The 65,372-nt window shown below is 43.1% G+C and overlaps 1 protein-coding gene and 1 pseudogene across 1 annotated transcript; one reads left to right on the top strand and one right to left on the bottom strand.

Annotated features, from left to right (window-relative positions):
* Window positions 1-6,061: 6,061 nt before the first annotated feature.
* On the bottom strand, window positions 6,062-34,295 carry LOC115384593 (E3 ubiquitin-protein ligase TRIM17-like). The gene is made up of 5 exons (XM_030086847.1): window positions 33,894-34,295; window positions 33,688-33,783; window positions 33,391-33,621; window positions 6,587-6,648; window positions 6,062-6,089 (listed from the first exon to the last, which is right to left on the bottom strand). The coding sequence occupies exons 1-5, from the start codon at window positions 34,293-34,295 to the stop codon at window positions 6,062-6,064; spliced, it is 819 nt and encodes a 272-aa protein (XP_029942707.1).
* Window positions 34,296-59,643: 25,348 nt separating this feature from the next.
* LOC115384592 (uncharacterized) lies at window positions 59,644-62,849 on the top strand (annotated as a pseudogene).
* The last annotated feature ends 2,523 nt before the right edge of the window (window positions 62,850-65,372 follow it).

Below are 65,372 nucleotides of genomic sequence, written 5' to 3'. Positions count from 1 at the left end.
TCAGTAACCCCCCCCCCCCCCCCCCCCCCCCCCCCTGTGCAAATAGATCATGCTGAAAAACTACTCTGGAATTCCTGTTCTCAAATGAGTGGACTTTATGGTGAACGATACATGACAAAGTTATGGAAAAGCTTCTTACTTTAGCAGATGAAACGGACTGATGAACAGGTGTCTGAATATGCAGAAAGATTTCTTAAATGTTGGAAAGAAAAGGCAAAATTAAAAGTGCCGCATAAAGCTGAACCCTTCTTTGTGTCAATGATCGTTAATGGACTGGGAACACAGGATGCTGATACTTTAAAGAATTAGCAACCCCACACGTGTTTTCATTGAGTCCTGTGGGATTACGGAAAAGGAATAGAGAATTAGATGCAACTGGATTGTTTGCAAAAAAAAAAAAATCTAAGATTCGTGCTGTACAATACACAACTCTGGGAGAGTATAGACCGTTTGTATCAACACTACCAGGCTTCAGAGGATGAGGACGAGACAGGATGAGACCAAATCAACGACGATTTAGGGGCCGGGGTTATTATAATAATACTAATGATCAAACACTGGCAAGGGTGAAGAAACCTCAATGATCAGAGACTGTGAGCAGAGGGAAAAGAAAAAGAGATGAAGCTAAAGTAGCTAGACCCACCAGAGTGCCACAAGTGTTGAATCAAGGCCAAAACTCAACAAGTACCAAAGACAAACATTACACCAGAACAGAGAGCAGTTTCCTTTCTGTGGAGAAAAACTTCTACACAATGAAGAGGCCGACAGTATTGGGACGCTGACGGTGATCAAATAATAATAATGATGATGGTTATTCAGGCACAAGTTTCAAATACAGCGGTAGAAAATACCAAAGACTTGTTTAAACATTAAAGGGAAACCAAAAAAGTTTCTCATAAATGTAGGTGCATTTCTCTCTTGTATTCGTCAGCAGGAGATATACTGTCCATGAAGTAATGACACTGTTCAAACTGTCAGCATTTCTGGTGTCCCACCAAGAGAACCGCTGTCAAAACTGTTACCGGTTGAGATAGATGGCTGGAAATGTCAACATGTGTTTGTGATTTAGAAATGTTTTCAATATTAGGAAAAGATATGCTATCAAAATTAAGATTATATAGCGTTTGTGCTCCAGAGTGAGTAACAGTAAAACATTCCAAATATACATCAGATGGTAGGACAGTATTTCACTGTTTGGCAAAAAGCAGCCTCTGTTTTTCTAAATGTTGATGTGGTGACTTGACTGTTCACAATAGAGGGAATATTAGCGTCCTATCAAGCAGACCAGTAGATAAACCATTCTCGGACAAAGTCCACAAATACTGTTTGTCTCTCTCCAGAGGGACTGATGTTATTATTAAAAGATGTGCACGGAAACATTGAACCATTCATCTGTGCAGTTACAGATGATCATTGGGTCAGCGACTAATGCTTGACATTTCTTACCAGTTTCTTCATAGACAACCAGAGGATGAAAGAGAGGAGAGGAGGAAAGGTGAGCCCGTCTTCCTATCACAAAGGTCTGCCTGAAACTGTTTGAGAGGTCTTGTAACAAAAACTCTATTCCTTGGAAAATGTACCCTAGTTGGTTTATGCAGAGTATAGGTGTCTTGAGATGATAAAAAAATCTTTCACATCTTCCACCCTAACTTTCTTCATGGCACGCTTTTCTGCCATCTGTGAGTACAATATAAATTCACCCCCCTCTATCCGTCTGTCTTGCTCCTACTCATCTCCTCAACACCTAACCCATCGTAAAAACTTCAAAGTGCAGTTACAAGTGATCACTGGGACTAAAATGCTTGACATTTGTTACCAGTTTCTTCATAGACAACCAGATGATGAAGATAGCAACTAAAATGTTATTGTTTGGTCGTATGATGAGGACACTTTGCATTTTTGTTCATTAAAATCCTGCAAAATACAATGAAAGCAGAAGTTCATTCAGCTGGATGTGTTGTTGCAACCTCCGTCAGTTTGAGCGTCTGTTCCATCTAGATTGTGGACACAGCACGCAGATCATGTAGGACTGCTGGATATGGAACCTTATCAAGCAACAATTAACTATGCAAAATATCCTGTTTGTTAAAACAGTATCCCTGATCAAATGGAAAAAGAAATGGTGATCAGACCAGTGGTTCAAACACTGCTGAAACAGGGAGTCATTGTGTGTCTCCAAACAACACCCCAATAAAAACCCCATTCAGTAAAACAGAAAAACAGTGGCTCAGTAATTCAGAGATGGTTCAGTTTTAAAGTATCAGACGGGCAACAGAGTCACGTTATATGTAGGGAGTGCTTTAAATAAGATACAGGCAAGAGTTGACGCACAACTAATCTTTTTCACCACCTAAAACAGTGGAGCAAACTGCAGTACGGAGTGATTACTGTCTGTCAGAGTAGAAAAAGAATGAGAAAATGTATATTGAGTTGAAATTCTGTTTCTTGTGCAGCTGGTTGAGACTGTTCAGAAAAGAAATTGCTACAGGAAAAGGTATGTAAAGCTGATGATTGTATTTGTTTCTTAAACTAAGCACTTTATTTTGTTCTTTCTTTGTTCTTATATAATGCTGCTCTTACAAGGGGTTGTCATATTTTGTTCTTTGGTAATGTTTCTGTGGATTTGTTAGAAAGGGGAAGAAAATCTGTATTTGCAAATCATGTAAAACAGTGGTGCAAACTGCAGCACGGAGTGTGTAAAGCTGTGCGCATTACTGTCTGTCAGAGCAGAAAAAGAGTGACAAAATGTATATTGAGTTGGAATTCTGTTTCTTGTGCAGCTGGTTGAGATTGATCAGAAAAGAAATTGCTACAGGAAAAAGGTATGTAAAGCTGATAATTGTATTTGTTTCTTAAACTAAGCACTTTATTTTGTTCTTTCTTTGTTCTTATATAATGCTGCTCTTACAAGGGGTTGTCATATTTTGTTCTTTGGTAGTGTTTCTGTGGATTTGTTAGAAAGGGGAAGAAAATCTGTATTTGCAAATCATGTAGGATTGCTGGCTGTGGAACCTTATCAAGCAACAATTAACTATGCGAAATATCCTGTTTGTGTTAAACAGTATCTCTTATCAAAGGAAAAAGAACTGGGGATCAGACCAGTGGTTCAAACAATGCTGAAACGAGGAGTGTCATGTCTGTCTCCAAACACCACACCAATAAACCCCATTTTGAAACCAGGAACAAAGAAGCACAGGTTTGCACAGGAAAAATAAATAAATTTCAGCGTCATTCCTTTAACTCCGGTTGTACCAGATGTTAATGCTATCTTAGTATCAGTAGCAGCCAGAGTGAAATGGTACACAGTTGTGTATTTGTATTCTGCTGTACACAGGAATACATAGGATTTGTTTAGTTTCACCTTCTGTGACCAACAATATCGCTTTACAAGTTTAACGTTGTTTGTTTTTTTTTTTGGACAGTCCAACCGTCTACGCTGCAGCTGTGAGACAGCAGCTTTCAAAGCTGACATGACCTGCTGACTCGGTTTTGTTTGGCGTACATCGACAACATCATTATTGTCTCTTATACAGAAAATTGAATTTGAGTTTGTGAAAATTATCAACCAGTTATTCTGTTTTTATTCAAGCGCGTGTCTACGCTTCCTGATTAAGTTTGTGTGGCTTTATTTTGAATATTTAGAATGAGACTCTGTCTTTGAATGATTTTACTATTCATTTATACCTTTTCTTGTATTTTATACACTTTTTTAAAAACCTTACCGCCTTTTGAGTTGTATTTTCAGATCTATATATTAGAACTTGGGTGGATGTGAAGGTTTTCCAGTGATCACGTTAACTGGGAAATATCAGAGAATTTCACGATGCTTATCACAAAGGACACGACATGTTTCAGAGTTTTGAGAGCAGTAACTTAAAATTTCAAGTTAGGACCAGATTTGGTTATCTTCAGGTCACAAATAGTAACACTTTTGATTATTTGCTTTACATGTTAAGATGAAACCTGAGTTTCTTTTTTAGATCATAATTTTTAGGTTCACCTCTGGAGAGCTTTAAAAAGGTCATATAACCATCTAAAGTGCTACAGACACCCGGACATACCTGTTTGTAGTAAAATGTAATATCTAACAGACTGTTTGAAAATTGTATGATTGAAAAATGTTAATGAGTCTTTTTTCCCTTTCTGCAGCTCCGGCTCATAGAATGAACCTTCGATCGCTTCGCCGTCATAATCTTATACACGCGGAGTACGCGGAATGCATTCTGACACCGTAAATACTTTGTTCGTGAATCTCTGTTCGTATTTTTTTTTATCGAAGACCCCTCGCAACTTGGATATTCTGACAACATCGCCGACCTTAAATCCTGTCTTTATTTATTTTTTTCTCTTGTCTCGTGGTGTAGGCGTACCGTACAAATTGTGAAACACTTGAAGGCCCTTACTCACATCAGCCGGGCGCATTTTTATACTGCTGTGGTGAGTGTTGTTATAGCTTTTTACTAAGTCTGGTAGGACTTCCACGCACCGTCTAGTGTTAGCAGTGAAATTCTAGTCTTTAGCGTTCGGTTAAATCTTTCAACCACGCTCAAAGGTGAGCCCGTCTTCCTATCGCAAAGGTCTGCCTGAAACTGTTTGAGAGGTCTTGTAACAAAAACTCTGTTCCTTGGAAAATGTATCCTAGCCGGTTTATGCAGAGTATAGGAGTCTTGAGATGATAAAAAGTCTTTCACATCTTCCACCCTGACTTTCTTTCCCGTCTCATCTTGAACCGCTTTATGAAGCCGCTCTACCCCACCGAAACTACCAGGATGACTCGGCTTGTAATATAACCTCTTCATGACACGTTTCTCCGCCATCTCCAGGTACAATATAAATTCACCCCCTCTAACCGACTGTCTGGCTCCTTCTCATCCCTTCAGTTGTGTCAACACCTAACCCGTCGTAAAAACTTCAAAAGACCTCAGACGGAAGGAAGTTTGGGGGGGGACAAATGCGCAGTGGACATACGCTGGACAAATGGTGGACATATGGCGAGGGGAGGGGTATATTGGGGGCCATAAATCTTTCGTTTGACATATAATATCCTATTCTGTTTTTTGACACTTCTTCACAATATTTTTTGAATTGATCAAACTTATTTTCGATTTCCAAGCATGTGTTTAAAAACAAACAAACAAACAAACAAAAACACGTGGTCACAGCAGAAAATCAATGAAGCTCCACTTCAACATTGAAGAGGAGACAAATCTCATGCTTGAAACAACAGACAATAAGTTGTAGGCGTCACCTTAAACAACACAACACCAAATGTTGTGATAGAAATTGGAAGTTTTTCTTAAATCAATTCATGTATGTTTTCCAAAAGCTTTTTCCAAAGTGCATGTAAAATGCAACAGATCCAATCATCAAAATCATGTCCTTATTCCAATTTCCAGATTTTTATAATGATATTATGGGTTTTGGGGAGATTGCACTGATTTATATGGACAGACATTCATTTTCAGGATATCTTTTACAATTTCCTTTATTACACAGGGGTTATACTGAACTAAAGAAACACAACAAAATCAGAAAGTCATTTATCATAACATGAAGACAAAACAGATAGAAAACAGGGAAAGTGCAAGTGATTTATTGACATATTTCAAGTTGAGTCAACTTGCAAATGAAAGTTCACCTGCTGCCTTGAAAATTCAAGTTAACTCAACTTGAAGAATCTGTTTGTTTCAAGGCCGAAAATTAAGTTCACCAAGTGGATTCTACTACAATACTGTAGCGAACCGGGGGGCGCTGTTTATGTTCCGCATGCCGCAAGGCATGCTGGGTGGACTAGTTGCGGCCATTATCTGGGCTGTGAGAGCGAGTTTGTTGTGTTTTGTGTTGTTAAATTAGTTATTAGTTATTAGTCCTGCTGTGGCACTGTGTGTTCATTGTGTCAGTTGAGTGTTTGTGGAACCGTGAGTGGGACAGGTGTGAGCCGCGATGACGTCAGGGCCTTTGGGCAGGATGTGAAGTATGTATTCTGGCTTCTGTGCTTTTTCAAAGTAAAAGCTGTTACAGGGAAAGTATTTCAGACTCACATTGGTATTACGTCCAAATGTCAGCACCTCTGCACCGGGATGACGTATCTGTGTTAAAATAAAAATTCATGTCACAATAGAAACAAAAGGAAACACTCTTTACAAAGGTGAAAAACATTCATGCAATGCAATAATTCACAATTTCATTTAATCATAAATTAATTTCCATTCATTGTAAGTGATTTTCTGTAGATTTATGTTTATAAATGGTTAACGTAACTGGTCTGTGTACCTTCCGTTCAATTGATATTTAATTAAGAATCAAAAAACAATATATTAAAAAATTAGTCGTTTTTTCTTTTTTCATTTTTAAAATAAAAACAAATAAATGAAAATTGGTTTGTTTTTTAATATCCCGTTTGTTCAGACAGATTAATTAAAAGAACGTTGAAATACTGGCCACAGAGCAGACTTTATTGTGATTTTTCAATTTCTTCGATCTCCGTGACCCGGAAGTTCTGTCGTCTGTGTTTTGGTTTTTGCCGGCGGGATAGTGGGCGGGTCACGGGACCCTGTGGGTCAGTTTAAGGCCAGCACACACATACAGAATGATCAAGCCGAATTTTGCCCCGATCTTCTCCTCTCGATCGAAGCCGAAAAGGTCCGACTGTCGCAGGAGGCAGGTCGTTAACGGCGTTCCGAGGGAATTACCCCACCTTCCGTGTTTATTTATGTTTGTGTGCTGAGGGGCTCTGCGGGGTGGCTCAAATGCATTTTAGGGCCTCGTCTGTAACGAATTCACCGTTGTCCGCTCGAAGCGGGTGTTTGGGTAACGCTTTATTTGAAGCCCCCCTGTATAACACATTATAAGTACATTTATAAAGCATTATAATGCCATTATAACATGTGTAGCTATAGATATAAACATTCATAGATGATCACAATGCCAAGACCTAACCCTAACCCTAACTTTAACCCTAATCCTATGCTGCATAGTGCTGTATAGTGAGTTATAAAGCATTGTGATCATGTATGAGTGTTTATAACTACTTATAATGTGTTATACCGGGTGCTTAAAGCAAAGTGTTACCGGAGTTTGTTTTGGATCATCACAGCAGCGAAAAACTGTCTGTGGTGAAATCCTGCTATAATACTCGCCAGAGCTCGGTGTATGAGCCTCCTACAGAACAGCCGAAGCCAGCGGCTGTGGCAACTACAGGAACTTCTGTGAAAATGAAGAAATCGAGAAAGAAAGCTGCTGCAGCAAAGTTGACGGTGGCGGGTAGGCGCAACTGTGTCGCGAATGAACCAGAGTGGGGTGAGAATGAATCTGAAGCTACACTAAGCGAAGGAGAGATGCACACAGGGATAAGTCCAAGTAGTGATCCTAAAGAAATATGTATTGAAGGATACAGGAGAACAAAGATAGTTAGGCTTGAGGGCACACACAGCAGGGAAAGAGAGGAGAGGGTCCTATAAAACCACTCCCAAAATGTTATTTGCATTACAGGTGCTGGGTTATTTTAACCTAACAAGTTGGGTACTCCATTTCACCCAAAAATTGTATGTAGTGTAATGTTGAGTGGTGACTTGTAGGTAAGAAGACGAGGCGAGGATTGCTCTATTGTTCAATCAAGCTTTTATCGTGACAACCACTAAAGCAAGGGAACAGCTCACACACCACACTGAAACAAACATGAGGGCGGCCTGTAGGCCCCACGTCACTCCCCCAGCAACCCCCCTGACCCATGGTCCGACATGTGAAAATAAAAGTAAATGAAAACACGGCCACGGCACGACAACAATAAACACAACACAACCACGATAAAAGGACACACAAATAAACCACACGGAACACATAAAATGGCCCGGAACGGCTCAAACAGTTCGCCTCCCACAATCCCTTGCGGCGGAACCTGTAGCGGAGCCAGAGTGGGGGCAAGGGGCCGGTCGCCCCAGGGCCCACAAGGTCATAGGGCCCCGTTTCATGTGATGTGTTCACATTTAATCGGAAATAAATTATTATAATAAAATGCGCAGTGCGTGCGAGAAGGTATACGCATATGAGTGTGGGCTCCAATTTGCCAATTCTTACGTTACAAATGTCCATGAACGCATCAGAGCTGTAAGCCAGCGCTGATTGGCTGTGCGGCATGAACGAGTTTTTTCTTTTGGACTTGATCTGAACTCTTTGGAGGGAAGTTCAACAGTATGCTAAACACTATGCTAGCCGCTAGCGGTACTACCCAAAACCTAACATTGGAGCCACTGGTGAGTCAGTGAAACCTTCAAAAATATCATCTTTATCAGAATGCTGTGGTCTTAAACACCTGGATATTTGAATGCGCCTTGTGTTGCTTTTAACTATAAGAGACCGCAGAGTCCATTTTTTTCTAATATACGTGAATTCCAAAAGATATAGATAGCTGTGTTTAAGTCTATCTGAATAGATTGTGTAATTTTAGACCAGCTGTGTTCATTTTATATTTAAGCTGTATGAAAGATGGTCCAGATGTAGGTAGCCCGTGACTTTTTAATCTGCGTTTTCAGCAACATGGACAGCGGACGCTCCGAGATTGACACACCTGTCAGGCTGCATTTGTGTGTATGTGTGCGTGTGTGTGCGTGCATATGTGCATTTGTTCTTCAGAACAAGTTTGTGAAGTGGTTTGTGACTTTATTCTGCTTTCTGAGGCACATATGTTTGCTTGGCTCAATGAAAGTGAGCATTGATGTGTTGTTTGATGGTAGGATGAGGGATTGTTTGAATGGTAAAATTACTGTCATAAGGGCCCGTCGAGAATGCTCCGCCCTCTCTGTACTGAGACTCACGCTCCGCCTCTGGGCGGAACTCTCAGTTCTGGGGCAGCAGCCCTCTACCGACCCCTAACGACCCCGCGGTCGCTACAATAAGTACATACGTAAAACTAAAGTTAACTGATTCAGTTACTTATAAAGCAATAGTATCTACTAGGGGTGGGACGAGACACAAATTCCACGAGACGAGATGTCTCGCGAGATTGAGTCCACGAGATCGAGACGAGACGAGACCAGGGGGGGGGGGGAGTTGGTGCTGAGCCGTGGGGAGCAGTGCGGTACTCACATGCAGCGTCGGAGCACGGAGTGTCGGGTCGGGGTGCCCCTTTGTATGACCACGCCCCCCCCACCCGCCCGTGCACCGCGCCCTCGGCAGCCGCCTGCCCAGTTCGCCTGTTCCCATTCAAACCGCGGCGCACAGACGACGCCATGACTGCATTTGAACTTCATTCCACTAGGTGTGCTGTTTGCATGTTCAACCTTATTTTACACAGACACCACAGAGGAAGAAGGGCGCTGCAGCCGCTGCAGGCTCTCTCTGCATGTTGTTAGAAAAAGAGTGTGAGCCGGCAAGACGTGGTAAAATGTTCACTGACACGATGCACCGTTTTTTCAATAAAAGAGAAGAACTGAACGATCGTTTCCGCACATTTTCTTTACGTCGTATCAATTAAACTGTATCACAAGTAGTTTGTGTACTCAAAAGACCGAGATTCCTTGCGGATAGAACATGCGCAGAACAGTATTTCATGTCCCTTTCGACCGGGTTTTTAAATATGAATATGAGCATATTCAGGGTTTTGCACGTGTTTATATGGCTGTGTGCCATGTAATGTATTATTCCGTCAATATTCCAGTGAATAAAGAGTTTTTGCCTTCATATAAACGTACTCAATCTCGCGGCATTTCGATCTCGCGAGATCCCGTCCCATCCCTAGTATCTATTTTTAAAAGTAGTTTATGAGTAAGAGATAAATGTTATTTCACAAATTCTCAAATGACAGGACTAAATGAAGACTCGACTAGGTCTAAATTGGGACTTAACTAAATTCATGTAAGCAGACTTGGATGGGTCACTCAACCATCACATGACAATTCTGGCTAAAGGTGGTCATAACAAAGTAATTTTACTTTTACTGTACTTTTTTGAGCTAGATTTTACTTCAGCTAGATTTTTACTGCGCCAGTGTTGGGAAGTGAAGGGGCAAAGGAAAGAAGAAGAAAAAATACACTGAATATAAATAGGACAGTAGTAGACTGCTGTGGGGTTGCTGGACTGACATTCTGTGCTTTGAGATGGGGAGAAGCTCACAGCAGGACCTGTTGCTTGACAGGGACAGTAACTGCAAAATGATCAATGATGAAATGTATAGCCGACTTTCATCATTCAATGTTTTTCTTAAATCACTTCATGGATGTTTCCAAAAGCTTTTTCCAAAGTGCGCGTAAAATGCAACAGATCCAGTTATTAAAATCTTGTCATTTTGTTCCAGATTTTTATGGTGATATTATGGGTTTTGGAAAATTATACTGATTTCTATGGACAGACATTCATTTTCAGGATAACTTTTACCATTTCCTTTATTACACAGGGGTTATACTGAACTAAAGAAACACAATAAAATCAAAAAGTCATTTATCATAACATGAAGCCAAAAAAGATAGAAAACAGGGAAAGTGCAAGTGATTTATTGACATATTTCAAGTTGAGTCAACTTGCAAATGAAAGTTCACCTGCTGCCTTGAAAATTCAAGTTAACTCAACTTGAAGAATATGTTTGTTTCAAGGCCGAAAAATAAGTTCACCAAGTGGATTCTACTACAATACTGTAGAGAACCGGGGAGACATGTTGATGTTCCGCATGCCGCAAGGCATGCTGGGTGGACGAGTTGCGGGCATTATCCGAGCTATGAGAGGAAGTTTGTTGTGTTCTGTGTTGTTAAATTAGTTATTAGTTATTCGTCCTGCTGTGGCACTGTGTGTTCATTGTGTAAGTTGAGTGTTTGTGGAACTGTGAGTGGGACAGGTGTGAGCCGCTATGACGTCATGGCCTATGAGCAGGATGTGAAGTGTGTGTTCTGGCTTGTGTGTTTTTTTCAAAGTAAAAGCTGTTACAGGGTAAATATTTCAGACTCACATTGGCAGTACTTCCCAATGGCGGCGGGTCTGCAACTGAACACCGCGCCTGTGTTAAAATAAAAATTCATGTCACAATAGAAACAATAGAAAATATTCTTTACAAAGGTGAAACTCATTCATGCAATACAATAATTCACAATTTCTTTTCATCATAACTTAATTTCCATTCATTGTAAGTGATTTTCTGTAGATTTACGTTTATAAATTGTTAAAGGTGCATTAAGGAGTTTTACAACCTTAAAAATGCTTATTTTCCACCATAAATATGCTACAAATTTTTAATGATGTGTACAATGTGCCCTGACATATTCATTACAAGTACCTCTGACAGCGCTAAATTGTCACTTGAAAGTTGCGGTGCCGGTCCGGCACCAGCATTTTTTTGGGGAGAATTTGAAAGGAATGACGTAATGCGCGCTCCGGCTGGCTCGGTTTCGATTTGCCCGCCATTACTCCGCCAGATGCTTAGTGAGCAACAACTGAGCAGGATCTTCCAGAAAGTAAGAAAAGACTGGCTTCTGGCACTGCCACAACTGCAGCACAGACTCCACCAGGTCAAAGAAACTTAAATCTTACTCCAGCGCTTCTAAACGAGCGAAGACGGAGTTCCCCTCTTCCGTGCACGCGAGCCACAGGGACAAGTGTTTCACTAAGCTGTGTTACGCCCAAGGCCTGCAGGGGGCGCTGTTTCGCATAAAACGTGCAAACTCCTTAATGCACCTTTAAAGTAACTCCGACTAAATGTTCTTTTTTTTTTTTAAATTCATTCACTTTCTGAACCATTTGCGAACCAGCAGGGAGGCTCGGTCCCGACCAATGCCGCTTGCGGCTTTAATTTACTTTAATACAGTTTGGACCCCTTGAGGCTTCTTATTTGTTTCTTATTGTTTCTTATTTTGAGAATGAGAATATATTTTTTCATTTTATATCTCGTGAAATGTTATCTCAGTTGTGAGTTTTTGAGTTTATAATAATTGTATAATAAAAAGTTGTGTTATGAGTGACCATATTGTCTTCAGCATTTTTTTTTTTATTTCGCAAAATGATCTTTGAAAAACAGGGGTCGTGTTATAATCAAAGTCGTCTTATATTCGGGCCAATACGGTAGTTATTAGTAGTAATTCGTCCTGCTGTGGCACTGTGTGTTCATTGTGTAAGTTGAGTGTTTGTGGAACCGTGAGTGGGACAGGTGTGAGCCGTTATGACGTCAGGGCCTATGAGCAGGATGTGGAGTGTGTGTTCTGGCTTGTGTGCTTTCAGATTTAAATTTAAGTTTAATTTAATTTTATTCATCCCTGTGGGGAAATTTGTCTTCACCGACTGAGACATACAACAACAACACACATTATACATCACAAGACAATAGCAAGTACAGTGGAGACAGACATATCAGTATGGGGACATAGATGACAACAAACAACGGTTTGCGAACTTTTCAAAGTAAAAGCTGTTACAGGGGAAATATTTCAGACTCACATTGGCAGTACTTCCCAATGGCGGCGGGTCTGCAACGGAACGCCGCGCCTGTGTTAAAATAAAAAATTCATGTCACAATAGAAACAATAGAAAATATTCTTTACAAAGGTGAAACTCATTCATGTAATACAATAATTCACAATTTATTTTCATCATAACTTAATTTCCATTCATTGTAAGTGATTTTCTTTAGATTTATCTTCATAAATGGTTCACGTAACTCCTCCTAAATGTTTTTTTTTTTTTAAAGAAAAATTCATTCGCTTTCTGAAGCATTTAACCTGTTGAGAGTGACCAGAGCCAATCCCAGCTACTTATGGGCGAGGGCGGTGTCAGCGAGATTCGGGATCAGTGACGAGGTTTGGGCTCATGCATGTGAGCGTGTTAGTGGCGATGAGGGAGAGAGGATGATGGCAGCACACCAGAGACTTTCAGCATTGTCTCTCAATGATTCATCACTGTGCAGCGTATGTATTCAGAGGGAAATGTCAGTCACATCAGGGAATTATGGGAGGTCTGTTGATCACTGAAGGAGGGGTGTCAAACATGTAGCCGACGGGCCAAAAGTGGCACGCGAGAGGGTTCAATCTGGTCACCGGTTGACCTTGAAAAGCATTGATTAAAAAAAACAAACAAAACAAAACTGCAGTACTATTTTTGGCCACTTGAGGTTGCATTATTTCAGGAAATTCTGATTATGAGGAATATAAAGTGATGTAATTATTCAATTTCTGGAGTTATGAATTATTCAAGTGATCATATAAACACCATGATGCACCAAAAGAGATGACGGCAATTAATCATGAGAAACTGAATTGACAGATGTGCATTTCTTCAAAATATTTTGTGGATTTATCAAACTTATTTTAGATTTCCAAGCATGTGTTAAAAATCAAACAAACAAAAACACGTGGTCACAGCAAAAACTCAACGAAGCTCCACTTCAACATTGAAGAGGAGACAAATCTCATGCTTGAAACAACAGACAATAAGTTGTCGGCGTCACCTTAAACAACACAACACCACATGTTGTGATAGAAATTGGAAGTTTTTCTTAAATCAATTCATGTATGTTTTCCAAAAGCTTTTTCCAAAGTGCATGTAAAATGCAACAGATCCAGTTATTAAAATCTTGTCATTCTGTTCCAGAGGTTTATGGTGATATTATGGGTTTTGGGAAGATTGCACTGATTTCTATGGACAGACATTCATTTTCAGGATAACTTTTACCATTTCCTTTATTACACAGGGGTTATACTGAACTAAAGAAACAATAAAATCAAAAAGTCATTTATCATAACATGAAGCCAAAAAAGATAGAAAACAGGGAAAGTGCAAGTGATTTATTGACATATTTCAAGTTGAGTCAACTTGCAAATGAAAGTTCACCTGCTGCCTTGAAAATTCAAGTTAACTCAACTTGAAGAATATGTTTGTTTCAAGGCCGAAAATTAAGTTCACCAAGTGGATTCTACTACAATACTGTAGCGATCCGGGGAGACATGTTTATGTTCCGCATGCCGCAAGGCATGCTGGGTGGACTAGTTGCGGGCATTATCCGGGCTATGAGAGGAAGTTTGTTGTGTTCTGTGTTGTTAAATTAGTTATTAGTTATTCGTCCTGCTGTGGCACTGTGTGTTCATTGTGTAAGTTGAGTGTTTGTGGAACTGTGAGTGGGACAGGTGTGAGCCGCTATGACGTCAGGGCCTATGAGCAGGATGTGAAGTGTGTATTCTGGCTTGTGTGTTTTTTCAAAGTAGAAGCTGTTACAGGGGAAATATTTCTGACTCACATTGGCAGTACTTCCCAATGGCGGCGGGTCTGCAACTGAACGCCGCGCCTGTGTTAAAATAAAAATTCATGTCACAATAGAAACAAAAGAAAATATTCTTTACAAAGGTGAAACTCATTCATGCAATACAATAATTCACAATTTCATGTCATCATAACTTAATTTCCATTCATTGTAAGTGATTTTCTGTAGATTTACGTTTATAAATTGTTAAAGGTGCATTAAGGAGTTTTACAACCTTAAAAATGCTTATTTTCCACCATAAATATGCTACAAATTTTTAATGATGTGTACAATGTGCCCTGACATATTCATTACAAGTACCTCTGACAGCGCTAAATTGTCACTTGAAAGTTGCGGTGCCGGTCCGGCACCAGCATTTTTTTGGGGAGAATTTGAAAGGAATGACGTAATGCACGCTCCGGCTGGCTCGGTTTCGATTTGTCCGCCATTACTCCGCCAGATGCTTAGTGAGCAACAACTGAGCAGGATCTTCCAGAAAGTAAGAAAAGACTGGCTTCTGGCACTGCCACAACTGCAGCACAGACTCCACCAGGTCAAAGAAACTTAAATCTTACTCCAGCGCTTCTAAACGAGCGAAGACGGAGTTCCCCTCTTCCGTGCACGCGAGCCACAGGGACAAGTGTTTCACTAAGCTGTGTTACGCCCAAGGCCTGCAGGGGGCGCTGTTTCGCATAAAACGTGCAAACTCCTTAATGCACCTTTAAAGTAACTCCGACTAAATGTTCTTTTTTTTTTTTAAATTCATTCACTTTCTGAACCATTTGCGAACCAGCAGGGAGGCTCGGTCCCGACCAATGCCGCTTGCGGCTTTAATTTACTTTAATACAGTTTGGACCCCTTGAGGCTTCTTATTTGTTTCTTATTGTTTCTTATTTTGAGAATGAGAATATATTTTTTCATTTTATATCTCGTGAAATGTTATCTCAGTTGTGAGTTTTTGAGTTTATAATAATTGTATAATAAAAAGTTGTGTTATGAGTGACCATATTGTCTTCAGCATTTTTTTTTTTATTTCGCAAAATGATCTTTGAAAAACAGGGGTCGTGTTATAATCAAAGTCGTCTTATATTCGGGCCAATACGGTAGTTATTAGTAGTAATTCGTCCTGCTGTGGCACTGTGTGTTCATTGTGTAAGTTGAGTGTTTGTGGAACCGTGAGTGGGACAGGTGTGAGCCGTTATGACGTCAGGGCCTATGAGCAGGATGTGGAGTGTGTGTTCTGGCTTGTGTGCTTTCAGATTTAAATTTAAGTTTAATTTAATTTTATTCATCCCTGTGGGGAAATTTGTCTTCACCGACTGAGACATACAACAACAACACACATTATACATCACAAGACAATAGCAAGTACAGTGGAGACAGACATATCAGTATGGGGACATAGATGACAACAAACAACGGTTTGCGAACTTTTCAAAGTAAAAGCTGTTACAGGGGAAATATTTCAGACTCACATTGGCAGTACTTCCCAATGGCGGCGGGTCTGCAACGGAACGCCGCGCCTGTGTTAAAATAAAAAATTCATGTCACAATAGAAACAATAGAAAATATTCTTTACAAAGGTGAAACTCATTCATGTAATACAATAATTCACAATTTATTTTCATCATAACTTAATTTCCATTCATTGTAAGTGATTTTCTTTAGATTTATCTTCATAAATGGTTCACGTAACTCCTCCTAAATGTTTTTTTTTTTTTTAAAGAAAAATTCATTCGCTTTCTGAAGCATTTAACCTGTTGAGAGTGACCAGAGCCAATCCCAGCTACTTATGGGCGAGGGCGGTGTCAGCGAGATTCGGGATCAGTGACGAGGTTTGGGCTCATGCATGTGAGCGTGTTAGTGGCGATGAGGGAGAGAGGATGATGGCAGCACACCAGAGACTTTCAGCATTGTCTCTCAATGATTCATCACTGTGCAGCGTATGTATTCAGAGGGAAATGTCAGTCACATCAGGGAATTATGGGAGGTCTGTTGATCACTGAAGGAGGGGTGTCAAACATGTAGCCGACGGGCCAAAAGTGGCACGCGAGAGGGTTCAATCTGGTCACCGGTTGACCTTGAAAAGCATTGATTAAAAAAAACAAACAAAACAAAACTGCAGTACTATTTTTGGCCACTTGAGGTTGCATTATTTCAGGAAATTCTGATTATGAGGAATATAAAGTGATGTAATTATTCAATTTCTGGAGTTATGAATTATTCAAGTGATCATATAAACACCATGATGCACCAAAAGAGATGACGGCAATTAATCATGAGAAACTGAATTGACAGATGTGCATTTCTTCAAAATATTTTGTGGATTTATCAAACTTATTTTAGATTTCCAAGCATGTGTTAAAAATCAAACAAACAAAAACACGTGGTCACAGCAAAAACTCAACGAAGCTCCACTTCAACATTGAAGAGGAGACAAATCTCATGCTTGAAACAACAGACAATAAGTTGTCGGCGTCACCTTAAACAACACAACACCACATGTTGTGATAGAAATTGGAAGTTTTTCTTAAATCAATTCATGTATGTTTTCCAAAAGCTTTTTCCAAAGTGCATGTAAAATGCAACAGATCCAGTTATTAAAATCTTGTCATTCTGTTCCAGAGGTTTATGGTGATATTATGGGTTTTGGGAAGATTGCACTGATTTCTATGGACAGACATTCATTTTCAGGATAACTTTTACCATTTCCTTTATTACACAGGGGTTATACTGAACTAAAGAAACAATAAAATCAAAAAGTCATTTATCATAACATGAAGCCAAAAAAGATAGAAAACAGGGAAAGTGCAAGTGATTTATTGACATATTTCAAGTTGAGTCAACTTGCAAATGAAAGTTCACCTGCTGCCTTGAAAATTCAAGTTAACTCAACTTGAAGAATATGTTTGTTTCAAGGCCGAAAATTAAGTTCACCAAGTGGATTCTACTACAATACTGTAGCGATCCGGGGAGACATGTTTATGTTCCGCATGCCGCAAGGCATGCTGGGTGGACTAGTTGCGGGCATTATCCGGGCTATGAGAGGAAGTTTGTTGTGTTCTGTGTTGTTAAATTAGTTATTAGTTATTCGTCCTGCTGTGGCACTGTGTGTTCATTGTGTAAGTTGAGTGTTTGTGGAACTGTGAGTGGGACAGGTGTGAGCCGCTATGACGTCAGGGCCTATGAGCAGGATGTGAAGTGTGTATTCTGGCTTGTGTGTTTTTTCAAAGTAGAAGCTGTTACAGGGGAAATATTTCTGACTCACATTGGCAGTACTTCCCAATGGCGGCGGGTCTGCAACTGAACGCCGCGCCTGTGTTAAAATAAAAATTCATGTCACAATAGAAACAAAAGAAAATATTCTTTACAAAGGTGAAACTCATTCATGCAATACAATAATTCACAATTTCATGTCATCATAACTTAATTTCCATTCATTGTAAGTGATTTTCTGTAGATTTACGTTTATAAATTGTTAAAGGTGCATTAAGGAGTTTTACAACCTTAAAAATGCTTATTTTCCACCATAAATATGCTACAAATTTTTAATGATGTGTACAATGTGCCCTGACATATTCATTACAAGTACCTCTGACAGCGCTAAATTGTCACTTGAAAGTTGCGGTGCCGGTCCGGCACCAGCATTTTTTTGGGGAGAATTTGAAAGGAATGACGTAATGCACGCTCCGGCTGGCTCGGTTTCGATTTGTCCGCCATTACTCCGCCAGATGCTTAGTGAGCAACAACTGAGCAGGATCTTCCAGAAAGTAAGAAAAGACTGGCTTCTGGCACTGCCACAACTGCAGCACAGACTCCACCAGGTCAAAGAAACTTAAATCTTACTCCAGCGCTTCTAAACGAGCGAAGACGGAGTTCCCCTCTTCCGTGCACGCGAGCCACAGGGACAAGTGTTTCACTAAGCTGTGTTACGCCCAAGGCCTGCAGGGGGCGCTGTTTCGCATAAAACGTGCAAACTCCTTAATGCACCTTTAAAGTAACTCCGACTAAATGTTCTTTTTTTTTTTTAAATTCATTCACTTTCTGAACCATTTGCGAACCAGCAGGGAGGCTCGGTCCCGACCAATGCCGCTTGCGGCTTTAATTTACTTTAATGTAGTTTGGACCCCTTGAGGCTTCTTATTTGTTGCTCATTGTTTCTTATTTTGAGAATGAGAATATATTTTTTCATTTTATATCTCGTGAAATGTTATCTCAGTTGTGAGTTTTTGAGTTTATAATAATTGTATAATAAAAAGTTGTGTTATGAGTGACCATATTGTCTTCAGCATTTTTTTTTTTTCCACAAAATGATCTTTGAAAAACAGGGGTCGTGTTATAATCAAAGTCGTCTTATATTCGGGCCAATACGGTAGTTATTAGTAGCAATTCGTCCTGCTGTGGCACTGTGTGTTCATTGTGTAAGTTGAGTGTTTGTGGAACTGTGAGTGGGACAGGTGTGAGCCGTTATGACGTCATGGCCTATGAGCAGGATGTGGAGTGTGTGTTCTGGCTTGTGTCTTTTTTCAAAGTAAAAGCTGTTACAGGGGAAATATTTCAGACTCACATTGGCAGTACTTCCCAATGGCGGCGGGTCTGCAACTGAACGCCGCGCCTGTGTTAAAATAAAAAATTCATGTCACAATAGAAACAATAGAAAATATTCTTTACAAAGGTGAAACTCATTCATGTAATACAATAATTCACAATTTCTTTTCATCATAACTTAATTTCCATTCATTGTAAGTGATTTTCTTTAGATTTATCTTCATAAATGGTTCACGTAACTCCTCCTAAATGTTCTTTTTTTTTTAAAGAAAAATTCATTCACTTTCTGAAGCATTTAACCTGTTGAGAGTGACCAGAGCCAATCCCAGCTACTTATGGGCGAGGGCGGTGTCAGCGAGATTCGGGATCAGTGACGAGGTTTGGGCTCATGCATGTGAGCGTGTTAGTGGTGAAGAGGGAGAGAGGAAGATGGCAGCACACCAGAGACTTTCAGCATTGTTTCACAATGATTCATCACTGTGCAGCGTATGTATTCAGAGGGAAATGTCAGTCACATCAGGGAATTATGGGAGGTCTGTTGATCACTGAAGGAGGGGTGTCAAACATGTAGCCGACGGGCCAAAAGTGGCACGCGAGAGGGTTCAATCTGGTCACCGGTTGACCTTGAAAAGCATTGATTAAAAAAAACAAACAAAACAAAACTGCAGTACTATTTTTGGCCACTTGAGGTTGCATTATTTCAGGAAATTCTGATTATGAAGAATATAAAGTGATGTAATTATTCAATTTCTGGAGTTATGAATTATTCAAGTGATCATATAAACACCATGATGCACCAAAAGAGATGACGGCAATTAATCATGAGAAACTGAATTGACAGATGTACATTTCTTCAAAATATTTTGTGGATTGATCAAACTTATTTTCGATTTCCAAGCATGTGTTAAAAATCAAACAACCAAAAAAACACGTGGTCACAGCAAAAAATTAATGAAGCTCCACTTCAGCATTGAAGAGGAGACAAATCTAATGCTTGAAACAACAGACACTAAGTTGTAGGCGTCACCTTAAACAACACAACACCACATGTTTTGATAGAAATTGGAAGTTTTTCTTAAATCACTTCATGTATGTTTTCCAAAAGCTTTTTCCAAAGTGCATGTAAAATGCAAAAGATCCCGTTATTAAAATCTTGTCATTTTGTTCCAGATTTTTCTGGTGATATTATGGGTTTTGGGAAGATTGCACTGATTTATATGGACAGACATTCATTTTCAGGATAACTTTTACCATTTCCTTTATTACACAGGGGTTATACTGAACTAAAGAAACAATAAAATCAGAAAGTCATTTATCATAACATGAAGCCAAAAAAGATAGAAAACAGGGAAAGTGCAAGTGATTTATTGACATATTTCAAGTTGAGTCAGCTTGCAAATGAAAGTTCACCTGCTGCCTTGAAAATTCAAGTTAACTCAACTTGAAGAATATGTTTGTTTCAAGGCCGAAAATTAAGTTCACCAAGTGGATTCTACTACAATACTGTCGCGAACCGGGGGGCGCTGTGAGCTGCTATGACGTCAGGGCCTATGAGCAGGATGTGGAGGGTGTATTCTGGCTTGTGTGCGTTTTAGATTTAGATTTAGATTTAATTTTATTCGTCCCCGTGCGGCGAATTGTCATCACCGAATGAGACATACAACAACAACACACATTATACATCACAAGACAATAACAAGTACAGTGGAGACAGACATATCAGTATGGGGACATAGATGACAACAAACAAGAGTTAGCTAACTTTTCAAAGTAAAAGCTGTTACATGGAAATATTTCAGACTCACATTGGTAGTACTTCCAAATAGCTGCAAGGGAATGACGTCCCTGTGTTAAAATAAAAATCCATGTAACAATAGAAACAACAGTAAATTTCCTTTACGAAAGTGAAACACATTTATGCCTTACAATAATTCACAATTTCATTTAATCAAATTAATTTCCATTCATTGTATGTGATACTCTGTAGATTTGTGTTAACAAAGGGTTTACGTTACTCCTCCTAAATGTTTTTTTTTTTTTTTTTTTTTTTTTTTAATTCATTCACTTTCTGAACCATTTAGCCTGTAAAGAGTCACCAGAGCTGTCACCGAACAGTTGCGGTGATGATGTGCTCGCTGTGTATAACTGGCCTAATCCTCCGGTCAGAGAAGTCGCAGCAACTTCTGTGCTTCAGATGAATTTAATTGAACTCTTCCAACTGAGCAGGGCATTAGTTCACTGTAGTACAGATGTGTATGGTTTATGATGTCTGCAGAAGACAACAATAATAAACAACAATAATAAACAATATTAGAAATAATAATCAACCTACAGTGGCATTAATAACAAATAACATGACTCACAATAGATATTAATGGCATGTCATACTGCAAAACGCCAGTAGGGGGTCAGTACAGGATCATTAAACAGCTCCAGGCATACAGCCTGACTCAATGGCTGATCACGTGACCAAGCTACATGAGAACGGCTCAGTCGGCTACCAATCCGGTCAGTCTGACACTTTAACACCAACATAATAGCTTCATTGAACAACAGCTATGGAGCTAACTAAACAGCGACAGGAAGAAATAAACCGTGTGTTAAAGGGGCTGTATCATGCTTTTTTAGCTAGTCAAAACCCTAGAAATGGCATTAACATGGTAATAGTTTATTTTTGGCGCTAAGGAAAAGTCATTTTGTGTGAAATAAAAGAATTTCTGGGGCTACTTCTGAAACCCGGAAGAGAAAACGCTCTGTTTCACTGAAAATCCCGCCTCTCCCCCTGTGGACTTTGACTGACAGCGTACTTCAGCCAATCATCGCTTCAAAACAAATACGCTGGCTAGCTTTAGCTCTTTAGCTCTAGCTTCTCTACACGCAAAGACACACGAAAACATCTTTTCCTGTTAGAAACTCACTAAGCGCAGACCCTTCAGACTCTTGGTCTTGCTTGATTGTTGATTTCAGACGATGGTTAAAGTTTATATCCGTAATCAGACTTAGAAAAAAGAAGCAACGCTGATTGCCGAGGGCCTGCGGGAGGGGGGCTCAGGGGAGCCATCTTCACCGTGTGACGTGAACGTAGGAAACAGAGCGTTTTCACGGGTGCGGGAGGGGCTGCCTCTCTGAGCAGCACAACAACGAGGAAAGCTCAAACGCACAGGCACGAAGGAAAAAAATGCTTTGGGGGTGTTTTTGGTGAGTTCATAACTATATAACAAGGTTAAAACATACAAAAAGTTCATTTTGCATGATACAGCCCCTTTAAGAAACTAAGTTACATGCCGAGCTGTCCATGTTCTATGAGGTTCAGTAAGACATGTTAACATACTAAGCTAACAAGAAAACGATCAAATGATTCGGGAATATTAGCTCTCCTCTCATACAAATATAAACAACAGCTTCTCATAATGCAACTTACATCATCACCGACTCTGTTGGACCGCTGGCACATAATAATCTCGAGTGTGAGTAATTTTAATGCTTAAACTTCCATAAAGCACGCCTATTTATAAAGAGGAGACTGTCCTAATTCTGTAGACTTTTGAAATTCAAAAATCGGTAAAAAAAATTGACAGAGATAAAGCCAAAGGCAAAACTGTATCTCAGCCAATTCTTTACCGATTTTCACAATTCAAAGTTCTACAGAATCAGGGAAACAGGACGAATCAGATAGAACTGTTATTTAAATGTTATAATGATCAGATTCAGACAGAATGGTCGAGTACGTTTATTTAAATGTTATTACTGATTAGATTCATGGCTGGATTCTTGAAGCTGTATTGTTGTCATGCTTTTGCTTAATATTGTGCTGTTGATAGGGTGCTGGTCATTCCGCTGCTGAAATGTAAATAAACTCTCAATTTTAGCAAATGATTTATTTAATCAGTGATGTGATGCCAATAGCCTATAGAAATAACATATTAGCTAAAGGGAGATTATATACAGACAGGACATTTAGTCAAACACTTTATTCAGACTTCTATAAATTGTCTTTTAGCAGCGGGAGCGGATGGCACGCGCAGCCCTCAAGGGGGTGTGTCCTGCTCGGCACCGGGTCGGTGCTGGGTGTGTGTGTCTCGGTGGGACCATCACCGCTGTGGGGAGGAAACCTGGCTGCGGTGCCGCTGCTGTCTGACTCGAGACATAATTAAGCGAAACATTCAAAATCTGAGCTGTATAACATGACTCAGCCTCATTATTTGTAATATGATAAATTAACGGACCTATAATCCCTTCAGACCTCAGGCGGTGTCCGTTCATCCAGGCGACGCAGTTCAGTCCTCCAGACAGCGCTTTTCTGTTCTCTTTTAATAGCACTTTTAATTCTTCCAAAGAGCTCCTCCTAATTTACCTCCACCCCAGACCTGACAGGATCGATTTCCAGCTCACAAAAAAGTTATTTTTTCGCCAAAATTGCTCCTTTTCCGTGTTTGACCTCAGTGTGCGAGGGCGTAACATGTTAGTGGCCGAGTAATCAAGATGAAACTCACCACTCGTCCTAATGTACAAGATGTGCCCTCCTTTATCACACAATAAGGTCAGTAGTCTATTAAATATCACATTATCGTGGGTAGGTGTTAACACTGCAAGGGCGTTGTTTTCCCCTTGTAGCGGAGGAATCCTGGTTGAGGTTAGGACTAGTCCCGGAATTATCTTCCGTTCATGTCCGGTGTGTCAGCCAGAACACCACTACAGCCACTTCTGGGGTGAGGAGTAATGAGGAAGGAGGCAAGTTGCAGGTGAATAATGGGCTTTACTCACAGTTCAGCAGGCATACAAACTGTACTCGTGAGCGTGGGTGTGTGTGTGTGGTTTTCCTAAACAAAAGGAAGCAATTAACAATTACCAAAATGACATTAAAGTGATTACTGTACAGAATAAACATCAAGCTGCAACATCTGCAGCCCCACAGGAAATACAATGCTGTAAATAAACCGGTGCTCATGATTCCACAGTCACGGTGCTTTAATGTGAAGGGCACCGGAAGTCCAGTATCGCCGTTAGCCCGTAGCTTGACAGTCATCCACGGAGATACTGAATTGCTCTGTACAAATAAGTCCAGTGCACACACGTACAGTAACAGAAATCACGGATCATGAACCGACGGCGGTAACGGGGATGAGTGAACTCTCTTTTCACTGACGCACACAAACTTCACGATTGATCTCTTCTCCCCGTGCACTGCTGCTCCGTCATGTTGCTGAACTACAGGTAAGGGGGGCGTGGCGGCGTGACTTAAACACTTCTGTGACCTATAACCCCGTCGCAACTGAATCCACTCATTCTAGACATATACAAACTATAAACAAACTTTGTGGCCTTTCTTACACCCCTTGTTCAAAATGCCGGCGTTAGTTTCTAGGTAGATCACGTGACTTTGTCACTTCCTTCCGACTTTGTCAATATATTCTCATGCTTATACAAACATATATTTTACTTGCACACACACACATACCGTATTGGCCCGAATATAAGATGATGTTTTTTTCCAGAAATTGCATCCTCAAAAGTGGGGTCGTGTTATAATCGCGGACTTATGGTAGATGGTCAATACGCATCCGCGCTGCTAGATGGAGCCAAAGTATCACTGAGCAGAGAGCGAGTGGAGCGATGAAATGAGGTCAAATGGTCTGATGAAAAATGGCGGATCATCTGGAACAAAGGGGCTCAAACGCGGGACAACTGAGCAAACAACAGAGGCGAAGTTATGATACCAACTTTAAACTGATGATGATCAACGCAGCAGAGTCATCAAACGACTGCCAAGCCGCCAGGAGACATGGTGTAGCAGAGTGCCTCGTTCGATATTGGAGAGCACAGAAAAAAACGCCTCCAGAATGCTAACACTGTGTGAAAAGCTTTCCGTGGTCCCGAGAGCGACGCTTCAGAGAGACAGATAGAAGGGTAAGTGAATACTCTGAAAAACGGAAAGACGGAATGGCCATCACCAGAGCCGTGATTCAGCTCAAGGCACTGGAAAGTTATTTACATCGTTTATGCAGTTTTGACCCCTTGAGGCTTCTTATTTGTTTCTTATTTTGAGAAAGAGAATATATATTTTTATTCAATACTGTAGTAATATTTTTTCATTTTATATCTCATGAAATGTTATCTCGGTTGTGAGTTTCTGAGTTTATAATATTTGCATAATAAAAAGTTGTTTTATGAGTGACCTTACTGTCTTCAGCATTTTTTTTTTCCATAAAATGATCTTTGAAAAATAGGGGTCGTGTTATAATCGGAGTCGTCTTATATTCAGGCCAATACGGTATTCTCCTTTCACATACATATATTCTCCTTGCACACACATATATTGTCCTTGCACATACATATATTGTCACACTTACACACATACAGTATATTCTCCTTGCACATACGTACATATATTGTCAAGCTTACACACATATATTCTCCTTGCACATACATATATTGTCACACTTACACACATATATTCTCCTTTCACATGCATACATTCTCCTAAATAAATAGGCATATATGCATGTGTACAAAGAAAATATATGTATGTAAGAGAAGTATGTATGTATGTAAGAGAAGAATATATATGTGTGCGAGTGAGTATAGTGGAAAAGGAAGTGAGTATAGTGGAAAAGGAAGTGAGTATAGTGGAAAAGGAAGTAAATATAGTGGAAAAGGAAGTGAGTATAGTGGAAAAGGAAGTGAGTGCAGTGGAAAAGGAAGTGTGGTGTGATTGGCTGAGAAGCTCAAGCAGGCGGGTCTTGTTCTGATCAGTCAACATTGCAGGTGTAGTGGAGGCTCAGCGCTGCTACAAGCAACTGGGGTATTGGGAAATATTTTATCATCCCCAGAAACAGCCTGATCCTTATCATAATGGCTTGAGCAGCAGGTGACAGGTTCATCTGCTCCAGACTGGACTCACAGCATGGTGGAAATTGAGAAACTCTTCAGACCCGCCAACATCCAAGTGGCTTCAGCAGGACAAGCAGCTAACGCTAACACTACACAAGGCCAATCTGGAGGATCAGGACAGTGTTTTTCAACCCCTGTGCCATCATGTAAAGGGTGAATGATGCTTTCCGTTCAGATATGACGCCTTAGGACACAGTAAATAAACATACATTATGGAAAAAAACTCTGCTAGCTTAATGCTAACGTCTATGGAAAATAGACTGGAAATGCTAATAGTTAGCATAACAGTCACAGAACTTACTGGAACAAATTAAACAGAACATTTCACTTACTCAGTACAAAGAACAAACTAATTATTTCAGTAATAAATGGAATATATATTCCTTAATCAGAAAATTACGGACAATAATATAAATACCAATATTACACACAGTATGTAGCCCAAGAGGCTCAAAATGCAAATCACAAATTAATCCAAAATTTACAGATCCTCATCCCTGTTCGCAAAGAGAATATATGTGTGTAATAGTGACAATATATGTATGTGCAAGGAGAATATATGTTTGTGTAAGCATGAGAATATATGTATGTGCAAGGAGAATATGTGTGTGTAAGCATGAGAATAGATGTATGTGCAAGGAGAATATATGTGTGTAAGCATACTGGAGTGATGGCCTCGTGGTAGAGCATTCGCCTCACCACCGGGAGGTCGTGGGCTGCGTCCCGGCCGGGTCATACCAAAGACCTTAAAAATGGCACCTACTGCCTTCTAGGCAGGTGCTCGGCATATATAGAACGGGGTAGGGGGTCGAACACACAGAGCTACCAGAGGTCTTAGCCCTCCCCCTTAGCCCTAGCCCTTAGCCCTACCGATATAAAACGGAGTGCTAAGGGGTAGGGCCGAAAGTAAACCCCTCCGAATTGGGACACCCCTCCAACAATCGCATACGTCATCAGTAGTCGCCGCTGCCGATGACGTAGGCAGATGCGACAATTGTTTGCCGAAGAAGAATGTTTTTCTTATATTTTAAAACTTTATTAATTGACAAAATATTTACATTTATGAACATATTTCGTTGCGGACGCCGCCATCTTGCGGATCTTGGAAGGCTTTCTGGGAAATCTGTCATCCAGTGGCAGCCGGTGGCGAGGGGCGCTTGTTTTGGTCACCTGCACCGTCAGTGGTGGGCGGGGTTAGTTCATTTCCACATTGGCGGGAGCGATCGTTTCCCACCTGCGCATTCCAGGCGGCAGTGTTGAAGAAACCAGTTTATTGAAAATAATTGTCTATCTGTTGTGTTTGGAATGCACCTGGAATGCGCGGGTGTGGAAACGATCGCTCCCGCCAATGCAGAAGTGAATTAACCCCGCCCGCCACTGACGGTGTTGGCTTACAAAACAAGCGCCCCTCGTCACCAGCCGCCCCTGGATCATAACCCTCCGTTTGAAAGGTGTCCCTCAGGAGAATCTCCTTTTGGAGGGGTGACTGGCCCTCCTTCTTGGCCATACCCCATACATCATAATGACTATTGGGACACTGCTACCCCTCCACGTGAATGCGCAAAACGAGGGGAAGGGCCAAGGGGGAGGGCTAAGGGGTGATAGTGGGATTCAGCCAAAATGTATGTGAAAGGAGAATATGTGTGTGTGCAAGTAGAATACATGTGTGTATAAGCCTGAGAATATATGTATGTGCAAGGAGAATATATGTATGTGAGAGGGCCAGAATGAATTATGTCTTGTACGGCCCCTCATAACCATGACAGGCTCCACCACAGACAGGTCAGGGTCCACCCTGGGCCAATCTTCATCCATCACATCAGGACAGACAACCAAACTCATCTAGAGATATTTTACTTGACACACGTTTTTTTGGACCATGCAAGGAAGTCATTGTACTAGGAGTAACAGAGTGGTTACACTGTGTTTTTAATTCAGAATTGAGTCATTCAGAATTATATTTGAGAGCAACGTGTTCACATGGGAAAACGTAAGTAACCAATAAATGAACCACCTTTGACTGATTTAACTGTCAGAATTTTGTCGAGTTTAGTTGCAAATATTTGAGTGAAACAGTCAAATAACGTACCAATGCTCCAAGATTTTTTGCTTCTTAAAGGATTTACCTTTTAACTCGAAAATTACAATTCCTGTTTACTCAGACCAACTTAGTTTTAAGCCTATCTTAGCAAAAATGACTAATGAGATAGTCATTTATACTAGTGAGAAAACAGTAAAGAACATTTACATGATTTAAACAAGCACAACTATTACCTTTCAGAGTGCAGTTTTACAGATTGTTTCTCTTGGTTGTTATAACTTTAGACTTCATCTGAAGAATTGTCACATTTTCACAAAAATATGGAAAAAGTGTCTCAGTGAAATTTTCCCTGATGTTGTGGACATGTGTTCTCCGATCAAGGTCATAGAATGAGAGCAGGCCTTTGTTGACATCAAACACCACTCTGATCTTCTGTGAGTACTTGTCCATAGAAACTTGATCAACATAGCTCCATTTTTTTTGTTCACAGGGCATCCACATATGTAGATTCCCCAGATCCTTTCATATCCTTTCTGAGCATTTTTAACTGACACACCCACTGCCCAGTAACCGCTCACCTTCTGCCGCCTTTCAGGATTGTCAGGAAATGGCTGATACTTGTCGCTTTTTGTTGTAGAAGTCAGGTCGGTGGACACACTCAAACGACATCTGGCAGTGTTGGGGTCCAGAACCACAGGGGCTGCAGAGAAACACAGATTTATACATTACAGTAATGCTACCTGTGAGCCACATTGTGGGTGAAATTTCAAGACAAGGAGAGACAGATGCACAGCTGCTTACTGTGTTCAATCTTTTCTGACAGATTTTCCCAGATTGAGAACTGCAGGTTTCCGAGGTGTTTGGCCTGGTCGATTAGGGTTCCTGACACATTCTCACCATCTGGTAATGTGTGCTGCAAACTGAAAGGTAGCACATATGTTTCATTGTCACATCCTCAAGGTAAGTTTTTTTTTCTTTTAAAGCCAAGCCAATTAAAATACATGAAACAGTCCATATACATATTTATGCGAGTTGCTCATTCACTTACCTCTGCTTGGTGGATTTAGTGTTCTATAAAATAAAAAATGATAAGAGTAGGAAGTCAATCCATTTCATTTTGTTAAATATACACAGTGTTCTTTTTAAAGGTGTAATACAGGATTTTCTCGAAAAGACGAAGCCAAACGTCTGTTACTCCAGCCATCCATCCATCCATCCATCCATCCATCCATTTTCTACCGTTTATCTGGGGCCGGGTCACGTCGGCAGCAGTCTCAGCAGGGATGCCCAAACTTCCCTGTCCCCAGACACTTCCTCCAACTCCTCTGGGAGGATCCCAAGGCGTTCCCAGGCCAGCCGCGAGACATAGTCTCTCCAGCGTGTCCTGGGTCTTCCCTGGGGTCTCCTCCCAGTGGGACATGCCTGGAACACCTCCCAAGGGAGGCGTTCAGGAGGCATCCTTAACAGATGCCCAAGCCACCTCAGCTGGTCCCTCTCGATGCGGAGGAGTAGCAGCTCTACTCCGAGCTCCTCCCTGGTGACTGAGCTCCTCACCCTATCTCTAAGGGAGCGCCCAGCCACCCTACGGAGAAAGCTCATTTCAGCCGCTTGTATCCGGGATCTTGTCCTTTTGGTCATGACCCAAAGTTCATGACCATAGGTGAGGGTGGGAACGTAGATTGACCGGTAAATCGAGAACTTCGCCTTTCGGCTCAACTCCTTCTTCACCACAACGGACCGATACAACGACCGCATCACTGCAGCCGCTGCACCGATCCGCCTGTCAATCTCACGCTCCATCCGTCCCCCACTCGTGAACAAGACCCCAAGATACTTAAACTCCTCCACTTGGGCCAGAGTCTCTCCACAGACCTGGAGGGGGCAAGCCACCTTCCTCCAGTCGAGGACCATGGCCTCGGATTTGGAGGTGCTGATCCCCATCCCCGTCGCTTCACACTCGGCTGCGAACCGCCCTAGTGCATGCTGTAGGTCCGGGTTCGATGAAGCCAACAGGACAACATCATCTGCAAAAAGCAGAGATAAAATCCTGTGGCTCTCGAACCATACCCCCTCCGGCCCCTGGCTTCACCGAGAAATTCTGTCCATAAAGATTATGAACAGAACCGGTGACAAAGGGCAGCCCTGCCAGAGTCCAACATGCACCGGGAACAGGTCCGACTTACTGCGGGCAATGCGGACCAGGCTCCTATTCCAGTCATACAGAGAATGGACGGCCCTTAACAAGGGGCCCCGGATTCCGTATTCCCGGAGCACCCCCAACAAGACACCACGAGGGACGTGGTCGAATGCCTTCTCCAAATCCACAAAACACATGTGGACTGGTTGGGCAAACTCGCACGAGCCCTCGAGCACCCTATGGAGGGTATAGAGATCCACTGTTCCGCAACCAGGATGAAAACCGCATTGTTCCTCCTGAATCCAAGGTTCGACTATCAGTCGGATCCTCCTCTCCAGTACCCTGGCATAGACTTTCCCGGGGAGGCTGAGGAGTGTGATCCCCCTATAGTTGGAGCACACCCTCTGGTCCCCCTTTTTAAACAGGGGGACCACCACCCCGGTCTGCCAATCCAGAGGCACTGTCCCCAACCACCAAACGGTGTTGCAGAGATGTGTCAACCAAGACAGTCCCTGCACATCCAGAGACTTAAGGTACTCGGGGCGAATGTCGTCCACCCCCAGTGCCTTGCCACCGAGGAGCTTACCAACCACCTCAGTGACTTCAGCTTGGGTGATGGATGAGTCCACCTCTGGGACCTCAGCCTCTGCTTCCTCTACGGAAGACGTGGCAACGGGATTGAGGAGGTCCTCGAAGTATTCCTTCCACCGTCCAACAATATCCCCAGTTGAGGTCAGCAGCTCCCCACCTCCACTGTAAACAGTGTTAGTGGAGACCTGCTTTCCCCTCCTGAGGCGCCAGACGGTTTGCCAGAATTTCTTCGAGGCCGACCGATAGTCCTTCTCCATGGCCTCCCCGAACTCCTCCCCGACCTGAGTTTTTGCCTCCACAAGCACTCGGGCTGCAGTTCGCTTGGCCTGCCGGTACCTATCAGCTGCTTCTGGAGTCCCATGGGCCAACAAGGCTCGATAGGACTCCTTCTTCAGCTTTACGGCAGCCCTTACTTCCGGTGTCCACCACCGGGTTCGGGGGTTGCTGCCACGACAAGCACCAGAGACCTTACGACCACAGCTACGAGCAGCTGCTTCGACAATGGAGGTGGAGAACATGGTCCACTCAGAGGTCCCCAACCTCCCTCGGGACATGAGCGAAGCTCTTCCGGAGGTGGGAGTTGAAAACCATGTTGACAGAGGGTTCCACCAGATGTTCCCAGCAGACCCTCACAATGCGTTTGGGTCTGCCAAGTCTGTCCGGTTTCCTCCTCCGCCAGCGAATCCAACTCACCACCAGGTGGTGATTGGTCGGCAACTCTGCCCGTCTGTTCACCCGAGTGTCCAAGACACGCGGCCGGAGGTCAGATGACATGACAACAAAGTCGATCATCGACCTCCGACCTAGGGTGTCCAGGTGCCAAGTGCACTTATGGACACCCCTGCACTCGAACATGGTGTTTGTTATGGACAAACTGTGACTAGCACAGAAGTCCAATAACAAAACACCACTCGGGTTCAGATCAGGGGGGCCGTGCGATCCATTCACCACCTTCCAGGTCTCATTGTCGCTGCCCACGTGAGCATTGAAGTCCCCCAGTAGAACAATGGAGTCCCCAGTCGGAGCACTGTCCAGCACCCCTCCCAGGGACTTCAAGAAGGCCGGGTACTCTGCACTGCTGTTCGGCCCATAAGCCGAAACAACAGTGAGGCACCTGTCCCCGACCCAAAGGCGCAGGGATACGACCCTCTCATTCACTGGGGTGAACTCCAACACATGGCGGCTGAGCTGTGGGGCTATAAGCAAACCCACACCAGCCCGCCGCCTCTCACCGCGGGCAATTCAAGAAAAGTTGAGAGTCCAGCCCATCTCGAGAGGTTGGGTTCCAGAGCCCCGGCTGTGTGTGGAGGTGAGCCCAACTATATCTAGGCGATATCTCTCAACCTCCCTCACAAGCTCGGGCTCCTTCCCCCCCAACGAGGTGACATTCCATGTCCCTAGGGCTAGTCTCTGTATCCAGGGATCGGGTCACTGGGCACCCTGCCGTCGGCTGCCACCCAATCCACATTTCACCCAGCCCCTACAGTTCCCTTGGTGGGTGGTGAACCCACCAGAGGTCAGGCCCACGTCGCCCCTTCGGGCTGAGCCCGGCCGGGCCCCGTTGGCAAAGACCCGGCCACCAGGTGCTCGTTTACGAGCCCCAACCCCAGGCCTGGCTCCAGGGTGGGGCCCCGGCTGCGCCATACAGGGCGAGGTAACTACCTTTGTTCTTTTTCTACTCATAGGGGGTTTTGAACTGCTTTCAGTCTGGCCCGTCACCCAGGACCTGTTTGCCATGGGAGACCCTACTAGGAGGCATAAAGCCCCCTGGCAACATAGCTCCTGGGATCATGCAGGCTCTCAAACTCCCCCACCACATTAAGATGGCAGTTCTAGGGGGGGTGTCTGTTACTCACTTTTTGAAAAATGCGCATGCACCAGATCATCCGCCCGGCTCTCCTGCTTCTCCCAGGAAACGCCTATCAATGGCAGAAGCGTGCGAGCGCGGCCTCATCTTTTTCGGGCGTGCACGGCTCTTTTTACAGTTTCTGTGATCAGCCTCGCTCATAAAGCTTGTTTTCCGAAACAGTTACAGTTTCATTATGTCAGACTCACCATCGGTAAGTACAAGCTGAAACTGAAGCCCACCGGCTACATAAACACTCTGAATGCGCATGCGCAAAAGGGAGAAGCTTATTGGGAGCAAGCACGTAGAATGGCCTTACGAAAGCAGCTCGTCAGAATGATTGACAAACAGACCCACCAGTTATTTTGATGATCCACCCGGAACTCAAAGCAAATAGAAAATCGTGTATTACACCTTTAAAAGAATACTCCGAAGATTTTGGACTCACGCCCTATCCCTATCATTTACAAAGTGAGATAAGCTCATAAATACCTTTTTTGTGTCTCTTCGTCGGCTGGCTCCCAGCTGTTAGCATCATAGTTAGCTTAGCTCAACTGCAGCAGGTGAAGACGAGACAGAGCCGGACTGACGAAAGTGGACAAAACCCTCCTTCCAGTGGTCCAGGGGATGGTGTTTTAGCACGTGAAGTAAATCGGAATGGTTATGAAACATTTTAAAAGACAATCATAGTGCTCCGCGGAAGGATACACCGGAGCACAGCGGCTGAGTCTATGGCTTCTACTTCTGTGTGCCGGTATGTCCTTCCCCGGAGCACTGCGCATGCGCAGGTCTGTGTGTATCAAAACGTTATTTTAATGGATTAAAAAGAAAACACGTCTTTTAAAATGTTTTAAAACCATTCGGATTTACTTCACGTGCTAATACGCCATCTCCTGGACCACTGGAAGGAGGATTTTGTCCACTTTCATCAGTCCGACTCTGTCTCCTCTTCACCTCCAGCAGTTGAGCTAAGCTAACTACGATGCTAACAGCTGGGAGCCAGCCTCTGGACGAACGGACACAAAAAAGGCATTTATGAGCTTATCTCACTGTGTAAATGATCGGGATAGGGCGTGGGTCCAAAATCTTCGGAGTATTCCTTTAAGACTGAGATCCTCACGGATTACCTGCACAAGTAATATGTCTTCGGTTTCAATCTCTTTCTCGATGGTTTGGACTTTTTCTCTGAGTGACAAGATTTCTGCGTTCCACTTCTCAATCCTGGCTTTCATTGCTTCACGTTTCAACTTTGCCTCTTCCTTCAGTGCATTGATTCTTCTTGCTTCATCTTCATGCAGCAACTGGTAAATCTTTTGAAACTGAGCTTTGATGCTCTGTTCAGTCTCCTGCACCTGGAACTGAGAAAATGGTGTGAATGGACAGGTAGCATTTCTATTTTTAGCCGTCTCTTTTATCATATTTACCTTGATGTGGCTGACCATTTCTTTACAGCAGAATTTTTCACTCTCAGATGTCCCCAGACTAGTCTTCAAATGCATCAGCCCAACCTGGAGTTGAACCTACCAATAAACATCAACACAATTAAGACACAATGCTCATTTATGGTTCATCTATAAGTTCATCATCCACTCAAATATCGGAAGATATCAAACTAAAATTCACATATTACCCTGAATTCCTCTGCAGCTTCATTGACAGGGACACAGTTGTGTTTCTTATGTTTTTTTGCATCCCTGCAAATCACACAGATGGGTTGTTGATCGTCCTGGCAGAAGAGTTGGAGCTTCTCTCCATGAAGGCTGCAAAGTGCTTTAGACTCTGACGCTGCCTGAATCTTCTCTTGTCTGAAGGCGTCAGACAAGTTTTTCAACGCCAGATTTCGAGGAGGCTGAGACATTTTAAATTCAACCTTACAGACTGGGCATGCCTGGATTCTGCTCTGTTTCCACCACTTCGTCAGACAACGCGTACAAAAGCTGTGGCCGCACAGCAGGAGAACAGGATCCATAAATAAATCATAGCACACGGGGCATTTGCATTCCTCTTCAGGTTGGGATGATTTCGAGGCCATCCTGTTGATTTCATCTGTGTCACAGCCTACAGACTTTCACAGGTCCAAGGTCTCTCGTCTTCAGTCCGTGCAGTTCTGAATCGTTTCAGAAATCAATTCATCAAAAATAAAACTTCTCTTCACTGCAACATCTTTGATATTTTCCTTCAAAAACATGAACACATGTATCTTGAGCAGCAGTGGGTGCAGTCCTCTTATCTGTTCTGCTGCTTTGCTTTTATATAAAATGGGAGGTGCTATTATGTGTGCTCTTTGCTCCTTGAAAGACACTGACAAGCTCAACTCGTGAAGCCAAAGATAAATGATAAAGGACGAAACCACGCGGGTTTGACTTGTTTCTCACAGAAACCAATTCTTATGAATATAAATTTCATGCATCATTCACAGTCAGTTGCAGTAAGAAAGTGAGTAAACTTAAAGGTATCATTGCTACAAATATTGGATTCCCTATTGATGGATTCATACATAATGTATGTGCTGAGTCACAGAGTTTCACATTTCTCTAAAGTCAGAGTTTGGGTTGCAACTTTAAATTTTAATTTAGCATGTCCATACACAGTAACATAGTGTTTAACACACTCACTTCACAGTGAGAATATTCCCAGTTTGAGTCTTGGGGGCTTTTCTGATGTTGGGTAATAAATTCATAATAAAAGTAAAGGGGGTTTAAAAAGATATCTTTTCACTGTGCTGTGGCCGCATTCTGTGACATGGAACGTCAAAGTTCAGTATCGGTGGACAGTTTACAACCATTTCCCGCTATAAGAGTGAGTGAATCAGCTGATTTTGTGTGTGACTCTCTGAGGCCAATGTTCATCTGAAATCTGGTAAAAACTTTGAAGACCGGAGTTTAGTTCAAGAAAAAGTACCATCCAGCAAGACACTTGACATTATGTTGTAAATAACTCATTGTATAAAGAGTCATTCAAACCACATAACCGTTTGTTTGTGAGCTTGGACAAGTGTTCATATATTTGTATATTTTTTTTTAAAGAAAAATAAAAAGATCCAGCTGTGACATGTGTATAAAACAATCCAATGAACAGGTGGGGCTTCCAAAGTCAGGTTTAAACATAATATAAAAGTGGGCATGATTCAGGTTTATTGACCGTATGGTAATAAACTCGACTTGCATCGAGTTCTGCCGATCTCCTGAGTTTTTTGTGTCACATTTTTAGTCCACTGTGAGTTTTTTGAGAAATATTGTGGGGAAATTGAGGTTCAGTGATTCCATCGGGCCTAGGATCCATGCTAAAAGTGTACGTGCACCCAAAACCCGAAAATTGTGCCCCCCCCAAAAAAATTTATATGATTTATACAACCACGTGCATGCACTTTTCCCTTTATAAATCAAAGTTCACTTGGAAGGTGCACTCACCTCATTTCCCACTTCCTACACACCCACATTCTACCATGAATCATCAATAAAAAGTAACTCATGAACTTTCTTGCATATAATAAGCCTGCTGAACAAGTGCCTTTCACACTCAATCATGGTAGAGAAGGAGTTTATGTACATTTTTGAAGTTCAGACACATTCATTTTCACTTGGAGCCCTCGTTCACCCACTGTGTACAGAGGCCTGATGTATTAACTGGTCATGTTAATAATGGCATCCAAGATGGCTGCCATTATTGTACCATTATTGTGTGTGACCGAAGGACAGAATCTAACATTATAACATATCGAAAAGGGGCTTTACACAGAACATGAACAATCAATATCACATTGGTCTGTTTAGAAGAACTTTCGCTTTTGGATTATAACTTTTTGAGGAGCAAATGAACTTTTTTGGACTATTACGGCAGAATATATCATCTTGTATTGTTAACACATACCTGTAAGTGTCACGCCCTGTGCCCCTGCGACCTCATGGACTCGCTGGGGTCCTATTCTGTTTGTCTGCCCTCATGTTCTCCCTCCTCGTTAACTTCCTAATGTGCCTCACCTGCCATGCCCTGTATTTAAACCTACACTAAGGAACTTTTCAACCTTAATAAAACATTTTAATATATTTTGTGATGATACTTCGACTTACAACTAGTTGAATGACCCTCTGTCACGGGCTGAGGGCGTCAGTATTGTTTTCACTTGGACTGAGCAGCTGTGAGGGGGATGGTAGGAACCCTGTACACTAAAAAGCTCCAAATGTGCGGACTGCTTTACAGCAGGCGTCACATCATGATATAACATTGTTTAGACACCATTACATTCATTTAGATTCATTACCTCGTTGCTATCCGTCCTTCACACAGCCACTGAAAACAAATGTAGGCGAGTTCAGTCCGACAGCATGCCCACCGGGAGCAGCAATTTACGACGCGACGCGTTAGTCCTCATGGGAACTGTAGTATTCTGTCAGGCAAAACACTACCGCTTTTGTCCACTGGCGCCACCAAAATCAACGAAAACTGAAAGTTCCATCGTGTTGCTTTAAGTCCCGTGCTCCTGGTGTGTCTTGTCGGCTCCTTGTGCGTCTGTCTGCGTGCGTCCGTGTCCCTGCCTGCACCTCAGCTTTGTTACAGCCTTTTTGGAGTTTCCTGAGTTCCTGACCACCTGAGTTTCTGGAAATAAAGACCCTTTTCAACTCTGCCTGCTGCCTGCGCCTGGGTCCTTCCACCCCGCACCCCTGACAGAATACACCTTTTTCACACTTCCTGGTTTTTTAGCCGGAAATACGCCATCCGTGGGTGACTTTGCTTCCGGTAGCCCTGCCACAAGCTAAAAACAAACGATGCTGTCGAGTACTTGGTTGCTTTTCTAATGTGCTGAAGCAGCCTTATCTTAATTTTTACTCGTTTCCAAAGAACGGAGAGGTCAGACAAAAGTGGATTCAGGCGATTAGGCGGGGAGGGGCCCAGATTTATTATTAACGAGGGGAGCAGCATTTCTGCAGCTGACATGTCATTTCGGCGGCTACGTCCAGGAGCTAAGTGTTAGCCGCCGTAAAGCTGATGCTGTTCCAAGTCTCTTCAGCTGGAATGAGTTCACACCGCATCCTACCAGGAGTCCGTGTACAGCCGCTGCTCCACACGGCAGTCTGTGGAGCTGTCTGTCCAGGAACCGGAGAGCAAACAGAGAGAAACTGTAGCGATGGAGGCTAAACTGGACCATGACTCTGCGACCCGCCTCCTGCAGGTAAGAAACTCCATCTGTTGTAAACAACGGATTACATACACATTTTTTTTTTCTTATATAAGTGTGTGTGTGTGTGTGTGTCTGTCTGTCAACAGGGTCTATTATTTTGATAAAGTGTGTGTTTGTGTCTGTCTGTGTGTGTGTGTCAACAGGCTATTATTTTAATAAATTGTATAAAGACCAGAATTAATCTTTCTTCTGAATCACCACAGGTGTTCTGGATGAGGTGGCAGATCACATCAGAGACCTGGAAGCCAAACTGCAGAGTGTTTCCCTGCCGTCCTCAGTCGAATTGATGTATAAATAAAGTTTGATTGATTTACATGTAACACATTCTTTTGTTACTGTGCCTTTGTGGGGAGAGGATTTGAATTCAGCCATGCAACCACATCTGAAAAAGTGAAATCATACACACTGCAACAAGCACAATTAATTCAACTGAGGCTTAAGATATTTTATCAATAAGCATTCATTTGATTTAAACACATACACAGTACAATATAGGCCAAGGCTATATTCTGAACAATTTATTTAACGAATGAAATATCAAATGAGCTGTCACCATGTGTGCATTTACAAGAATGTACAATGTTGGATCACTATGCAAAACTGTAAAATAATAAATATCAAAATAATCATGTTACAGCAGTGCAGCAAATATTTATAACAGACAACAGAAGTATCAGTTAGAGAGGGAATCCTGAGACCATGGAAGAGGAAGAACTGGGAATTCAGGAGCCGAGTGGTGCTGGATAAGATCACTGGATGTTTCATGTGGATAAAGGTAAGACATGGGGCATCCACATGGGACAGGGCCATGGAACCTGCTCTATTTCAGACAAGCCATCCAACACAGGAGCACTGAGGGGCTGGGGTTGTTCCTCATGCAGCTTGGGTCCAGCCGCCATCAAGTCAGGGTCGGGAAATGGTCCTAAAAAAAGATACATAAAGCCTCTACTTATTTGTGCTTATATTTTGGGAAAATGTAGTTACAGTAGTTACATCTGGCCATCATTACACAAAGGCATTAGCATTTAGCTGTCACAAAAGTGAAATGTTGAATATTATTACCTGTATATGCCTGGTACAGTGTGGACTGACGACCACTCTCGAAAGCTGCTGTTGGCTTTTGCACCACCACATCACTCACAGGTTCTGGATGAATTCCCTGAAACCAGTGGTGAAATATGTTAATTTTTGCAAAGAATTGTAGTAATACTAGGGTTGTCCTCAGATAGTCGACGATTCGATGATTCGTTCGAAGGGGCCTGATTCGACTACCAATCATGCAGTCGAAGCATCGAAAAAATGTGGTTATTAAACGAGGACCATTCCATCACAGCTGTATGGGGGTGCTGAAAGACTGATTTTACATAGAATTGCTTGTTTTTTCCAAATAAACATGATATAAAGCCTATTTGATATACATGTTAGCCTATCAAATACACTGTGGAAAAATTTACTTAACTTGTACTTTTATTCAATATTCTATCTATTTACTGTTTGTGAATGAACCACCATGGTGAGTGGCACAATCCGATTTTGCGCAGAGCTCCATCACAGAGCAGCATCTCGGTGGTGATTTGGCTGAACTTTAAAAGGCTCAAAATGTCAGGAAAAAAACAGAACTTCAGACCAAGTCAAAAATGATCCAAAAAAAGTCAAATGCAGATTGTGTCCTTTCATATCACTTCACAACAACATGGCTTTCCACCTTAAACGGGTAAGTAGCCAGATAATTGGGCTAATAAAAGATGGTTCTGTTTCTCATTTCTCATTTTTAATGCTGATGCTTTTATTTCGTTTAATTGTAATATTTTAGGTTATTATTATATTATTATTTTTATTTATCTAAAAGGCTAATTCTGTTTAATTTAGTGTTTGTTTTTGCATGGATGTTGCGCTGCAAAACGGACCGACACAGTGCAATTAAGCCTATTGCATTTAATTTGAGCAGATAAGGTGAGAAATTGTTTAGCCAAAAAATGTGAGCTTATCTGCAGAGATTTTAGATATAAATAAATGACATGCTTTAGCCTGTTTGTTAGAAGTGGGGTTGGTTCTGGTCATTTGAACTATACTTCATTTGTTTGATGTTTAGAGTCACCAACACTTTGTTCCAGTCTGTGTTTCAGTATGTAGGGAAAAAATAAGTGTTGTTTTACCTGGCTGCACTGCTTTTTTTAATTAATTAATTTATTTATTTATTATTTTTTTTAATTATTCTTAGTGCAATCAGGGATGGCTGTAGGCATAGGCGCGCCGACGCTCCGTGTACCTTGTGAGCACCGCTCTGCACTGTGCTGCGCTGCTCCGACGCCCTGTGTAGGCATGCTCCGCGGCCCCCGCGGCTCCCCCCGCTCCACCAAACAAGATGATAGATTCGACTATCAGTCGACTATTGGCAGAATCGGACGAATCAGATTCGACTATGGAAATTCTTAGTCGGGGACACCTCTAAGTAATACACAGTCTGTGTGTGTTTTTTTTTTTATAATTTCAGGACACAAACAAAAAAGACAACATATGGTAAACACAAGCACTTAATGAAAACAGAGTAAATAAACTACCTTATTAAACACCCACCTGAGTTCTTGCTCTATGCTATTGTTGTAGACTGCTCATGCAGGCCAGAGATGGAGGACAGTCTGCAGGCCATACTGTGTATAATGCGCTGTCTGATGAAGCAGGGCCACAGTGTGGTTGAAAAACCCTCTTCCTGCTGCACAGCTACAGGAAAACGCCATCAGACGCCCACTGTCAACAGCAAGCGTCATCTGTACAGAAATGGATAAGAATGATGAACATGACATCATGGAGATACGTCACTGTCAGTGGTCAGAGATGGTAACAGCTGATGGTAAGGGGGACTCTGTAGTGCACCACCACGACCCTTTTTTATCCCCCAAAATAACTAACTTTTACAATATATTTTCACACACACACAGACACGACTTTATTCAGTACAATAGAAATACACCACACAAAGCTGGTTTGGTTGAGTGGGGATGCACTCTTCTGGCCACAGATCTATTATAAAAGCAGATAACATAGCAGGAGAGACTTATAACCTATGGAATGAATTGAAATAAAAGGACAAAGAAAAAGAGCGGACTCGAGGCTCCTGTATAAGATAAGGCTGGGACGGACAGCATGTCAGCAGAGAGCTGCAGCAGCAGGAACTTCTGGTCTCTGTGGTCAAACCTCTGGTTCATGAGGCTCCTGGCTTTTCCTCTACGACCGACAGCACCTTGCCCTCACTGTCACCTGGCTTTTTAATGCATTTGATACTATGATGATGATAAGACACGCACAAAAACACGTTAGCTGAGAGCTAACGCTGTTAGCTGTTGGGCTAATCAATGATAGCATTCGTCTAATATCATATCTGAAAGACATTCACCGAAACAGCCAGAAAGAGAACAAATGGTTGTCGTCATACTGCAAATGAAACTTAAATGTTCGGATACGGTTATCAGGATCTACACATGAAAAAGTATGCCTAAATACAGTCGCTAGGGTTCAGTAGCACTTGGGCTAACATGCTAACTCTCTACTTACCTTCGTGTTTTTCTATGAAGTTTTCATGGAAAAACTTGTATCCTTTCTTCATCTTTGACTTTTTTGTCACCGATTTCTCTTCCACCATCCTTTCCACATCAGCGAAGGAAATGCTGGGGAAATGTTGGAGACAAGCACTGAAAACGCGACCCATCTCGGAGAAAATGAATGGACTTGGCGGTGGACCGGAAGAAAAGTCACCCACGGGATGCGTATTTCCGGTTTTTGTGAAAAAGGTCTAGGAGCCGACCATCCCTGGACCCAGCAGGCAGTAAGCCTCCAGCCCTTGGTGGCGGTGCTCCACCCGCCCCAAATCGTCTGCCTCTGGCCGCCGCCGGCGCAGCTCGCGCCCCCGGACTATGTGCCTATGGCCCCCCGCCGGCGAAAGAAGCTCGCCCACAGTTTGAGTGCCAGCGAGGCTGCTCACCCCGGCGAAAGAAGCCCGCGCCCCCTCCCTGGGGCGTGTGCCGGCGAGGCTGCTCGCCCCCGGATCAGCTGACGACTGTTTTCCCCCACTTCTCCCCCTGGATGGCCTTTGGGGAGGGAGCAGTTCCGACCCGTTCCATTCCTGTTTGCTGCCGGCGACCCGTTCCTGTTTGCTGCCGGTGACCCATCCCGTTCCTGTTCGTCCTGTCTGCCGAGGTGCAGTCCCAACCTGTCCCGTTCCTGTTCATCCTGTCTGCCGAGGTGCAGTCCCGACCCGTCCCGTTCCTGTCCGTCCTGGCTGCCCGAGGAAGCGCAGCACACCCCATTCCGTGCTGGCTGCCCGAGTCAGCGCAGCACACCAGTCCCGGTTCTGTCTGTCCCCGTCCCCGTCTGAGTCCTGTCCCCGTCTGAGTCCTGTCCCCGTCTGAGTCCTGTCCCCGTCTACCTGGGACGGTTGCCTTGTTGTGCGCCAGGAGGCGCACATTGAGAGGGGGGTACTGTCAAGCCCTGTGCCCCTGCGACCTCGTGGACTCGCTGGGGTCCTGTTCTGTTTGTCTGCCCTCATGTTCTCCCGCCTCGTTAACTTCCTAATGTGCCTCACCTGCCCTGCCCTGTATTTAAGTCCCGTGCTCCTGGTGTGTCTTGTCGACTCCTTGTGCATCTGTCTGCGTGCGTCCGTGTCCCTGCCTGCACCTCAGCTTTGTTACAGCCTTTTTTGAGTTTCCTGAGTTCCTGACCACCTGAGTTTCCGGAATTAAAGGCCCTTTTCAACTCTGCCTGCTGCCTGCGCCTGGGTCCTTCCACCCCGCACCCGTGACAGTAAGCTAATTCCCACTGGAACAAACCAGTTGCTGGAAACTCAAGCATGATCTGCACCTGTGTAAGCACCAAGATGGTGCAGTTCCTGATCTTACCATTATTGTCCTCAACCAGTGCCACTGCATCCATAGTGCAGCAAGACATTCGGTTTTCACCACGTTGTTTGTTTGCTTACTCTACACTCATACTGACTGTGACGCACCTCATCACAATTAATAATCAGTGCTATCGACGATCAGGGAGTCACGTGGGTACGCCGGGCAAGATGACAGCGCTGTAGAGGAGCTCAGACCGCTCGCTACTCATTTAATGGAGTTGTTTGTCTGCCTGTCCTGAGAAAAATATTGAGTGACTTGATCCCCAAATCTTATAACAGCTGGATCACCCTCCTGGCAGTACAAGATGTCAACTACATCGAAATATTTCAAGGAGACAACCTGTGTGGCTACTCGAAACAAGACAGCTGGTAACGAAGAAGACGTCGCTGAGCAGAACATAAGTATGGAAAAAGTTTTTTCTGAAATAACCAAAGTGAGTGCCAAGTTGATAGAAGTAGCCGCCGATGTTGTGACAATCAAGGAAACCATCACCGAGCTGAAAACCACGAACAGCGGTCTACAGGTACGAGTGGAGGAGGCATAGGGGCGAATTTCCGAGCTGGAGGACACGACTGAGGGCCTGGTGAAAAACACAACATCCATGAGGAAAAAGATGGATATGATGTGGGATCGTGTGCAAATGCTTGAGAATCATAGCAAACGAAACAATGTGAGGTTAGTAGGACTGGCGGAGAAATACAGGGCTGATGGCACTTTGGAAGAATGTGTCAAAAAAGTTCTGAGTGAGGGGCTTGGGATAAATCGCGACGCGGAGTTTGAAATTGAAAGAATGCACCGAACACCTGCCCCGATGCCGAATGAGGACCAGCCGCCCAGACCCGTACTGATCCGCTTCCTGAGGCAGTCCGCCCGACAGAAGGTATTGAGAGCCGCAGCGGAGAAGCGAGAAATTAGATGGGACGGGCAAAGGCTGTCGATATTCCCCGATCTGACCAAGGAGCTGGCAGAGAAGAGGAAGGAGTTTCTGACCGCTAAGAAGGCACTGCAGCAGCGGAATGTGAGATACACACCGGCCTTCCCCGCTACACTCACATTCACATGGAAGGGCAGGAGACAACGCTTCACAAGCACTGAGGAGGCTGAACGCTTTATTAACCAGAACTGCAGCAACGCTTGAAAATTGGATGGGGTCGTCATTTTTTTCTTGTTCTTAATTTATCAGCTGGATTTAAGATCAAGGGACAGGTAGAGTATGAGAGATGAGACACGGGTGGACGAGCTGATGCAGGCTGTCACAGCAACGAGCAGCCGGGAGCGCGCTTCTGATTGGGAGGGGGCGTACCCCACGGACCTTAACGAGTTTTTTTTTTCTTTTTTTGTTGTTGTTTGTTTTCTTTGTTTGTTTTGTTTTGTTTCACATGCTGGTTTTGAAGGCCAAGATATGGCCAACGTTCCCTTCTGTGTTCTAGAGGAACAGCTTAAGTTCTCTGTTTGTTATATGTTTAATTTTGTAAATGTTTTTACTCTGAAAAACTTGGACATGACAAAAAAATATGTGAAACATGTTGTGGAATTTTTGGTGAATCAGAGCCAAAGATGACGAGTCAAGGTGTTGACGCTGCACACGGAGGATTTATTGAGGATTGCAGAGAACTTTGAAAACAAAGCATTATTCCACATCAAAACAGAATGATTATAATGCTTCAAATGCAACATGAAATACTGTTATTTTGAACCATAACAGGCCATAGTACAGTTTTCTTTCTTCCTTATTAAATGGCTAGAGATTTTGTTAGAATTATTAGTTGGAATATAAAAGGTTGTGGGAGTCCCGCAAAGAGAGGGAAAGTAATGACTTATCTCAAACATAATAAGGCCGATATTGCATTCATCCAAGAGTCACATTTTAAGTTTGAGGAAGCCTTGAAATTAAAATTTGGGTGGGTCGGACATGTTTTTCATAGCTCATTCTCCAGTAAACGTAATGGGGTGGTTATACTTATACATAAAAACATGACCTTTAATCTGGTTAAACAGGTGAAAGATAATGAGAGCAGAATGATTTGTTTACAGGCAAATATAAATGACAAAAATATGATCCTTTGCAATATCTACACACCAACAATTGGGGACCCTAACTTCTTTCATGAAGTAAATAAAACCTTGGGAGAAATGGAGGGTGATATAATTCTGGCAGGAAACTTTAATCAAGTTTGGGATTCATTTATTGATCGAAGCACTGTTATCGGTCTGTCTTCGATTCCCAAAGATTGAGCTGCTATACATATGTTAAGTGAGGATAATAGTTTGGTAGACATTTGGTGGTTGACAAACCCACGTGAAAGAGAATATACTTTTTTCTCTAGCTGTCACAAATCATACTCAAGAATTGATATGTTTTTGATATCAAATAATATAACTAAACAAGTTGCATATTGTAAAATCAATGCAATAGCTTTGTCAGATCATGCAGCTGTTGAGCTGGGAATTGATATCAACAATGATTCAGAAAGAAGAGGTAGATGGAGACTGAATACATCACTACTACCTAATGAGGCTTTCAGTTTGCTGTTAAAATAAGAATTGCAGTCATTTTTTGAATTAAATACAGGCAGCACAGACAGGAGATCAACAGAATGGGAAGCATCTAAAGCGTACATTCAGGGGAAAATCATAGCATATGCATCTAAAAGAAAAAGGGAGGAAATGAGTCAGATCAAGGAATTGGAAACTAAAATTAGGATACATGAAAAAGAACTTGCAGATAATTTTTCAAACCAGTTATATCAAAATATTTGCAAACTTAAAGCTCGTGTCCGGAGTTTCCGTTCGTTTCCAACGTATGTATCATTTTTCAACAGAGCTTAAATGTGTCAGTCTGGTTCGATACTACAATATAATATAAGCATAAAGCAATATAAAAATTTATTTATGAGCCCCGCCTTCATCTCATAGACCCCCATGTTATCCAAAAAAGCGCCGGTCAGCGTCAGCCAATCGATTTCGAGCTTCGGCATTCTCTGTTGGAGCAGTCTTGGAGAGGAGGATGGGGGCTCTAATGCAGAGTATCTTGAGGAACTCCAAACATCCACTGCACGACACAGTTACAGCTCAAAAAAGTGAGCGGAGTAACAGGCTCCTGTCATTGCGCTGCAGAACTGAGCGCTTCAAGAGGTCGTTCATCCCCTCAGCAATCAGGCTGTATAACAGATGTGCCTGAGCCAAACTAAGTACACGACGAGCACTTTTATTTATTGTACTGTTGTTATTTATTATTTGCATGTGAATGATTTGTGTGCTGCTGGACACCTGAATTTCTCCCTTGGGAGATTAATAAAGTTGTATCTATCTGTCTATCTATCTATCTATCTATCTATCTATCTATCTATGTTTTCAATCAAAGTGTGGAGCAGCCAGAGAGCACGGACGCTCGTCCAGGCAGACGAGAGTTAGCTACGCAGCAGCCGCCGCGCTTTCCTCGGATATATCCACTGTCTGCTGAACATCCACCGTAAACAGCTGAACGTGTAGGTTGCTGTAGGACTCGGAGGCTCTCATTTTCACCCGACAAATAATTCGCGTGCACAATTAAAGGGGCGTGGCTTGGTCGCTCATGAAAGCAGAGGGAGGGCGGAACCTGAGACGTTGGATTAAAAAAAACCTCTCTCTTTCAAAACTCCGGACACGAGCTTAAAATTTGAATTTCAAGAAATTTATTATAGAAAAGTAGAATATGCCCTGTTCAGGTTGGGAATTATGAGGAAGGGGAAAAAACAGGCAAGCTAATGGCCAAACAGTTAAAGCAACGTAACTCTTGTAATTTAATACCAGCAATTAAAAAAGGGAATGCAATAGTGACTGATACTAAACAAGTTAATGAAGTACTACAAAATAGTATGAGATACTTTATACTCCTGATATATACTCTGATTCTGAAAAACTGACAAATTTCTTTAATAATGTAGACCTGCTGAAGTTGTCCTTTGATCAGGCAAAGTTGTTAGATGGCCCAGTGACAGAAGCAGAAATACATCGATCAATATGAGGCATGAAGAACGGAAAATCCCCTGGATTTGATGGGTTTCCTGTAGAATATTATAAACAGTTTATAGATGTTCTAGCTCCAGCTCTAGAAGATGTTTACATTGAAGCATTTGATCTACAATCTCTTCCACCAACCTTCGATAAGGCTTTAATAAATCTCATTCCAAAAAAGGACAGGGACCCATTACAACCCTCTAATTATCGGCCTATACGTCTACTGAATGTAGACTGTAAAATCCTTACCAAAATCTTAGCAGTTCATTAAGAGAATGTTTTGCCAGATATCATTCATACAGATCAAGTTGGGTTTATGAAGAACAGATCATCGACAGACAATGTGAGAAGATTATTACATCTTATAAGTTTGAATAGAGAGAAAAATAGTCCTATTATTGCCCTCTCCCTTGATGCAGAGAAGGCTTTCGATCGTGTTCAGTGGGATTTTTTATTTGCAGCCCTATCACATTTTGGGCTTTTGTCTTCCTTTATCACATGGGTTAAAATGTTAGTCCCAAGGTGATAACTAATGGTGTTATGTCGCCCTTCTTTAATCTTAAAAGAGCCACAAGACAGGGGTGCCCTCTTTCGCCGCTGCTGTTTAACATTTCATTGGAACCACTGGCTGACATCATAAGAGGAAATGCAGACATAAGAGGTATTGAGGGAGGGGGCCAAGAACACAAATTGCTGCTTTATGCGGACGACATACTCGTCCTGCTAAAAGACCGAAATCATTCAACACCTCACTTGATGGATAGAATACAAAATTATTCTCATGTATCAGGATACAAAATTAACTGGACAAAGTCTGAAGCAATGCTAATATCTAGGATTAGTAGTGCAGACACAATGAAAAAAAAATGGGTTCAAGCGGATACCAAGGGTATTGAAATATTTAGGAATTAAAATATGCAGAGAGGTGGAAGAAATGCCACATTTCAACTTTAATCCAGTTTTACAACAGATGGAAATTAATTTGGATAAGTGGAATAAAATAAGTCTGACATTGTGGGGAAGAGTAAATGTAATTAAAATGGTGGTTTCACCTCAGTTTAACTATCCTCTTATGATGCTGCCAGTTACAGTGCCCCCCTCCATTTTTAATAAATATGATGAGCTGATCAAGGAGTTTCTTTGGGAAGGGAAAAGGCCCAGGATCAAACTGGCTAAGTTGTGTCTGCCCAGGGACAACGGAGGGCTGGCCTTACCTGACCCGAGATTATACTTTATCTCCTTTGAGATGGCGAAACTTGCTGTACATTGGACTGGGCAATACAATTTAGAGTGAGTCATTACAGAAAAATCTTTATCCTTTCCTTTTACACCCATGGAACTCCTCTCTCAAAATCCACGTAAAATCTCTAACCCTCTGCGTGAACACCCCCCCCCCCCCCCCCCCCCACACACACACACACCCACCCCCGCTCTGACGGTACGTGGAGCTCCTCTCCCTGTCTCTTCCCCCCACCGTCCCACCCCCCACTGAATGGGGGCGCTCGTCTCGGGCTGGTCTGGGGCGCATAACAAGACCGGGCCGGCTCTGTCTCAAAGCCCACATCTCCAGAAACCTACTCCATCGATTGGAGCAGTAGAATGAAAGTTTAGAGATTTGCATATTTGTGTGTTGTGGATTGATGCTTTGAGATTTTATGTGAGAAGCGTGTGCAAACCTGAAAAATTGTGTGTTGTGTCTTGACAACAAGGTGATATGAAATTGACATCAGAGTGTAAAGAAGGAAAGTTAGAGTTCTAATATGATAAGGAAATCTAAAGTAGTAACAAATTGAGCCAAGCGATTGGGGACAGAAGTAAAGGTTGTGAAAATTGTGCTTAATTTTTCTATTTTGTGTTTAGCAATTGAAAAAAATTGTCATACTGCCCAATTGGATGATACCTAATTTTCCTTTTTTCTCCTCCCTCTTTCTTCTGGTGTATTAATTATTTTCTCTAACTTGTGAATTTATTTTTTTTTCTTTTCTTCGTCTCTTTCTTCTCTCTCTTTCTCTCTCTTTGAAGCAGTGTTCAAAAGTCCTTATTTACATTTAAAAGAGCTACTGGTTAGTATTGAGGAGGTATGATTGTCATGTACCAAGTAAAAAATAAAAACTTGATTTATAAAAAAAAAACAAAAATCTGTGCTATCCACATTCATTTGAAGATGAAAGTGTGACATGTGAACATAGTGCTGCAAATTCAGTAGCCAGCCTAATGGCTCACAAGAGGAACTAGGACATAGCAGGATCGAGTGTTTCTGACTGCATGAATTTCTGATGTGACATTAAACATATGAGATGAATCTGGCTTCACTTCACCTCGTGTTCCTCCAGTTCCTGTCCGCAGTTATTTTAATTATTATTATTTATTTTTCTTAAGATTTCTTTCAGGACACATGCAATGAGAATACATTTTTTGAGTGAAAGATGCATCTGTCACCAAAAATGACTGCAATAGTGTCACACTATGGGCCTCCATGACCTCTCAAACAGTAACTCTGTAGGAGTTTACTCTAAAGTAAAGAGCTAAAAATTTAATGCTGAGCACCGAGGAGCTCCGGTGATTTAAAATTTCATAATGATATGTTTTTCTGAAGTGATGTGAAACTGGATGTTAACTCAAGTTTGCACCTCAAGAAATCAAGTATGAGTCATTTCAAATGCTGTTTGGGTCTGTAAACTGCAGATCTTTGACCTGAATGCCTCTTGAAGAGTAAACGACATTGCATTTTTTTTTCTTTTCTTTTTTTTTTTGTTGTTGTTCATTTTGTCATCAGTAAAGCTGCGTCTGCAGCTGATTCGCTGATATGTTCCCTGCCAAGACTAATGGATAATTTTTGTTTACCTCTTCAATCTGGGATTCTCATTTTAGTAAGTGTAAAAATACTAAATGACCCAATAAAAAACAAGAGATAACAGCAACCAAAATGTTTCACACTATATCTCTTGGAAAATTATGAGTACAATATCGTTCAACTGAATTATAAACATGCAGGCCTCTGCTGTAAAAAGTTTTTGGATGGGGTCTGGTGACGTAAGCGCTCAAGATGGCAGCTTGAGAGGGGAGCTCCGTCGCAGAGGCAGCTAATTTGCTTTAAAACTCGAGTTATAGGTGAAAAAACTTAACACCAGCGTCACTTTGTGATAGTGGGAGACCCTGCCTTCTGGTTCAAAATGCCAAGCCAACAACAAAAACTCGCACTGAGACGCCAAGGCCGAGATGGTGCTAGCAAGGATGCTACGACGAAAGCTAGCAGCACGTTGTTGTTGGACTCCTTGTCCTCATCATCACCGTCACACTCGGACACAACCAGAATCGCCGCAACAGAGCAAATGGCGAAGGACATTGCAAGCATCCATGCATTACTGAAGGAGACATCCGAGACCCAAGAGAGCAAGCTGAACACAATTCAAGCCACGACACGAGCGGTGGAAGCTAATGGTGCGTTCACACCGGACGCGTCACGGGCGTCGTCGACGCTTGGGACGCCTCGAAGCTGATGCTTGTGACGCTTCAAGCACGACGCTTCACACCAGGTGGTCACAAAGCTCACGACGCTTGCGATGCTCTTGATGCGCGTCGGTTTATTGGCGCGCGGGAGGCTGATTTCTGTTTCCAGCTATGGCGGATCGCATCAGGAGAGTGGCTTAGCTTTATTTGTTAAATAAAGCTAGACAGCGTCGTCGTCGGGCACATGGGCGTCGTCTCTGGGTTCATCCCATTATTCAGAGGCGTTCTGAATTTGGGGAGTTTCACCATTTGCTCCAGGAGCTGTGTGAGGATGAAGGTCGCTTCCAGGGCTACTTTCGTCTCTCCCGTGCCCAGTTTGATGACCGGCTGGCCCCAGTTTTGCCAACTCCCCAGTAAGAAAAGTCACTATTGGCTGGTCTGCTCCTTTCTGCTCTGACTGCAGCAGGGAGCTCTGCGTGAGACTGACCGCTTGTGAGAGCTTTGGGACGGGGGAGGGGCTCACAGCAGCACCCGCTGCTCATTGACAACAGCAACGAGACGTCCTGTCACGTCTCCAGAGCACCAGAAAAGGTCGCTAGATTTGTCGCTAGTCGCTTTTGACAAAAAAAAAAATCTCCAAGAGGCTTTGGAAAGTCGCCAGATTTAGCAAGAAAGTCGTCAAGTTGGCAACACTGGCTGGCCCGCATCGGTCCTCGGATCACTCATAGTGACGTAGCACCGGAGGGATCGTCTCTGATTGGTTGACGCCCAGCGGCAGCGTGTCGAAAGTTCAGTTTTCCGAACTCTCAATAAGCGACGCTCACGACGCTGGGGTCGCGCGTCGTGTGGGTCAGATGCTCAAAACGCTCGAAGCGCTTGAAAAGTCGACGCTCCTGACGCACCGTCCCGCCGCTCCACGACGCTCGTCCACCATAGACTTTGCATAGAAAAGCGCCACTCACGACGCCCGCTACGCGTCCGGTGTGAACACACCATAAGTTAGCTGATTTAGCCGCCCGCATAAACAATGCTGAGTCCCACATAGATTTTCTTGAAGATGCCAACAGAAAACTGGAAGAAAATCCTCCAGCAACCCGCGATGAGGTGAATGCTCTGCAGCAGAAGCTGGACGACCTCAAAAACAGGAGCCGGAGAAACAACTTACGGTTCGTGGGCTTTCCAGAAGGCTGTGAAGGCACGGACACCCTGGCTTTCATATGCGACGCCGTCCCACGACTCCTTAATATAGATTTTCAGGATGGTCTGGAAATTGACCGAGCACACCGGAGCTTTGCAAGGCAAAAACCGGACGGACAGCCTCCAAGAGTCATCATTGCCCGGTTCCTGCGGTTCCGGGACAGGGAACAGATCGTTGAAGCCGCACAGAAGTTGGGTAAACTCAGCTGGGACGGCCACAACATCATGATCTTCCCAGACTGTTCCAAACTTGTCACCGATAGGCGAGCAACGTTCAACCCTTGCAGACGTCTCCTACACGAGAAGGAGTTCAAGTTTTCTCTGCTGTTTCCAGCTGTGCTGGTCCTGAAGCTGACGGAAGGCAGACGTGAGTTTACTGATCCAAAAAAAGCTCTGGATTACATTTGGTCCTTGCCTTAAAGAGATATCCTCAGGTGAAGTTATGGCTTCAAGTGCCTTTTTGTGCACTAGTGACGGTTAAATATTTTCATGGAAGCTAAACTATGGTTTGTCGGCCACTATGCAGGGTTAAAATAAATATGCCTACATCTGTTAAAGGTGCTGTAGGCAGGATTTTGCTAGTCAATGCTAATTTTTCTGTGTTTTCTTTGGATTAAATGTTAGAGTATCCATTGATGATCCTTTAGGAGTGTAGCATAATTGCACTACTGCGAAGGCGCAGCGTTTCCAACTGTCTCTGTTCTGAGCTGAAAAGGAATCTCGACAGCTCCAGGTATCTTTGACCAATCCGAAGAGCCAATGAGGCTCTAACCGTGATTGGTCGAGGGGCGTTCGTCACACGTTCTTGTGGGAGGGGCTTAACTTGCATAAGGGCGTGATGTCAGAGAAAACGGGACAGGATTGGCTGTGCTGGGTTTCAAATCGCCATCTTGCTTAGGTAACCTTAAGCAAGATGGCAGAGATGCGGACTCCTGCTTACAGCACCTTTAATTGTTGAAGTTGGTATTGCACTGTAAGAAGCCCTGTGCTCTGAATTAATCTGTTCATTTATTTGTTTTGGGAGAAATTGAAGTTTAAAGCTGTCTATTCTGGTAAAGTATCTTAATTAAACTGGTTTCTGTAAACATATGAAAACGGTGGAGTGATATATTTTCAGTTGTTTCTCTAACATGATATACTTTATTCAGCTTCTATTTCTATTATTCTACAAAAAAAAGGTACATTTACTATTATCTCTAAGGTTAAAGGATAATTCCTATAAAAGATTGAGGTGTGTACTGTTATTTTAGTCTATAAGAGCTATAACTCTGATTTTATAACATGGACTTCATGCTGCCTTGGCGTCCGGGTCCCTTTTGAGTTTGTTTGACTGATTAGAGTCACCGACCAAGATTTATTTTAGTTTGGGTGCTTTTAGCGCGCCTGAGGGTGATGACGGTTCTTAGTCACCCCAAACATGTTAACTTAAATGTTTGTTTGTTTTTATTTTTATTTACTTTTGTGCTTGTCCCTTTTACTTATTGCTGGCTTCTTGGCTGTTATTCACTCAGTGACAGTACTGTGACGTCTACCAATAGCTGTCTGTCTGACATGAGCCTGATGATGGCGCAAAATCACCAAAAGACCCTCACCTTAAAATGACCTGGAATGTGAAGGGTCTTAATCATCCAATTAAGAAAAAGAAAATTATGACATTTATCAAATCTAAAAAAGTTGATATTGTCTTTCTCCAAGAGACGCATTTATTATCCCAAGAATCAGAAAGACTCCGCCGTGACTGGTATTTCTCTCATGTGGTAGTAGTCAGAGTAGGGGTGTAGCAATATTAATCCACAAACAGCTACAGTTCAAATGTACCCGGGTGGTTAAGGATGAGAGTGGGCGGATGCTACTGCTGAGATTCAAGGTCATAGTATGATACTGATTAATATCTATGCACCAAATACTGATGACCCTGTGTTTTTTGGACAGTTGGAATGCAAAATGAGCGATATGGGTCACCACCCAGTGAAATTGTTGTGATCTGTATCTGCAATGGAGTGGTGTATGAGAAAACTTAACAAAATGTTAATCACAAAAAAAAAAAAAAAAGTTTTTGGACAAAGACCTGCAACCACTGGTGTCTTACTTGTTGGTATTTGGTGACACATGCATGCAGGTAGTGCATGAAACTAAATCACTGTTATATGCATAATTCCTGGTATCGGTGCCATTTTCTATTGAATAATTTAAGTTCATTTTTACTTGTCATTATTTGGAAATGTTCAATATTTGCATGCTGCAGAATATCTGTGATTATATTATAGCTGCATTACTGTTATAATTTGTACTTTTAATTTAATATTCAGTTTAATGTTAGATTTACCAGGGCAAATAACCAATAAGAACTGACGCTGAGCAATGACGTTTTGGAGCTCACGCATTTATCGGATGTAAAGAGGCTGTGTGTTTGTTTTGTGAGAGATTCATAAAAGACTGGGCGAACACGCTGTTTTCTACTGTCGTTCAAAGTTTAACATGAGTAGACTCGTTCTTTCCGTCTGACTGAGTGGTTATTTGAATGAATCTCAAGAAGGAAATGGTCAAGAAGTTAAGAACCGACATTTAACCACTACACCTGGGCTCATACTACACCTAATCCCTTTCATCCGCAGCGCACCATCTCTCTTCCACCACTTTCTTCTTTACCGCGGCATTCACATGAAGCACACACACACATACACACACATCAGCTACATACATCAGATTCTCAGCAGTGAAAATCGCAAGTGATTTGCCCCTTGACCGCTGCAGTTATAGCAATCAAATGCTAACTGTTTTAACATGACAGCATACACCGTTAGTGTCTCTGTACAATCTTTTTTTTCCCCATACAGATGACGTATAAGAGATATTAAAAATGACACAGATGGTAATTATAGCCCTAAATTGTATGTATTTATTTTTAGTGTTGTTTTGGTGTAAAACCTCCATCGTCAGTGTTTGGGTCCTTCCTCACACCGATGCATTATCTCTGTCTCTCACAGTGCGGTGTGTGTTCGAATATAAGACGATGGTTTTTTCCAGAAATTGCATCCTAAAAAGTGGGGTCGTAGATGGTCAATACACATCCGCGCCGCTAGATGGAGCCAAACTATCACTGACCAGAGAGTGAGTGGAGCGATGACATGAGATCAAATGATCTGATGAAAAATGGCGGATCATCTGGAACAAAGGGGCTCGAACGCTGGACAACTGAGCAAACAACAGAGGCGAAGTTATGATACCAACTTTAAACTGTTGGTGATCAACGCAGCAGAGTCATCAAACTACTGCCAAGCCGCCAGGAGATCTGGTGGAGCAGAGCGACTCGTTCTTATTGGAGAGCACAGAAAAAACGCCTACAGATGCTAACACTATGAGAAAAGCTTTCCGTGGTCCCAAGAGCAATGCTTCAGAGAGACTGATAGAAGGATGAGTGAATACGTCACTGAAAGACAGAAAGACGGAATGTCCACCACCAGAGCCGTGATTCAGCTGAAGGCACTGGAAAGTTATTTACATCATTTATGCAGTTTTGTCCCCTTGAGGCTTCTTATTTGTTGCTTATTTTGAGAAAGAGAATATATTTTTTATTCAATACTGTATTAATATTTTTCATGTTATAGCTCGTGAAATGTTATCTCAGTTGTGAGTTTTTGAGTTTATAATAATTGTATATTAAAAAGTTGTTTTATGAGTGACCTTATTGTCTTCAGCATTTTTTTTTTTTTTTTTCACAAAATGATCTTTGAAAAATAGGGGTCGTGTTATAATCGGAGTCGTCTTATATTCGGGCCAATACGGTACATAACTCGCACCACCTTTCTTTCCTCAGCCGGCGTAATTATTACGGCCGGAGCTGAACGGTGCAGGGGTGGATTTTCGTGTTACTGTTCCCACACTTAAAGGTATAATGGATGATTTTCTAGAAAAAGTCGAAGCCATACGTCAGTTACTCACTTTTTGAAAAATGCACATGCGCCAGACCATCCTACCTGCTCTGCTGCTCGTACAGCGCGCTTGACGGCGTTACGCAATATTTCTCCAGATTTCATTTCTTCTGATTGACATGTTGTAGGACCAATAGTTGAGACTTGCATCACGCCATTCATTGGCTAAAACATCGTCCATTATACCTTTAAATATTACGTCCATAACCATAAAACATTCAATCCACATAAAGCCGAGCGTTCTGGATCAGGCCACAGTAGCCTCCCCAAGGCGGAGCAGTAAAACCGTCCTGAGCCACCATTAGGTGTGGAGAACTGGAAGAAATACTGGACTGAGCTCGGAGCCCAGCGAGAGCAGGAGCACAGCTGATGGTAAACTAATTTTGCCGCCCGATATACCCCTCCCCAACCCCGACCCACCCAAGGAGCACACACTCCTGCGTGAAGCACACGTACGGTGTGTTTCCACCGGACGTGACCCAAAGTCAATGTAATGATGCGATTGTCGCTCAATCTTGAGCGGCGGGTGACGGACAGCGAGCGATGATGCGGTGAGCGGCCAGCGGTGAGCGTTTCCAGCGAAAACATAGTGTGTGCAACGATTGCTGCCCACCACCTGCCTCTTCATCGTTCGCCGCTTGTCACTTGAGTTGAAATAATTGAACTTTTCAAGCGAATTCGCGCCAGAACAGCCTATCAGCGTGGAGGTCTCCATGGACGTGCTGACGTAGGGCATGCAGGGCTCCAACCACGCAGAAGAGTTGGAGTGATGCCAAGGCGAGCGCCGTGCGGCATGCGCAATCTCATTTGTTCACCGCTTCTGGTGGAAACATATCGCCTGCAGCAGCGCTGGAACCGGCAGTCGTCCGGGCGCAGCTCCTGTAGAAGACGGTGGAACTCACCGAGCTCATACCGCCTCCGTAGGGCGCTGTAAATGCGTCCTATGACATCACTACTGGCAATGGGACCGCACGCATATCCGACCCGAACTGACCAGACCTGACTCGTACCGAAACTGTGGAAACGAGGCTTTACCGACCCGACCCAACCCGTACCGTACCGATCCTCGCTGCGCAGTGGAAACAAGGTTAAAGTGGATTGACAGATGGATATTTCTTCACAATATTTTGTGCACTGATCGAATTTATTTTATTTATATATTTTCAAGCATGTGTTAAAAATAAACAGAAAAACACGTGGTCACAACAGGAAATCAATGAAGCTCCACTTCGGCATTGAAGAGAAGACAAATCTAATTCTTGAAACAACAGACACTAAATTGTAGGCATTACTTTAAACAACACAACACCAAATGTTTTGATAGAAATTGGAAGTTGTTTTTTTTTTTTAAATCAATTCATGTATGTTTTCCAAAACCTTGTTCTTAAGTGCATGTAAAATGCAACAGATCCAGTTATTAAGATCATGTCATTATTCCCAGTTCCAGATTTTTATGGTGATATTATGGGTTTTGGGAAGATTGCACTGATTTATATGGACAGACATTCAGTTACAGGACAACTTTTGCCATTTCCTTTATCACACAGGGATTATACTGAACTAAAGAAACACAATAAAATCAGAAAATCCTTTATCATAACATTGTCATCAAGACAAAAAAGATAGAAAACAGGGAAAGTGCAAGTGATTTATTGACATATTTCAAGTTGAGTCAACTTGCAAATGAAAGTTCACCTGCTGCCTTGAAAATTCAAGTTAACTCAACTTGAAGAATATGTTTGTTTCAAGTCCAAAAATTAAGTTCACCAAGTGGATTCTACTACAATACTGTAGCGAACCAGGGGGCGCAGTTTATGTTCCGCATGCCACAAGGCATGCTGGGTGGGCTAGTTGCGGGCATTATCTGGGCTGTGAGTGCGAGTTTGTTGTGTTCTGTGTTGTTAAATTAGTTATTAGTTATTAGTCCAGCTGTGGCACTGTGTGTTCATTGTGTAAGTCATGTGTTTGTGGAACCGTGAGTCGGACAGGTGTGAGCCGCGAAGACGTCAGGGCCTTTGAGCAACCCTTCTCCAGGAAATTGTTTTTCTGTTCCTGTCCCTGTAAAATAAAGTACTTTTATCCCAGAGCTCTGGGCGGGCATAAACGGCCATTATAACCTGCTCCTCCATGGTCGTAGTGCTTCTCTTCCGGACCGGTTCCCGCTCCTTCGCCTACGTCACCATAGATACGCTCTCTGATTGGTTTGCCACAAAATCGCGACACGTCAAAGTTCAGATTTCCCAACTTCAGCGTCGGACGCAAAATCGCGGCGCATCACGCCAACGCCCCGACGCGTCGCATTCCAGCCGCGATGAGACGCGACTGGAACGCGCGTTCCCATTTGTTTTCAATTGTCTTTTGACGCAAAATCGCGGAAAGTACTTGGCGGTGTGAACGCAGCTTTTGGAGTTCTAACTTGTGTGTTACGGCTCGGCTCGGAGGCTCAGGAGCAGATGGCACAGGAGATCAGATGGCGAGAGACAAAACTGATTTATTCCAAAAAAACAGAGGACGAGTCCAGGAGGTGAATCGTGGATCAAGCAGGATCTGAGGCGGCTCTGGGGCAAAGTTCCACAGAAGATGAGGATCCGAGTCAGAAGATAGTTCGGAGCAGGCGGGCAGCAGGCATAGCGAGATCCCAAACTGTGAGCAAGAGGAGAAACAGAGTAAGTTCGAGTTTCACCGGAACGGAACGAAGAGAGCACGTCTGACACACTGTAGTAGGTGTTAAGATCCAGCACCAATTCCAGCCAAGGACGCCACTTAAAGCTTGTGTCCGGAGTTTTGAAAGAGAGAGGTTTTTTTTTTAATCCAATTTCTCGAGGTTCCGCCCTCCCTCTGCTTTCATGAGCGACCAAGCCACGCCCCTTTAATTGTGCATGCTATTATCCGTCGGGTGAAAATGAGAGCCTCTGAGTCCTACAGCATCCTCCATGTTTAGCTGTTTATAGTGGATGTTCAGCAGCCCATGGATATATCCAAGGGAAGCGTGGCAGCTGCTGCGTAGCTAACTCACCTCTGCCTGGGCGAGCGGTGCTCTCTGGCTGCGTGCACACTTGATTGATAACACGAGAATGCGGAAGCTTGAAATCTATTGGCTGACGCTGACCGGCGCTTTTTCGGATAACATGGCAGTCTATGAGACGAAGGCGGAGCTCATAAATAAATTTTTATATTGCTTTATGCTAATATTATATTGTAGTATCGAACCAGACTGACACATTTAAGCTCTGTTGAAAAATGATACATACGTTGGAAACAAACGGAAACTCCGGACACAAGCTTTAAATAGGGACGGGGGAGAGCAGCTGAACTTCATCCCACTGATGAGCCGGAACCACGAAAAAACGATCCAGCACCACCCCCCCTGAAAATCAAACAAACATCCTCACTACGAGGAAGCAGAGGTGCTGGCCCTGACATTGTGTGCTTTTTCAAAGTAAAAGCTCTCACAGGGGAGACATTTCAGACTCACATTGGTAGATCTTCGAAATGGCAGCGCCTTTGGAAGGGAATGACGCGCCTGTGTTAAAATAAAAACTCATGTCACAATAGAAACAAAAGAAAACATTCTTTACAAAGGTGAAAGACATTTATGCAATACACTAATTCACAATTTCATGTAATCATAGATTGAATTGCATTCATTGTAAGTGATTTTCTTTAGATTTATGTTTATAAATGGTTAATGTAACTCCTCCTAAATGTTTTTATTATTTTTTTTTATTCATTTACTTTCTGAACCATTTAGCCTGTTAAGAGTCACCAGAGCCAATCCCAACTACTTATGGGCGAGGGTGGTGTCAGCAAGATTCGGGATCAGTGACGAGGTTTGGGCTCATGCATGTGAGCGTGTTCGTGGCGATGAGGGAGAGAGGAAGATGGCAGCACACCAGAGACTTTCAGCATTGTTTCACAATGATTCATCACTGTGCAGCGTATGTATTCAGAGGGAAATGTCAGTCACATCAGGGAATTATGGGAGGTCTCTAGATCACTGAAGAAGGGGTGTCAAACATGTAGCCGACGGGCCAAAAGTGGCACGTGAGAGGGTTCAACTGGGTCACTAGCTGACCTTGAAAAACATTATTTAAAAAAAAAAAAACAACTGCAGTTCTATTTTTGGCCACTTGAGGTTGCATTATTTCTGGAAATTCTGATTATAAGCCTTCAGCATCCTGGGCATTGTCGGAAGGTGGAAAGACGTTGCCCTCCGCAAGGCCACAGAGGCAGCAGAAAAAGCCTCAAGATGGCTGTGGTTAAGAAGAGAGGAGCCATGGGGGGGCAGAGTAGTCAGGTAGCCATCTGGTCACAAGCTGGGGCCTGATCACCCCCAGCTGAGTCGCCTGGAGGAGAGCGTATGATGTTGAAAGACCTGAAACGCTTGATGAATCCAGGAACATCACTGAAGATGTGACCAGAAGCATCATAAGATGTATGAACTCACTGTACAACCTGATTTAATCAGTGACAGCCAGGAAAGACTGGCTGACAACCACGAATAGGGTGGTGATGACTGGAGAGTCAGTGGCAGCACGGAGAGACGGCAACCGGGTCAGTTAGGGCTGGCAACCCAAGCTGTGTCCTCTGAGAGGAGGACCCCCAAAACAAGCTACGAAGATCCCAAAAGAGAAATACCCCCAGGGGTGCCCGAGAGGGGGGTAGGATGAGCACCCCATACGGACGGATACGAGGCAAGACCAAGGAAATAGACAACCGGATTCGAGAATGCAATGTGAGTGTGGCAAGATCTGCAAAAACCAGCGAGGCCTCAAGATTCACCAGGAAAGGATGAAGTGCCTTGGGGCGGAAGGACCAGCACAACGCACAGGTTTGCAACCTGATGAGACGCCGGAGGAGCCAGGCCAGGAATTACCCCACAGAGCCCAGATCCTCGAAGTGCTGGAAACATTACCCCCAAACATCAAGTCCGAGCAGAGGCGGATCAAGTGGCCTGCAGCTAGTATGTCTGCTCAGTGGAGTCAGTTTGACAACGACGTTGATCAGATGCTGGAGGCAACAGGGAAGGGAGATGCAGTTAAGAAGCTCCAAGCTTTGACGACAATCATAGTTAGCATTGGAGCAGAGAGATTTGGAGTGGAAGAGGGAAAGAAAGGCCCAGCTGAAGCTCAGTCAAAGAACAAGAGACAGTTGAAAATCCATAGCATCAGGCAAGAGATGAAATCCTTGAGAAAACAATACAAGCAGGCAGGAGAAGAAGAGCGCAAAGGCTTAGCCCATCTGATGAGCATCTTGAGGAAGAAGATCAGGGTACTGCGGCGTGCTGAATGGCATAGGAGGCGGCGCCGAGATAGAGCCCGGAAGCGCGCTGCCTTTATATCAGACCCTTTCAGTTTGCCAAGCAGCTGATGGGTCAAAAGCGGAGCGGCAAGGTGGAGTGCTCTCAGCAAGATCTGGATCATTACCTCCAGCAAATGTACAGTGATCCGACAGGAGGGCAGGAATTGGGGGAATGTAAAATCCTAATAGAGCCCCCCACAACCAACAGAGCCATATGATCTATCGGAGCTACAGCTGAAGGAAGTTCAAGAGGTGGTTAAAAAGGCAAGAGCTAAATCAGCCCCAGGGCCCAGTGGTACCTCATAGAAAGTGTACAAGCATTGCCCAAAACTTTTGTTGCGCCTGTGGAAGATATTGCGAGTTATCTGGAGGAGAAGCAAAATACCAGAGCACTGGAAAGTAGCCGAGGGTGTCCTGATTCCAAAAGAAGAGAACTCCAAGCAGATAGATCAGTTTCGGATAATTTCCCTCCTGTGTGTGGAAGCTAAGATTTTCTTAAGCGTAGTCACCAACCGGCTGGGCTCATATTTAGCGAAAAACAGATTTATTGACACATCAGTCCAGAAAGGTGGTGTTCCCGAAATAGCAGGCTGCGTGGAACACACGGGTGTGGTGACACAGCTCATAAGGGAAGCCAGGGAAAACAAGGGCAATCTGGCAGTGTTGTGGCTGGATCTGGCGAACGCATATGGATCGATGCCCCACAAGTTGGTTGAGCTCACTCTGGAAAAACATCATGTTCCGTGCCGAGTGCGAGATCTTGTCTCTGATTATTACAGCAACTTCAGAATAAGAGTCTCAGCAGGAGCGATTACATCCAGCTGGCACAAAGTGGAACTTGGCATCATAACAGGATGCACTATCTCAGTCATTTTGTTCTCCCTGGCCATGAATATGCTGGTGAAATCTGCTGAACCTGAGTGCAGGGGTCCCCAGTCTAAGTCAGCTCAACGCCAACCTCCCATCCGAGCGTATATGGACGATCTTACGGTGACCACAGAGTCAGTCCCAGAATGTAGGTGGATCTTACAAGGTCTCCAGAACCTCATGGAGTGGGCGCGCATGTGCTTTAAACCTTCCAAGTCAAGATCAATGGTGCTCAGAAGAGGGAGAGTGGACGACAGGTTCCGCTTTAACATCGCTGGAATAACAATCCCATCCATCACTGAGAAGCCAGTAAAGAGCTTAGGCAAGATGTTTGACAGCACATTAAGGGATACGGCATCCATTAAAACAACCTGCGCTGAGCTGGATGGTTGGCTGAAAGCAGTCGAGCAATCAGGGCTGCCGGGGAAATTTAAGGCCTGGCTGTACCAACATGGGATTCTCCCTAGAATTCTCTGGCCTCTCCTGGTCTATGAAGTGCCTCTGTCAACAGTGGAGACCTTGGAGTGGAAGGTAAGCAGCCATCTCAGAAGATGGCTGGGACTCCCCAGGAGCTCAGCAGCATTGCACTCTATGGCAACAGCAACAAACTACAGCTGCCACTGAAATCTCTGGAGGAGGAATTCAAGGTGACTAAGACCAGAGCTGTGCTGCAGTATAGAGACTCGACGGACCCAAAGGTTTCGAATGCTGGTGTGGAGGTGAACACTGGGAGAAAGTGGAGCGCAGAGAAGTCAGTCCAACAAGCAGAGTCCAGATTGCATTTCACCAGGCTTGTGGGATCAGTGACAAGAGGAAGGGCTGGCTTGGGCTCTCTCCCGACAAGGAACGTGGCCCCAAAAGGGAATCAGGAGCAGCAGCAAGTTCAGCAGGAAGTAAGAGCAGGGCTGGAGGAAGAGAGATCCTGTAGAGCGGTGGGGATGAGCAAGCAAGGCGCTTGGTTAAGATGGGAGAGTGCAAACCAGAGGCGTGTGACCTGGGCGGACCTGTGGAGAGCAGAGCCCCAGAGGATCAAGTTCCTTATCCAGGCCGTGTACGATGTTCTCCCAAGCCCCGCCAATCTACACACTTGGGGCTTGGCAGAAAGTCCATCATGCGCAATGTGCTCCAAGCGCGGATCACTAGAGCACATTCTGAGCAGTTGTGCGAAAGCACTAGGGGAGGGCCTTTACAGGTGGAGACACGATCAGGTCCTCAAAAGCATTGCAGAGGCCATTGGGGGTGGAGTAGAGAGAGCTCGACACTCCCAGCCTGTCAAAAAGATCATGACCTTTGTAAAAGCTGGAGAAAAGAAGGCGCTCAAGACAAGAACTTCAACAGGTGTTCTGACCACTGCAAATGACTGGCAGATGTTGGTGGACCTGCAGAAACAACTGAAGTTCCCAAGTCACATTGTGAGCACCAGCCTGAGGCCAGACATCGTCCTCTTCTCCAAGTCCACAAAGCAGGTCATTATGCTGGAGCTGACTGTCCCTTGGGAAGATCGTCTGGACGAGGCCTTTGAAAGAAAACTCGCCAAATACAAGGGTCTGGTAAGCAGCTGCCAGGAGGCAGGATGGAGAGCAAGATGCCTCCCTATTGAGGTGGGATGCAGGGGCTTTACTGCCAGATCTTTGTCCAAAGCCTTCGGCATCCTGGGCATTGTCGGAAGGTGGAAAGACGTTGCCCTCCGCAAGGCCACAGAGGCAGCAGAAAAAGCCTCAAGATGGCTGTGGTTAAGAAGAGGGGAGCCATGGGGGGGAGAGTAGTCAGGTAGCCATCTGGTCACAAGCTGGGGCCTGATCACCCCCAGCTGGGTCGCCTGGAGGAGAGCGTATGATGTTGAAAGACCCGAAACGCTTGATGAATCCAGGAACATCACTGAAGGTGTGACCAGAAGCATCATAAGATCTATGAACTCACTGAGGAATATAAGTGATGTAATTATTCAATTTCTGGAGTTATGAATTATTCAAGTGATTATATAAACACCATGCACCAAAAGAGATGACGGCAATTAATCATGAGAAATTAGATTGACAGATCGATATTTCTTGATAATATTTTTTGAATTGATCAAACTTATTTTAGATTTTCAAGTATGTGTTAAAAAAAAACACATGGTCACAGCAGAAAATCAATGAAGCTCCACTTCAACATTGAAGAGAAGACAAATCTAATTCTTGAAACAACAGACACTAAGTTGTAGGTATCACCTTAAACAACACAACACCAAATGTTTTGATAGAAATTGGAAGTTTTTCTTAAATCAATTCATGAATGTTTTCCAAAAGCTTTTTCCAAAGTGCATGTAAAATGCAACAGATCCAATTTTTAAAATCTTGTCATTATGTTCCAGATTTTTATGGTGATATCAGCAGTCTACTGGTTTTTGGAAAGATTGCACTGATTTATATGGACAGACATTCATTTTCAGGATAACTTTTACCATTTCCTTTATCACACAGGGGCTATACTGAACTAAAGAAACACAATAAAATCAGAAAATCCTTTATCATAACATTGTCATCAAGACAAAAAAGATAGAAAACAGGGAAAGTGCAAGTGATTTATTGACATATTTCAAGTTGAGTCAACTTGCAAATGAAAGTTCACCTGCTGCCTTGAAAATTCAAGTTAACTCAACTTGAAGAATATGTTTGTTTCAAGTCCAAAAATTAAGTTCACCAAGTGGATTCAACTACAATACTGTAGCGAAACGGGGGGGGCAGTTTATGTTCCGCATGCCGCAAGACATGCTGGGTGGGTTAATTGCGGGCATTATCTGGGCTATGAGAGCGAGTTTGTTGTGTTCTGTGTTGTTAAAATAGTAATTCGTCCTGCTGTGGCACTGTGTGTTCATTGTGTAAGTTGAGTGTTTGTGGAACCGTGAGTGGGACAGGTGTGAGCCGCTATGACATCAGGGCCTTTGAGCAGGATGTGGAGTGCGTATTCTGGCTTGTGTGCTTTTTCAAAGTAAAAGCTCTCACAGGAGAGACATTTCAGACTCACATCGATAGAACTTCCGAATGGCTGTGGCTTTGGAAGGGCCTGAAGTGCCTGTGTTAAAATAAAAACGGATGTCATAATAGAAACAACATTCTTTACAAAGGAGAAACACATTTATGAAATACAATAATTCACAATTTCATGTAATCATAGATTGAATTGCATTCATTGTAAGTGATTTTCTGTAGATTTATGTTTATAAATGGTTAATGTCACTCATCCTAAATGTTCTTTTTTTTTATTCATTTACTTTTGAACCATTTAGCGTGTTAAGAGTCACCAGAGCCAATCCCAGCTACTTATGGTCGAGGGCGGTGTCAGCGAGATTCGGGATCAGTGACGAGGTTTGGGCTCATGCATGTGAGCGTGTTAGTGGCGATGAGGGAGAGAGGAAGATGGCAGCACACCAGAGACTTTCAGCATTGTTTCACAATGATTCATCACTGTGCAGCGTATGTATTCAGAGCGAAATGTCAGTCACATCAGGGAATTATGGGAGGTCTCCAGATCACTGAAGGAGGGGTGTCAAACATGTAGCCGACGGGCCAAAAGTGGCACGCTAGAGGGTTCAATCAGGTCACCGGTTGACCTTGAATAACATTATTTAAAAAAAAAACACTCCCACCCCATCCAGTGCTCCTGTGGAGCGGCTTTTCAGTCTGGGAGGTTTGGTGCTCACACCTAAAAGAAATAGGCTTTCTAACAAAAAGTTTGAAAAACTTTTGTTAATGAGATACAACCACTGGTTTACTGGCCCCACTCCACAGTTTCCTTCATATGTCAAGATAGGAGTAGGCCAACGTGACTGAACACATACGAGCTTTTATGCTGTTGTGCACTGTTTTTGTTCAGTTAACCTTTTTCTGCTCTAATGCTGTGAACAAAGTATGTTGAAGGTTTTCACTATTACATTCTGAAACGTTGTGAATTCTAAATGGTACATTTTGCCAGAACTGCATAACAGTGTTAACTGCTACAAATGTTGAGTGAAAATGACACTTTATTTCTATTTTATTTCTATTTTATTTATTTTTCAAAGTATTTATGTTAATTGAAGTGAAGAAAGTCTTTTTTATTACAGTGTAAACTGGGGGTGTAACGATACACAAAAATCTTGGTTCGATACATACCTCGGTTCCAGTGGCGATTGCTCTAAGACTGCAAGGGAAGCTCAACTTCCCCTAAAATGTCAAAAAATAAGTGGTCCAATATTACTGTGTGTGAACATTTCATTGACTAAATATGCGCTACAACACGTTCATCTTTTGTTCAGAATCGGCTAC

This window comes from Salarias fasciatus, unplaced genomic scaffold (assembly GCF_902148845.1).
Source record: "Salarias fasciatus unplaced genomic scaffold, fSalaFa1.1, whole genome shotgun sequence".
NCBI lineage: Eukaryota > Metazoa > Chordata > Actinopteri > Blenniiformes > Blenniidae > Salarias > Salarias fasciatus.
Note: the sequence above shows the minus strand (reverse complement) of the source record. Positions and strands in the feature narration are given on the sequence as shown.

What these genes read in the sequence shown, in the direction of transcription:
- LOC115384593 (XM_030086847.1), bottom strand. Translation starts at nt 34,295, where the DNA reads ATGGCCTCGAAATCATCCCAACCTGAAGAGGAATGCAAATGCCCCGTG. An exon ending in AAATGGTCAGCCACATCAAG is followed by an intron (nt 33,622 to 33,687) that starts GTAAATATGATA and finishes CCATTTTCTCAG; the next exon opens with TTCCAGGTGCAGGAGACTGA. An exon ending in AAGACATATTACTTGTGCAG is followed by an intron (nt 6,649 to 33,390) that starts GTAATCCGTGAG and finishes CTCCTGCGACAG; the next exon opens with TCGGACCTTTTCGGCTTCGA.